Below are 72,089 nucleotides of genomic sequence, written 5' to 3'. Positions count from 1 at the left end.
TTATTCTATATCTGGGGCTGGCAGGGGGCATTAATTATATGACGGGAGGCATTATTCTATATCTGGGGCTGGCAGGGGGAATTAATTCTGAGTCTCGGGTGGGGGGGGCATTAATTATATGTCTGGGGCGGGCTGGGCACATTATTCTATGTCTGGGGCAGGCAGGGGGCATTTATTATATGTCTGGGGTAGGCTGTGGCCATTCATTCTATGTCTGGGGTAGGCTGGGGCCATTCATTCTATGTCTGGGGTAGGCTGGGGCCATTCATTCTATGTCTGGGGTAGGCTGGGGCCATTCATTCTATGTCTGCGATAGGCTGAGGGCATTCATTCTAAGTCTGGGGTATCCTGGGGCTATTCATTCTATGTCTGGGGTAGGCTGGGGCCATTCATTCTATGTCTGGGGTAGGCTGGGGCCATTCATTCTATGTCTGGGGTAGGCTGGGGCCATTCATTCTATGTCTGGGGTAGGCTGGGGGCATTCATTCTATGTCTGGGGTAGGCTGGGGCCATGCATTCTATGTCTGGGGTAGGCTGGGGCCATTCATTCATTCTATGTTTGGGGTAGGCTGGGGACATTCATTCTATGTCTGGGGTAGACTGGGGCCATTCATTTTATGTCTGGGGTAGGTTGGGGTAGGAGAGAAAGAAGAAACAAATTTCCCTTACCATTACAGTATGTTACATTATGGGGCACTCTTTGTGTGGTACTAATATTTCAGGGGGGGATTTGGGGCACACTATTGGTGGTAGCAGAAGAAGGGACAGTTAAGGGACAATGGGAAAGTGCAGCACATAAGACATCTGTGTGGTAAACTCTGCAGGAATGCTGTGTACCTGAAGGAAGACACAAGGTGATGGTGGAACCAATGGAGAAGATAATGAACGAGTACAATTCGAGGACACGTCACATGATGTCACTGGATGCAATAGGTGAGGATCTCATGTGTTTTCTGTAGCTGTATATGATAAATACTGATTTTTTTTCAAGTCGCTTCTGTGTATATATTTATTATTATAGTAGTTATTAGAGATGAGCGAGCACTAAAATGCTCGGGTACTCGTTATTCGAGACAAACTTTTCCAGATGCTCGAGTGCTCGTCTCAATAATGAGCCCCATTGAAGTCAATGGGAGACTCGAGCATTTTTCAAGGGGACCAAGGCTCTGCACAGGGAAGCTTGGCCAAACACCTGGGAACCTCAGAAAAGGATGGAAATGGACAGGAAACAGCAGGGGCAGCATGCATGGATGCCTCTGAGGCTGCTTAATCGCACCATTATGCCAAAATTATGGGCAACAGCATGGCCATGACAGAGTGACCGAATGAGGCTAGATAGCATCTAAAACATGCAATAATTGACCCTGACACTATAGGGGACGGCATGCAGAGGCAGCGGCAGTAGCGGCAGGCTAGAGAGTGTCATGGCGACATACACTAAATGGACTCAGGCTTCAAACCAATGGGTGGCAGAGAGGAACCAAAGGAGGTGAGCAAGAAGCGCTGAAATGATTTCCTATGTGAACAAAAGGTTGACGGTATATTTAGTCGATAACACAGCATGGTGACGACATAGTGAGCAAGTTCCATAACGTATCTGGTGAAACACCCGAAAAATGAGCCTGACACAGCTCTTTTGATAAGGGGACGACATGTGGAGGCAGCCATGGAGACGACTTCCATGATTAAGAGCGACAGTATGGGGCATTCATATTGCGCTGCTATGATTGCAACTTCAGGTCTCCAGCATGGCGGCGACAGATGGGCCGCGTTCCACTATGTATCTGGTGAAACACCTGAAAATTCTGCCTGACACAGCTCGTTTGATAAGGGGATGATGTGCTTCATATCCTCTTGTGCTCCAGCGTCTGGGGTATAGAGAGTTGAAAGTTGCGCATGGAGACATTGGTGAACGCTGTGGAGGATCGTGGAGGCAAAATGGACAGGAAACAGCAGGGGCAGCATGCATGGATGCCTCTGAGGCTGCCTAATCGTGGGATGGAGCTGGCGGTCCACTGCCAGGCGAGCTTTCGCCTGTCCAAGCCCCTGTCTCTTGGCTCCTCCCAACCCAAAATGGGCCTGGGGGCCAGAAGCGTTTACTTTGAAAAAATTATAATTTTCAAATCAGGCCGGGTCGTTTGAATATTTCACCTAGGAATAATGGAATAGCATAGTGGTTCTATTTTTAATTGTTTTTTCGGAAATGGTTCCATGATTAAAAACGACAGTATGGGGCATCCATATTGCGCTGCTATGATTGCAACTTCAGGTCTCCAGCATGGCGGTGACAGATGGGCCGAGTTCCACTATGTATCCGGTGAAACACCTGAAAATTCTGCCTGACACAGCTCGTTTGATAAGGGGGACGATGTATGGAGGCAGTGAACTAGTAGTAGATTAAAGGTGCTGCAGTTAAAACTATGTTAGTTGGATCTTGGGATGGAGCTGGCGCTCCGCTGCCAGGCGAGCTTTCGCCAATCCAAGCCCCTGTCTCTAGGCTACTCCCCAAACAGCACTTCTAAGAATCTTTTGTATAAGATCAAGTGTAGTAGTGTTCTTATAAGTTTGGGTTATGGCGGGTGAGGGGAATGTAAACAGATGCGCAAGAAGCGCTGAAATAATATCGGTAAATGATAAAAGTTTGCCAGTATATTTTGTGGATTACACAGCAGGGTGGCGACAAAGTTAACAAGTTTGATGTGGAAACCATGAAAACAACCCAAAATTCTGCTTGACACAGCTCGTGTGATAAGGGGACCATGTATGGAGGCAGTGAACTAGTAGTAGATTAAAGGTGCTGCAGTTAAAACTATGTTAGTTGGATCTTGGGATGGAGCTGGCGCTCCGCTGCCAGGCGAGCTTTCGCCAATCCAAGCCCCTGTCTCTAGGCTACTCCCCAAACAGCACTTCTAAGAATCTTTTGTATAAGATCAAGTGTAGTAGTGTTCTTATAAGTTTGGGTTATGGCAGGTGAGGGGAATGTAAACAGATGCGCAAGAAGCGCTGAAATAATATCGGTAAATGATAAAAGTTTGCCAGTATATTTTGTGGATTACACAGCAGGGTGGCGACAAAGTTAACAAGTTTGATGTGGAAGCCATGAAAACAACCCAAAATTCTGCCTGGCACAGTTCGTTTGATAAGGGGACCATGTATGGAGGCAGCTATATGGACGACTTTTGGAGGCAGCTATGGCGATGACGTGTGGAGGTAGCTAAAAAGACGACGTGTGGAGTCTGCTATGGAGACAATTTAATTTGGATAGTGCCTGTATGTGGCAGTCCAAAAAAGTTTTCAAACCAGAGGAGCAGGTAGGTGGTCCTCCAGAAAAATTAAATAGATTGAGTGCCTGTATGTGGCAGTCCGAAAAAGTTTTCAAACCAGAGGAGCAGGTAGGTGGTCCTCCAGAAAAATTAAATAGATTGAGTGCCTGTATGTGGCACTCCCAAAAATTGTTTAAAACAGAGGACCGGGTAGGTGGCCCTCCAGAAAAATTAAATACATAGAGTACTATAGCTAGAGCCAGTTGGCCCTGGCAAAAAATAGCCAGTTTCCTCTGCTTTAGTGTACAAAGAGGAGGAGAAGGAGGACAATGAGGAGGAGGAGTGCATACATTATTCAGGTTGAGCTTCTTTCACCTGGAGGCATAGTAGGCCTTTTAGACCTGGACCGAGGTAGGTCCCGCAATCCTCGGCGTCGGCAGTATATGACCAGCCCCAGGGTCAGACTCGGTCCCAGCCTCCACCAAGTTAACCCAATGTGCCGTCAGCGATATATAGTGGCCCTGCCCGGCAGCACTCGTCCACGTGTCCGTGGTCAGGTGGACCTTGTCAGAAGCGTTGGTCAGGGCACGGATGATGTTCTCTGACACGTGCTTGTGGAAGGCTGGGACAGTTCCTCAGAGTATGCCGGTTCAAATGCCAAATTTTGCTGGGAGGGGGCAGACTGGGGGGAAGGAGGCTGAGGTGGAGGAGCTGGAGGAGTGCTGATTTCGGTGACATGGGTGGACTATGTGGAAGACTAACTGGTGGACAAATGGCTAGAAGCATTGTCCGCAATCCACAACATCACCTCTTCACACTGTTCTGGCCTCAACAGTGCTCTACCACGAGTCCCAGTAACTTGAGACATGATGAACCTAGGGAGTGTAGCTCTGCGGCGTTCCCCTGCTCCTTCATCAGCAGGTGGTGTCTCACCCCGCCCAGGACCACGGCCTCTGACCCCTGCAGTAGTTGGACGCCCAAGCCCTCGTCCTCTACCCCTAGCCCTTGGGTTAAACATTTTCCAAATTAAAGTGTAAACTTTAATTTTTATTTTTTTTTAAACAAAACGATGCTATCCTATTGCTATGGCTAGTTTCTAACCTACACTGACAGCACACAACTGGATTTTGTGCTGTGCCTGATGACTTTGAGTTATAAAAAGAAATAAACGTAAAAAAAAAAAAAATCAGCAGACTCTGCCTAATTCAAATCAAACCCCTAATAAATTGTCCTACTTCGGTGTTTGAGGTGGATATGTGTGTCACTAAGAGCTAAACACAACGGTCGCAAGTCTCCCTGCAAATTCCTCACAATATGGTACTAGCTGCACTACTAATGGCAGCAAGCCCAGCTACAAGCAAACCAAAAAAAGTAAAATATAACGCTATTGTAGGCCTAAATAAGCTGTTGGGGTTCTCCTATGGCTATTTTCTAGCCTACACTGAAAGCACACTGCTTTGCCTGATGACTTTGAGTTATAAAAAGAAATAAACGTAAAAAAAAAATAAATCAGCAGACTCTGCCTAATTCAAATCAAACCCCTAATAAATTGTCCCACTTCGGTGTTTGAGGTGGATATGTGTGTCACTAAGAGCTAAACAAAACGGTCGCAAGCCTCCCTGCAAATTACTCACAATATGGTACTAGCTGCACTACTAGTGCCAGCAAGCCCAGCCACAGCAAACCAAAAAAAAGTAAAATAAAACGTTATTGTAGCCCTAAGAAGGGCTGTTGGGTTCTTGTAGAATCACTCCTGCCTAACACTATTCTAATAGAACACCCTAACGCTTTCCCTGACCAGCAGCAGCTCTCTCCCTAGCGGCATCCAGACAGAGAATGATCCGAGCAGCGCGGGCAGGGGCTAGTCTATTCCAGGGTCACCACTGCTATCGACGTGTAAGGGTACCACGTCATGCTGGGTGGGGTGCAGAGTCTCCTGGCTTGTGATTGGCTCTGTTTCTGGCCGCCAAAAATCTCAACGGCGGGAGATGCCATTTTCATCAAGCTCGGACGAGTATGTTCGCTCATCTCGAGTAGTTATATTCTTGTACATAGGGGGCAGTTTTATAGTAGTTATAGTCTTGTACATAGGGGGCAGTATTATAGTAGTTATATTCTTGTACATAGGGGCCAGTATTATAGTAGTTATATTCTTGTACATAGGGGGCAGTATTATAGTAGTTATATTCTTGTACATAGGGGATAGTATTATGGTAGTTATATTCTTGTACATAGGAGCAGTATTATAGTAGTTATATTCTTGTACATAAGAGGCAGTATTATAATAGTTGTATTCTTGTACATAGGGGCAGTATTATAGTAGTTATATTCTTGTACATAGGGGGCAGTATTATAGTAGTTATATTCCTGTACATAGGGGACAGTATTATAGTATTTGTATTCCTGTACATAGGGGCAGTATTATAGTAGTTATATTCTTGTACATAGGGGGCAGTATTATAGTAGTTATAGTCTTGTACATAGGGGGCAGTATTATAGTAATTGGCTTGTATATGGGAGAAGGTATTGTAGTAGTTTTATTTTGTATATAGAAGGCATTGAATGTGTTATTATTCCTGTACATAGGAGGCAGTATCAATATATTCTTTATCTGAATTGTACATGTATGGCACAGGGAAAGGTATTTAATGCTTACCAGGTCGTGTGTTTGCATCATTTACTGATCGACAGGTCACATTCCCTGCACATTACATTCACTTACTAGCAAAAGATGTTCTGGTTTTGCATTAATAAAGTAAGCAGAATACAGCGGCACTCACCAGTTTCGTGCAAAGGAATCTTTATTGAGATGTGTACATAGGCATTAAGGCCATCTACCAACAATTTGTCGGTTATAACCCCACCCACATTATCTAATCGCACCCACTTGTTTTGACTCCGCCCATAAAATGGGGCCACTTTTATAGTTTTTTCCAGGGCCATTTTAAATTTCCAGTCCGCCCCTGCACTTTTGAATGAAATTTTAAATATTTAACATTTAACCCCAACCCCCCTATATATCAACCCATTTTCAAATTTGCACCCCTCAAATCTGCACCTCCAGAAGCAGCTTTTTATGAAGATGCTTCATCTGATTGCTTGTTCGTGATAATACCCTGCAATACTAATATATCGCAGGGTATTAGCTGTACTCGCAGAGGTACCTCGTAGGATCTCATTGCCGTTGGGGCAGGAGAGTATTTGTTATTGGGAGAGTTTTTTCATTAGGTGGGGAGTATTGAAGGATGCATTTCATTAGGTGGGAAGCACCACTATGGGCATTTCATTAAGGCTGGAACACTTAGGGGCATTTCATGTTGAGCTTGTTGCACTTCTCATTGGCTCATGGCATTACACTCCTTGTAAGGTTGAAACGATGTGCCGCTATTCTTAGTATACTCTGGTTGCCACTGCTGAGTCTGTTTTATTGTGTGACCATTGTCACTAATATTGAATAGGTGGCTTCTATCTATGTGTGTAATAGAAGAGATTGGCAACTATCCCGAGTACTGAAGCAAGTTTTAGCGCTTCAATAAACGCATCAGGATGCCACCTTGATTTATTTTAGGGCGACTAGCCTCCCAATAGGGATAGAGCTGCTACTGTCCTTGTTAGGGCAGCTGTCTTTGGGGTTACAGGGTATAGTGTGTCAGTCTGGGGTGTAATAGGGAATCAAGGTTGGATGTGGCAGCACCTGGTAACACTCCATGTTTCCTCATGCAAGTGAAGACTTTGTTCCCTTCCTTCAACTTTGTATAACTTTCTTGGTTGATATGGGCCTGCAGTGGTCCCTATCCAGGACCGGATAATAAGTGAGGCTCCTGGGCCCCCCCCATCTTGCCCCCCCAGTTCCCCCCCGCGACACCTCCCCATGATCGCCCACCCCCCACCCCCGCAATTGCGCACCCCACGATCAAACCCCCCCCTGGAACTGTGGGAAACTGTGATGTCAAGAGAAGGGGCGGAGCCTCCCTTGAAGCCTCCTCTCAGTGCAGGAAGTAGAGGAGCTGTACTGTGACAACAAACTACACGTGGAGAAGGGTAAGTGGCTGCATATATGTATACATGTGGCCGCATGGGTTGTGTGGCTGAGGTGTATGTTACATGGAACCACATGGCTGGTGTGACTGAGGCGTATGTTACATGGGACTGCATAGCTGGTGTGGCTGAGGTGTATGTTACATGGGACTGCATGGCTGGTGTGGCTGAGGTGTATGTTACATGGGACTGCATGGCTGGTGTGGCTGAGGTGTATGTTACATGGGACTGCATGGCTGGTGTGGCTGAGTTGTATGTTACATGGGACTGCATGTAGCTGTGTTACAGGGGGGGGGGCGGCTGTATGTAACGGTGTTACTGGGGGCAAGGCGGCTGTATGTAGCGTTGTTACTGCTGGGATAGTGGAAAGTGAGCAGGAGGACGTGTATGCATGCTACACTCAGTGGGGGGCCTCCACCAGATTTTGTGCCCAGGGGCCCCCACCAATCTTAATCCGGCCCTGTCCCTATCTATCTGCTATTTTGAACATAGGAGCAGCTTTAATTTATTAGAAGTTATGTTTCTAATAGTTGCAAGTGTCTGATTGGTTACAAGATTGAAACAACAGGACGCATTCCACTTATTTTTGTGTGATTCACTAATTATACAATCCATTTAGGTCTCTTCTGAGTTACGGAATTGTTAGAACACAAGAAGGCTCTTAGTAAAGTGAACTTTTAATATAAAAAAGGACAGTGCGTACAAACAAAACGGGTTATCATTCAAAAGGGTGACCTAAAGTAAACAGACATATACATACAATGCAAAAATAGTTTCATAAAATAAAAGGGATAAAAACAGAACTTAATACATAATGTAATGTTATAATTCCCGGGGAAGCAGAAATACACAATCAATCCGCTAGGGATCCCCAAAAGAATGATAATTTCTAAATGTAAACTCCCATTTAAATAGAAGTGATTGCACCCCTGCCTGTGAAGACATGATGAAGGCTAGAAGTATGCTATGAATCAGTGTTTGACAACCCCTATGACTCAGAATCTTTATATGATATCTTGCCTTGCAGGCATTCTACAAACTTGGTCTTATTCATATTTTTGGAGTTATTTAATTGCTTCATGTTGCTGAGGGGCCATCCAGTGGCCTTTTATACAGTAACAGCAGAGACCTGGATAAAGTTATTAGGGAAAAATGTGGCCAAAATACAAATTATGCCACATATTTCTTTGATGAGTATAGCAAGATTGGGGTTTCTAAATGTGACCTCACCTAAATAGCTCATCACCTTTTATTGACCTCTGTAATAGGTTTAGAGAATCCCATCATCGGGCCATTATTTTTTTATGATTTGATTTGGTTCTTTGATATACTGGTTTTATTACCCAGGCATCATGACTTTGTTTAAAAGAAGAAGAGGAAAACAAATTTCAAAAAAAAAAAAAAAAAAGAAGAAGAGGAATTTGTCTGTATGTATCTTTATTATTAAATTACTATCTAGCATGTCTATCTATATTGATGTAAATACTAAGGAACATTTCTATTAGTCTCTCCCCTGAAAATTACAATTGCACATGTCATCACAACTGTGCTTCTAGTTGCCACCATTCAGAAGATTTAGCCATTTGAAGTGGGCTCCAGTCTTTCAGTTGAAGGCAGAATGGAGAAGGAGCTGCAGGGGGGCAGAGCCGTCAGATTTCGGAAGTACATGCTGACAGATTTCCGAAGTCTGCATCTATAGCTGTACCTGAGGAAGGGTGACGGGTTGATGCCATACACATTTTTGACATACTTTGATTTCATTTTCAATTATACTGCTTAGTAAAAAAGAAAACAAAAACTTTAATAAGATAAATGAAAAGAAAATGAAAAAGCTTATTTTTTTCACATTTGTAGTCATTTGTCTGCTTAAAAGGGAATGCTATTAAGGGAATGTTCAGCTGCTTTGACAACCAGTTAGAGGCAGTCCTCGGGTTACGTACAAGATAGGTTCTGCAGGTTTGTTCTTAAGTTGAATTTGTATGCAAGTCGGAGTTGTATATTTTAGAATTGTAACCCCAGCCAAAATTTTTTTGGTCTTTGTGACAACAGGATTTAAAAAATGTTGGATTGTCATAAGAACCAGGATTTACAATAAAGCTTCATTGGAGACACCTGTGATAACTGCTTCAGCTGTTTATTGTAGCCTAGGACTGTCGTCTGTAAGTCGGGTGTTCTTAATTATGGGACTGCCTGTACAACCAAATTCATTCTGACCAATGACAGCTTGAGTTTGAAGGCAACAGCTCAGTGTTATGTGCCAACTGGAGTTGTCAGGGATTTAGCTACATGTTAATGCTGAAGTCTGGCCTGGAAGTACAGACTAATCTTTGTGACATAAAAGAACCGGTTACTGCATTTTTTATATATTAATACAGATGAGGAAAAAAAAATCTGAAACTTATTTTCATTTTTAAATACAATTTTATTTCAAAATTACTGAACAATCTCAGTTTAACATTGTCATGGCCCGTAAGACTTGCTGCCAAAAGACATGCACTTTTTATCGAGGTGGGACATATGTGTAATACAGAATGTACTCAAACACATAACACGTTCACTTTAGCAAACAAACCATAAATTACTAGAATAAAAAAAGATCACACATATTATGGAGGATGGGCACAGTTATAAAAACATCTTACAGGGGCCATGGGAGGAAGCAATTCCAAATTAAAGGGACACCTGTCAGGTCATAGAAAAGATATGGGAAAAGCCCTTATAAGTTAAAAATAAAAAAAGTTTCTTTGATACCTGAGAACTAGTTAAATATTACAGATGTACTACAATGCATACAATACACAACTGCATGCTCCACTAACTACCGGTTCTCTCATATTTTAGACAAGGTCACAGTTAATGGTACTCCAAATAAGATAAGTGCAGGAGACCAGCAGGAGGCAGATGCTCAGAACTTAATGCTCTAGAAAAGAGCAGATTTTCATAACATTATGGGACAGAAGTTGACACCCACACATCAGCCTCTCATAACCTGTTATTTTCTACAACTCATAAACACTTCACACAGAAAATGCACAAAGAATAAAAATATCCAACCAATATTTCCTTTCCTCTGATCCTGTTTGGTCTTCTAGTACAATCTATTCTGAGAACTGTACAAAGACATTTTGTGTGTGTCTTGGAGGCAAGCCATGTCCTTCCTCATCCTCCTTACTTTTTTGGACTTGGCTGGAGTAGAAGCCCCCGAGTTGTGCCCTGTCTGCAGTAGAACAAAAAGATTTGCTGTCCTCTTCAATGGGTCCTAGATCAACTAGAAACATTTGGTATTTTTTATCCATTTGTTAATTTTCCTTTGAGGGGAGATTTTTTTCTTTATGGTAAGAGGATGCTGAAGGTGAATGCCTTTGAAAATATCCCATTGTAGCTATTCTGGAAGCTCTTTATGTCCCTCAAAGGGAGAAAAGGCAGTTGGCAACAAAATAAAACAGTGCCACACTAGTCCATAGGGCTGTAGTTGGTGACTTTTCACACTGCAGTGTAAAGACAGCGCGTTTGTAACAGAGGCAACACTTGTCACGATTATAGAAACAGAAGTAACATAAAAAGTACAAAACACACATAGCACTACATGTATAACACGTATTTGAGGATTCTTTTTTTCCATTGAAGTCAATGGATAAAAGCTGCAGGAACAGAACATTTACATTCCATGACACCCCATGTATAGGTGCTGATGTGTTCACCCTCAGTGAGCCCGCTATTCATTTCATTAAACAGGACTAAAGCAGTGACTTGACTGTATTAACCGGTTTGTGCTCTTTAAAGGGGTTGGCCACTTTACCTCATGTTTTTGGTAATGTGTGTGGAGGCCAAGCTATTAGGTAATTTACCGATAAACATCTATTAATAGTTCTGCTCTGCTTTATTGATATCCAATCTATTACCTCACCAGCCAGACATTCCTGTCCATAAAATGTTCGCAGATGGAGGTTCATGTGATCTCTATATGTCCATGAACAATCACCCTGCCAGGAACTTGATCTTTTATTCATAAATACTATCATAGTCAGGTCCTGGCAGGGGATTGTTCACATGACCCTCCATTTGCTGCCATTTTATGGACAGGAATGTCAGGTTGATGAGGTAGTATAGAGGATGCTTTACATATCAAGAGACCAGTGCGGAACTATTAATAGGTGTATATGATAAATTACTAAATATCCTGTCCCCTTTACTTGCACATTACAAAAAAACATAAGGAAAAGTGGCCAACCCCTTTAACTCTCCACCTATACCATTTTCACATTAAGGTGAAATGAGTGAATGTCATGGTTACAACCTGCCCGCAGTTTTCTATACACAATGTACATGACTGTGGCTTCTAGAATACTGTAGGATACAAATCAGGTCCCAAATCAGTTATACTGTTCAAATACAAAATCAAGTTACATCTGTGGCAACATGTACAGTATTTAAAAAAAACCATTTCAACAGCTTTACAATGATAGGGTTATCGTTCTGATCAAGTGCTATTATATGCCACGCACATAGGGAAACATTTCCTAAATGAGCTAACCCTATCATGACCAAACACCAATGCTGCAAATACTGCATGTAAAAGTTCCCTGTTAATACATGGAGGTTATCAGTTGTGCTTTTGTGCATAAGCTTGGCAGCACTTTTCTTTAATAAGGCAGACAAGCCGCAGGAGCTATGGTATGCACATTCAATGCTGAGACTGGGATTAGATGTTAAACTAATTCTCATTGACTTCCCTCCATAACCAAGATAAGGCCACAGAGCCTTTTATGTTACCCAAGTACAAAAGTTATGTAAACCTTATGCAACACAGATATACACATTTTTGACCATTTATGGTGTGGCTCTGCTGAATGAGTATTACATGGCCAAATTATGATTACCACAATTTTTTTTAAACTTATTTAAATAAATGCAAAAATGTATAAAGTCCATGTGCATGAAATAGATCTATTCTGGAAGGATACCCATTAATCATTCTATTTTTTATAAATATGCCACATTACATCTATTGGACTGTGCACTTTGGTTGGATATACATGACTCACATCTGTGTACATGGCAACAGAAACAAAACATATACAGCATTATATACATTTATTAAGAACGCCCACTTTATGTACAGGCAATATTAAATTTCAAGGTTTGTCATTTATCAGGCGTTCACAACCGGCCAAGATATTATAATTTAGGGGTCACATGTACAAAATTATATAAGAAATAATTAATTACTTTATTCGTTCCTCACACATTGGCAACGTGCAAGTACTTATATACAAAAACCATTTAACAAATTTACAGTTAATATATTTACCCTATGTTAGTGCAATTTTCAGTAGGCTTGCAACATTCAGTGTGTGCCAAGCACAGACAGCACCAGGGAGCAGGTACATGCCCCCACCAAGGATGACATCGTTTTTAACTCCACAGTGCAGAAAAGTCATTCACTGGCTGGTACCTACCCCCATAGGGGTAAACTGAATGTCTCTAAAGCTTCTGTGTGTAAACTTCAGAAAGGCATTCTGCCATTGTCATACATTGCTTGCAAGCTCTATGGAGTCAGAATCAGAGTCCCGGTCAGCATCTCTGTAGACCAAAAAAAAAAAAAAAAAAAAAGAGGTGTCAATGCTTAAAACAAGTACGTTCACATTTGATGTGATAGGACCTAACATACGGTAATGGACACATATTACAGAAAACATTTTATTACTTAATTGTTTGGTTCAAGTCATCCTTTTATAGCAAACAGTACAATTCTGTCTATGACCACATTCAGTAATTTCTGCCCCCCCTCCTCCTCCATCGTCCGTATCTGACAGCTACGCATGCCAGATTTCAGCGTATGTGTGATAGTGTCATCACAAACTTGTTGGATAACTTGCCAGCTTTTATTTCATCCTGCCATCTTGAACCCATGTCATGAAACACTTCAGAATCTCCATTACGTTATTATGGTAATTATTTGCCTTGGATCAGGAAGTATATTCCATTATACCAAAGGAAGACAGATGATTTTCAGTAAAACTGCAGGAATGGCACACCTATGAATGGGATCTGGACTATATAAAAGGAAATCTACCATCAGAATATGGATATGGATGGCTTCCATCCAAGTGTAGATGAAGCAAATCACCAGGGTGGCCTTGGGTCACATACACATAGGTTTGGTGTATACTGGTCCACTATAAACATACACACATAGATATATACAACTCTAGGAACACAGATACAGGATCTCACCTTATGAGCTGCAATGCTTTCTTGTTTTCTTTCCTCTTCTCTTCATCAATTGGATATAGTTTAAAGAGTAAGAGCCCAATAAGTATCATTAAAATGGGGGCAGCACAAACCAGCAACTTCAGAGTCACATTCACAGAGTCTGGCTGATCACAGCTACGGGACTGATAGCCTGCAAAACTGGAATGAAGAAATGTTTCCATTTAATCTTAGCATAACAAATACACTAAGAAATGTGATAGGTTATCCCATGCAATTGATTTTGTCACACAAGGGTCAAGGTTCATCTCCAGCAAAACAAGACTGGGTTCCCCAGGCTTTGAACCCTGAACCAGTTGATTGTTTCCCTTTAAATGACAGAACAGCAATGAACGCTGCAAATACTTCTATGAGGGCAGTTTATGTTAATCACTTGGAATGGAATTATGCTACAGTAAATGGACCCTACAAGCGCAGCACAGACGACTATCACAACTTTAAAAGCCAAACTGCACATGCTCAGCATGTAGTAGAAGCTTTTCCCATAAGTTATTTTAACAATCCATCATAGACTTCACATACTTACTCCAAGCTTAGCGTAGAAATCCCCAATGATACCCCGGAGGCAAATTTGGTAAAGAAAACATAAAAGGAGAAGAAAATTGCTTCATGTCCTGGAGAATCTGGATTCTTTAGAACAAAGTCATCAATTACATCAGGAAGCATGGACCTGAGAGACAATGAAATACACACATTAAATCACTAATTAAACATAAATGTTAACAATAAGAATTGGCCAATCACATTGTGAAATCTGCATCACTGCATAAGATCACTTAAGTGATCCTTTATATTGCATTGTAAATTGTTATTTTATGTGGCACATTTAGCTGTCAATCAACATCAAAATAAGAAATTATATGTGAACCCCTTCACGACTGTCATGTGGTTATTAAACGTCCTAATTACAGATACCTCATGCAAATTGTCACACTTCTGACTCATGGCACCTAGAAACACTGAGAATCTCCCTTTTGATAACATATCAGAATTGTGTTTCTAGATGCCACAGAACCAGAGATATCCACGGTTAAAGTTGCAGTAAAAATGTAGATTTTTCTAAACAGCTCCCCATTCCCAACTGTAACTTTAACAGTGGATATCTCTGGTTCTGTGGCACCTAGAAACACAATCATGATATCATATTATAGACACTTTGCAAAAGTACATGTACCATCTCCATCTGTTTCTGAATCAAGGAAATGGTGACTGATTGATGTGTAGATATTTTGGTAAAGGTTTATACAATTTTAAAGGTGTAATCCTACAAAGACAAGTTTCTTATATGTACTCAGGATAGAAAAATAACACATTCTCTAATTCACTGTTATCAACAAAAATACAGCATTTCACAGATATAAGTCCAACCCTTCTCTATCAGTCCTGGTGTTCACAATTTCAGTTGCCCCTAGACACGACCCTGTAACTTCTGACTTAGGGTCGGTTGGCCGCCATCTTGGATTCCTGTGTGACTTTGTGCTGCTGAGTTTTTGTGCCTGTAGCCCCGCCCCCTGCAGTACAGCACGGAGTTCACAGACAATCACTGATTCACTTACTGCCAGCACATCTTGAGCAGAAAGAAGCTACAAACTACAAACTCCAGGCAGATAGGTAATCCAGGGGAAGGGGGGAGGCTGGCACATATATGTGAGAACAGAGAGCTAGCAGGGCTGACAGTGTAAAAGTCTGTCAGCCTCCATCTGTCATGCCTCTGTGTAATAGGTATCTCATGATCTCTTATCTGTCTCATCTCTCCTTCTGTGTGTCAGTGGGGCTCATTTACTAAGGGTCCGAAATGCGCATTTTCGTCGGTTACCAGAATATTTCCAATTTGCGCCGAATTGCCCTGGGATTTTGGAGCACGGATTGTGGCGCATCCGCCCCGGCTTTCACACGACAAAAATGGAGGATGTGGCCGTCGGAAAACCCGACAGATTCGGTAAAACCGCGGAATTTAAAAAAAAATTGTGTTGTAAGAACAGCACTCACATGCACCGGGATGAAGAAGGTGAACTCCGGCGGACCTTGGCGCAGCAGCGACACCCGCTGGATATCTGGCGCACAGACCTTAGTGAATCCCGGCAGACCCGAATCAGACCGGGTAAGTAAATGTGCCCCAGTGTGTTAGTACAATGTCAGAAGTAAAATGAAAAAGTCTATATACACACACACACACACATGTACGCTGATAATGTAACCACATTGTCATCCCACAGAACTAGGTGGATCATAATGTAACTGCTTACAGAGTCCCCTCCCACACATTTTCCACTGACCAGCCTAGGGAGCTAAAACAGCAATAAAACTGAGTAAAATAGTAAAGTAAGGGGTTGAAATGATCTTTATTGTGTAAACATCACTAGGGCATTGACATTTGAGAATTTTCTTTAGTGGGAAACCCCCTTTAAGGCTTATTAAAAAAAAATATTTAAATGGGAATAAATGCTAAAAATATATTTTTTTTAGGTAATGGTTTGCTAATCCTATACATAATACATAATAAAACTACTGCTTTGAAATTAAAGTCTCAAGTTCGATAAAAAAACCTCAAGTCAAATTTTTTATGTAAAGCTGTTCCAAAGATATTGTCATTAAGAAGACTAAAACAGGACTGCAAAATATGACCTGCACATGCAGGTACCAATAACCCTTGGTCACAAAGGAGTTAAACAAAAAGTCTGTTGGGACAGCAAAGCAGTAATACATTTTAAAAGTGAGTTGCAAGCTTGTGTTTTTGAATCAAAATAAGTTAATACAGGGTGCAGCCAGCTGTGATGGCAGGGTGTCAATTCTTGTGGGATATACCGTACTTAGCTCCTTTATTAATAATAATTGTGGGGCAGATTGGCCATAATGGTGTTTCTTACCTTCATCTGTAAAGGTTAATATAATAATATATTTTAATTCAAGTGTGTGAACTCGCAACAGGGTCTTACAGATTCAGATAATGTAAATGTTAAAGGAAATAGTTCTTACCATGGCAGGAGGAATGCAGCAGCTACACTTAGTCCAGCAGCTACAGCAACAATGTAGGTTACTATAAGATTGATCTTCAGCACACCGGCAACAATAAGGAACGGGACAACAGACTGTGTGAAAAAAAAAAAAAGATAATATACTAAAGACAGATTCAAAACAAGCAGACTCATAAATACAGTGGGGCATATTTACTAAGGGCCGTTCGCCAGTTTTCGGTCAGACTTTGCATGGTTTTTCCAGTGTAAACTGCTTGAACACGTATCGCACGCCCCATGTTAAAGGTGCTCCAGAAAATAAGTTGGTGAACTTTGTTGGGGCTGTGCAGGAAGTTTCAGATTCATAAAGAACGTGCGCCAGAATACCCGAATGTGGCGCACTTAATACAGTTTGCCCTGTTCTTAGTAAATGTGTCCTAGTGTTTCTCCAAAAATAAGATAGGTTCTTATATTATTTTTTGCTAGGAAAAGTGGATTACGGATCATTTTCAGGGGATGCTCCCCCCCCCTGTACAAGAATTTACATTAATTCTTGAACAAAAAAAAAACAACATTTATACAAATACAATCATGTAATCATCTTCTGGAACATCATCACGTCTCCAAACTCTGCTTTCAAGTGTGATTTTCTTTTGACTATTGTGCAACATACACAGAGATATCCACAGATAATGTTGCAGTTTGTAGTGGGAGCTGTGTATTTTAACAGTGGATATCTCCAGTGGCACCTACAATGCACACAATTCTTGTGAAAAATTCAAGGGGAGATTTAAAATGACACTAAGTGTGTTTTTGGTGCCACATTTCCAAAGATGTATTAATTGTAACCAGGGCCGGCGCTATGGGTAGGCAAAGGTGGCAATTGCCCAGGGCCATTCTCTTCTTTCAAATGAATCTTGAATTGTGTTTCTAGGTGCTCTGGATCCAAAGATATTCAGGTTTAAAGTGAGAATATCAGGTGCCATTTTTATATATAAAAATCACTCCCAACGGCAGTTTAACAGTTAATATCTCCATTTTCCTAAAACTTAGAAACACAATTTTAAATTCATATAAAAGAGGAGACTCTCTTCTTTCATAGGAAAAAAGAAGTGAGGTTCTATGTGTCACAGAGCCAGAGATACAGCCCCCTGAAATTAACCCCCCCCCCAATCCAGATTCTTAGCCATCAGGCTGCAGGGAGCATTTGCTGGACACAGGAGCTGCTGCACCACACAGATAATGGAAATATTCACTTTATATGTTACTACATTTTGAGAAGGGATAATATCAACTAATATTCATGTTTTTAACCCTTCTCTATGCAGAACTATCTAAGAACACACTTTGGGCCACATGTATCAATCGTTTTCGTTTTTTTCTGGTGTTTTTGCGCCTTTTCATTCAGGCGCACCGTTTTTGCGCCATTTTTGCGACTAAACGGCAAACTAGCTGCGCAGCAAAAATAACCAGCTTTCCCTCATTTATCGTAGCAATCCAGCGCCTAATGATATTCATCACTTGCGACTTTTCATTTAGGCGCAAAAACGGCTGCAAAAACACTCCAACCCGAAGGTGGCGTTAACTGAGAAGTAAGCACTGAGCCCCTTTGCAGAACAGCTCATTTCTAGCAACAGAGCTCAGCCAGACACTGCAGACACTAGAACAGTGATGGCGAACCTCTTAGAGCCTCAGTGCCCAAACTTCAACCAAAAGCCACTTATTTATTGCAAAGTGCCAGCGCAGCAATTTAAGCAGTAATGTATTTCTCCTTGTTCATTGACAACTTTCAATCCTTCAGCCTCCCAATGACACCAACCCAGTTGAAAGGAGGAGGGCAAATTCACCTATCATTGTAGGAAGATTCGCCAGGCAGATTCTTTGAGTTCTGTCTGGTGAACTTCATTCTGGGGTGATGGCCCGGGTGCCCACACCGAGGGCTCCGAGTGCCGCCTCTGGCACCCGTGCCATAGGTTCGCCACCACTGCACTAGAACATATAATACAGACATGAGATACTCTGCAGACAGGAGCTGCCGACTCTATTTACAGTTCATCACCTTCTATTTACAAAACATTCTGCAGACTCCTGAGCTCAAAGCAAGACCTCAGAACTTTGCAGAATGTTGCAGATATCACAGACAAGTGCCCCCCGTGTAATTCTGCACAGTATCCCCCTCAGACACTGTGCAGAATTACAGGGGTGCAGCAGAAGATCAGCACTGGGGGATCCCCTCCAGGAGAAGCCACTGCTGAGGAGGTCACTGGGTGCTGCTGTGAGTGTTATCTTCATTCTGGGCTGTGGGAGAAGCAGAGAGGAGCTTGTAGCAGGATCACATGTAAGTGCCTGAATCTAACATTGTGCTGAAACTGCGCCAAAATTGCGCCTAAACTGTGTTAAAGTAAAGTGATTAATAAGAGGCAGGAAATTAACTTATCACAGATGGTTGTAGCTTGTGATAATTCTGGAAAACAGTGCGCCAGAATTTAGGCGCAACTACTACACTTAGGCGCACAAAAGTGATAAATGTGGCCCATTCTCTCTTATTCCCTTTTATTTTGTGATAGTCTTTTAGTGTTGGGAAAATTGACTGATACGATGAACATTCGATCCTCTTCGCCTAATGTGACTACACCGCGACCAGAACATGTCCATAAAGTTATATGTAACACCAAAAACACACACATGTTCTGGAATAAAGTTTTTATTTCCCATCATCCTCCATTATTTACACCTATGTTATGACGTTCTCACTCTCATTCTTATGAAGCGCGGAGGGTTCTGTTATTGTGCAGCTAATTCAATGGCGCACATCTAAATGTGACTTTTATTATCTCATTAGAGAGGTTTATGGATATATAGTTATTTATTTGGGTGACCATTGTGTAAGGAATAGACAATGATACATCTGTGTGAATTTTCTGCAGTTCCATTTGCTGCATATTTTGGCGAATACAGTATATTGGTGTGGGTTCTGTATGATCTCCTCACATCTTACTCTTTTAGGAAAGAATATTTTCTTTATATAAGTATCTGGATTTGTACATATTTTAGAGGAAATTTTAAATGTTAATTGCCAAATGCATCGCTTGGTTGTCTGCTTTCAAAATTCTATAGGTTTTATGCCTTTACTTTTTATTCTGTTTTATTGATATATTTTGCAGGTTGTGACTGTCTAAAAATGTCTAGCTGAAAAGCAGATATCTAGTTATTACAGTTTTAGTGATATTATGTGAACATATCAATAGGGCACATTTGTGAACTCTACAAATGTCCATCTATTACATTTAGGAGATGTGAAGGTAAACATTTTCTGTTTGGAGCACATTTTTTGCCATCAAAGTCAAATTTTAAGTATTTTTTATAAAATGTTTCAGTTTGAATCAAAATTGCATGCAGGCGCCTATGTCTATAAACTCTTTGATGCAATTTTGAAAATCGGGCAAGTGTCTGCTTTCAGAAAATATTGGTCCCTCTCCCCAATAGGCCTCACAGTCTAATCAACCTACCAGTAATTTTTTGGAGTGTGGGAGGAAACCGGAGGACCCGGAGGAAACCCACGCAGACACAGAGAGAACATACAAAATCTTTGCAGATGTTGACCAGCGCAGCAAGGCTGTAGTGCTAATCACGGAGCCACCATGCTGCGCATAAATCTCCCTATCATCTATCTATCTCCTATAAAATTCTCCCATATTACAGTTTGTTTTACCATACTAAAAGGAGCCACTTCCTGACTGTGACTGGTCATAAAATAGTTTTATTTTGGGGCCCCACTTTTAGTTTTCCCCAGGGCCCCACTTTGTCTAGAACCGGCCTTGATTGTAACTAGGGCTTATTTTCGGATAAGGACTTATATATTACTGTACTTTAATAAGGCTGAAAAATCATGCTAGGGTTATTTTAGGGGAGGTCTTTTTTTCAGAGAGACAGGGTAGCTGGTTTGCATTTTGTCACACTCTCCATATGGCCAGTAGATGGCAGCAAAACCTCAGCATTAAACATAACTTGACTTTCCATCATAGTGTACCAGTAACTGCCAAGTATGTTCTCCTGCTTAGATTAAATGACTCTACTTTTACTTACTGATATCCCAAAATAGACAGCAGTTTTCTTTCCAAACCGAGTCAAGAACCACTGCCAGAATGGAACTGTTAGGGTAGCAGAAATCTATCAGAAAAAGAAGGATAAATGAGTGAGGAAAGTATATAAAAGTGTAATGTTGAGGGGTAGAAAGTGCAGAAAGGTAAAAAAAAAACAAAACAAAAACAATGGGGGTAATTTACTAAGGGCCCAATTCGCGTTTTCCCGACGAGTTACCCAAATATTTCTGATTTATGCCGACTTTTCCTGAATTGATCCGGGATTTTGGTGCTCGTGATCGGATTGTGGCGCATCGGAAATGCACACGATGGAAATGGGGGGGGGGGCGTGGCCGTAAAAAACCCCGACGGATTCGGAAAAACGGCCGCATTAGAAAAAAAAAAAAAAAAAAAAGGGGGGGGGGGGGGGTCGCTCGACACGCGCTTACCTTCACCCAGCAATGAATCGTGAACTTCAGTGCATTCCGATGGTCTTCAGCGCAGCAGCGACACCCGGTGGACGTCGGAGGAACTGCCTTAGTGAATCCCGGCCGGACCCGAATCCACCGCAAAGAACGCGCCGCTGGATCGCGAATGGACCGGGTAAGTAAATCTGCCCCAGTGGCTCACATTTATTAAAGAGTTTGCACTAGTTTTCTGTCTGACTTTGCACTGAAAAGAATGTGCAAACTTCTTGCACATGTATTTATAAGGTTTCTGCGCGAGTTTTGAGTCGTGGACTGTGCCTAACAAGACAGAAAAAATGTGCACCAAAACGGGTGTGCTAGTGCTTAATCGGACTGTGCGCCACAATTCTGTAGCATGAACAGTGCACAATAAAGGTGCATTCACCAGGACCATGTGACACATTCCATGAATATGTCACTCCACAGGCACAGTCTGCACTATTTTTGATAAATGTGGGCCAATATGTGATGTAGTGGCAGCACACTCATTCACCACCCATCTGCCAGCAGGGGGTGAAGGAGGGGCACAGTCATAAATATTATGTTTGCCATCTTACAATAGCTTTCTGTTTTGGCCTCAGCAGTACAATAAAGGCTGTGTCCTTGGCTCTGAATCTCGCTTAGCATTTTAAGCAGCCATTGGCGCTTTTTTTACAACTATTGCAGAAATGTAACATGTAAATGTATTAGCATGCAGAGACATAACCTACATGGCAGGAAGTCTGGATTGTGGTCAGACAGGATCCTGCAATAGTTATATAATGCATCTTATATACTAACCATTATCACAAGCAGAACATTCTGAAAGTGCTCGCGGTGCTGCAGTGTGTATTTCAGAAACAGGGCAAAGTTTCCTTCCAGAAGCTAGAACAGAGAAAGACAATGGATGCATTAGCTCAGATGCACATGTCCCACACTGTTTACACGCATCATACATCCCAATGCTTCCCACATTTATTAAAAGTTTTATTTCCCACATTTATTTATTGTGGAATTAATTTCACAAATCATGCTTTGTGAAACCAGATGTACCAAAAGATCACATTTTTTTCTGTTTTTAATTTCAGATGATAGATTTTTGTTAATATTAACTCCTGCCATGACGATGGTTGCTGCCATTGTCCTTGAGTTTTAGTAATAGGATTTAGTAATATGACTTACAGCATGCCCGTTGACATCACCAGCAATAGTATGAAGCTGACTCAATAAGGCTTAGGCTACATGCACACAAACGCGTGACCGCCCGGCCGTAGCCGAACGGGCACACGTCTGACCCCATGCAGAGGAAGACGGGTGACCCCTCCTCCTCTATAGAGATACACGGCGCACAATGCCGTAACACGGGGAATTACATGTCCTATCTTTTCCCCATGTCCGCCGTATCACTCTGTGCGGCCATTACCGTCTATGGGGGATGTATGTACGTCTGCAAGCTTGCGGCCATACATACGTTTCCCCCAACTGTCGTGTGTATGGGTTCTAATAGAGCATGCTTGGTGCAGAGAGGATGTGAGATTATCTAATGTAAGTAATAGATGCAATTTTTTCTATAAAAGTGTCATCTTTTATTGTGATATTATCTGGAATGTAAATAAGGCGACTTCAGCATAGAAAACACCTACAGATTAAGGGTACATTCAGACGGGTGTTGTGGGGATGTATATGCGGCCGCATATACATCCCCATAGACGGCAATGGGGGTCCAGTGGCGGTATGGTGCCACACATGTGTTGCACCATTCTGCACCGTAGACAGGGAAAAGATAGAGCATGCTCCATCTTTTCCCTGTGTGTGCGGCCGTGCGCCGCTGTTCTCTATGGAGGGGTCACCTCCTCCTATCCAGCGCACAGCTGTATGCCCGCCAGGCTGCTGCCAGGAGTGCATATGGCTGTGTAAATGTACCCTAAGCATGTTTCAGGCTGTGATTAAGCCTAGTAGTTATAGTGAAAATACCAGGATATTGCATTAGTTTAATAAAAAATTAAAATGGAAAATGTTTAAGTATATTTTTTTTAGAAATGTTTGGTGTTTCTTTAATGAAAAAATAATGTTGTTAACAAAAATAGCTAATTTTATGGTTACATTTTCTTCTTTTTAAAGGGTATTTTTTTATATCATTGAATAGTTCACAGCTCCGAGGTCGTAGCTGCGCGCCGCACACAACAGGGTAGGAGGAGTAACGTGGCTACTGGGGCATGGAGTAGCCGCGCCCTGTAGCCTCGTGCCCGGCTACTCCATGCCCCAGTAGCCGCATAACAAAATTTACATATTAGTGGATTAAAGTTTACCAAAAGTTAGCGGGGACGTGAGGATTAGATCTAAAAAGAGCTATCCTCACGTCCCTTACATCCACCTACCACCCGTTCTACCTTTATAGGTAGAATCGTGGTGGTAGGTGCCCTTTAAAGCAAGTACACCGTTATATGTGGGCATACGTGTTATGCTCTGCCCTATCTGAAAGTGTTGCTAGGACATAACATAAAACCCCAGAGTGCTGACATGCCAGAATATAAACTGACTGCCCCTGTAAGGAGATAGTATGTGCATGGTTTGGATCCAAGATGCACAGCCATATACTATGACAGGCAGTATGTAAACCAACACTGGCCCACCTGTGGCCAAGGTTTAGGGACAAACTATGAACTAGATTTATATTCTGCAACATCAGCAATCCAGAATGAAAATGTATAATGTAAAAAGTAGATGCGAAACAATAACACAATTATATATAATGGGTAGAAAACATAAACACGCCATTGCCCATAAAACACACACTCAGACAAGCTAAGTATTTGATTGCAATTGAATGGGGACAAGGTACAAGCAATGCAGCATGTTAGATCCAGCACAGTGGTGAATAGTATGGATATGCCAGTACATGTCATACAGTTGTTGGCTTTCAAGACAATTATCTAATAATGTGGATAACCAGAACCAAAACCATTAAACATTGCCAGAAATACTTGTTAATTAGAAGGCAGCAGAGAATACTGAGAGGCTTCCTGGCTAAAAAGAACAATGAGGGTCAGGGTTCCATGGAATGTTGTAGTAACATGCGTTAAATCTATTCAAGCCTATAAATAAATTTGATGCACCAATTTTATGTGTCAAAATTAACACCACCAGCAATAAACAGTTTCTGATCATTCCTCTGCATCATTTCAGGAGAAAATTAAGCCGAGCATGGGGGGGGAAGTGACAGCTATTTATAAAAAATGTGGTCGTTTTGTTGTAACAAGGAGGGTCTTCCAGATCTCATTCTTTAGAGTAACATAAAACCCATGGACTTATTTTTTTACTTCGATTTAAAAAAATATATATATATTGATATTAGCTAAAAAATAAATACAAACATAAGTTAGGGCTCATTCACATGGCCGTCTGCAGGGAAGTACATGCGGCAGCAAATTTGCAGCCGCATGTACGTCCCCATAGACGGCAATAGCGGCACGGCGCAGATACATGCTCTATCTTTTGGCGTGTGTGCGGCCGTGCGCCGCTATTCTCTATGGAGGGAGGAGGGGCCACCTCCTCCTCCGCTCCAGCACACGGCGGGCATACCGCGTGTGAATGTACCTTTATGAGAGCAATAAGCGAACATCACATATAGATTTCTGATACATGTACAATGACAGGACCTACCATAAAAGCCAAGGAAGTGAAGAGAAAGCCGGTGATGAGTTTTATGTAGGGTCCATGACTCATTACCAGTTTCAGGCCCTGCCAGAAGGATATGGGCTGGTCAGACAACAGCTCGCATGAATCTGAAGAGGGAACAAAGAGACAGTAGAACTAGAAGTGGAATTAGATAGCCCTGCAAGTATATTTGATAACCTATAATCAAATAGGTGTGAAATCAGATCCTGACGCACCTCTCTTCTCCTGTACTCCAAGTGAAAGGATAATGGCACATAGTATATAAATGGCACAGATGACCCCTGCAGCAATCATGTAGGCTTGTCTCTGTGGATGGTAAAACACCAAAATGATTAAGACCGTTCAACAGAAAAAAACAAATAAAAATATTGTGATTGAGCCACATTGTAGGAGGCTTGACCAATATCCAACATGTTATTGATTCCTTCCTATTTGAACCTATCCCTACATCACCAATCTGCTCTGGTTACATGCAGCCCCCCCACTTCAAAATCACATTCACATGAGGCCTACAAGAATACACCAGGCTCTTGATACTGTGAACACTAGATATCTCATTGACTGTTCTGTCTTTGTGCACCTCATATATTGATATCCATGTGATATTGTATGCTGCATACATGCAAAGGTGAAAATAGCTGTGGCTAAGAGGAAGTGACACATTCATGAATAGCATGCACAAAATATTGTAAAAGTCTGGTAGCCTGGAAAAGGAGGAAGTAAAGGACACACCTAATGAGTTTTGTCAATTTCATCACCTTATGCAATTAAAAATTTTAAGCAAATATTGATAAACCTTCGGTTATATTTCCAATGATAAAATAGTTATTTAAAATGTAATTGATGCATAGAAGAATGCTATAGAAAGTGCTCTACAAAACTGGGACAACTTGAAAGGTGGGTGATGGGGTCAAGGATAACCCTTAAACACTAGCATATGTTTTTACTTTAACAAAAAAAGACAGACAATTAGAAAGAAAATATTAAATTGGGTATAAATCATATAACGTGTCAAGAAAATAAAATCTTAACACACAAAGAGGTATGATGAACAAGCAAGAAGCAGCTTAATATAGTGACTCACCATGTTCGTAAGAGCCTCTAGATCTTGAGAACCGTTAACACTTTCCATAGACTGGTTTTGGAAGGAGTTAGGCACACATGGTTCATAAACTTTACCCACAATCTGGCCTTGAATCGCTGTGCCAAGGACAGTACCCAATACTTCAACAGTCATGCCTACAGGAGAGAGAATAGAAATGATGAGAGAGCTGTCCAGCAGGACACAAATAAGAACATGTTCAGTGGCATCACAAACAGTTTACGTACGGTATCCGGTGGCAGAGTCTCGGTCACTCTGCTCTTTACTGATAAACATTGTAAGAGCTGAATAAGGCACATGGAAGCACTGAAAAACAAATGCAAGGTATGAGGAAAAAGAAACGATGTCACGTAAAAGTTAGATTAAAAAAATACATTTGGGTCATGTAGATTTTTTTTTTTATATAGAAGTACGGGAATATGAGAAAGGTTCTGCTACTTCCATATGATACCAATCCAGTCTCTTAGCAAGAAATATAAATGGCCATGTAGATGTGTGCATCTGCATCATTCGGTCATTATTTCTATTGGTAAATACTTACTGTAACAAGAGTCTGAAAGAGGCAGTAGAAGGCTAGGTACCACAAGACCTGACCACTAGTGAATCCAGGCACAAACCAGATGAGAAAGTAAGAGATCACGGCAAAAGGTGTGGACAGTATTATCCTGTTTGAGAAGAAAGGAGAGTAATATGAAATAAAGTCATGCAATACAATTGTAGTTGTGAATGGTAGACTATAATGCAACTAATGGCAGTTTATACAGGCTTTTGTTTGTATCTTCTCCAACATATTGAACATTTAGAAAAATTACTCTACCCATTTTAGAACACACACGTTGTGGGGGGAACTTTCTATATAGTTTGCCAAACTGACAAGAATCTCTATTGTAGGACACTTCCTAATATACAGTTATTATAGTTTGGTAACTGCCCGCTTGCTCAACAGACTGCATGATGTTCCAGTCCACAATACAGCTGCCGAATTACAAAATGTACTCACAACCACCATTGGAAAAACACTAGACATGGGCTATTTTATGGAGATAGATATGTTCTGTCACATATCTCTCCAGTAGCTGTGCTGAAGGCCAAAACACAGTGCAGTCTTTAAGAGATTATACTAAAGAAGCAGCACTTCTACAATGAAGACATTGGTGCTGAACCTGTAAGAACTGTAAATTATTAAGCAAGTGTCATTTAATGATATTTTCTAAACATTTGCTAAAAATATAAAGTGGCCAACCCATTAAACAGCCCAAAACCAGACAATCAGAAAACATGCCAAATCAAGCATTGTGTAACAGCTTTGGCAATTTTTCCTAGACATGTAATATATATTTCACTCTTACACCAGCTCTTGATTGGCTTAGTTTAGATCGTTTTGAGGCGTATTGCAGAAAAGACCATAGCCAACAAATAGGAGGTGTAAAGTTAGATTAGAACTTCGACAACCGAGGCGGTAAGTTACTTTGATGAAATTAAAGTACTAATACTGTCTAATTCAACCTTGCAGTGTCCATCTTTTAATAGTAATTGAAGCTCTGCAACAATGTATATAATGCACTGTTCCTTGCAAAGAGTGTTACAAAAAGGCTGTGGTCACATGTACCGCTCACGTTACATTTACAAATGCAACGCAAGCCTCGGCTCAATCACATATGCATTTTCCGGGAGCTAGCATTGCATTTGTAAACACAACGCTAGCCGTGAGTATGCCCACACCCTAAGGTTATATTCACACGAACGTGAGCACGCTGTACAGTAGCGCGGCAGGCACGCAGCGGCGCACGGGAGAAGAAGAGGGGGTGGGCACTGCTCACACCCTCCCCTCTCCATAGCGATGCATGTATGTGACACTGTACACGTGTGGCACTGTACCGCACCGTACGGCCCCATGCGCCCATTGCGAATGGGGGATGTATATAGGACGTATATACGTCCCAGTCGGCCATGTGAATGTGGCCTAAGGCCGGTGACACACTTGGCGTTTTGACCCTTTTTTGGCCGTTTTCAAGCAGTCCGTTAAAAAGCGCACACATTTTTGAAAAATGCATGTGGTTTTTGAAAACGCATCCGTTTTTGAATGGTTTTAATTAAGATAATTGGCAAAACTGGACAAAAACAGATGAGTTTTCAAAAACCGCATGCGTTTTTTCAAAAATGCATGCCGTTTAACGGACTGCTTAAAACCCGGCCTTAGGGTGATGTCACACATGGCGTTTTTGGGCCGTTTTTAGTTAGTACGTTTTCAGATTAGTCCGGTTTTCTGAATTTGCGCAATTAAAAACGGACAAAAACCCATGCGTTTTTTACAATCTGAAAATGCACTAACTAAAAACGGCATGTTTTTGCATGTTTACTATGCGTTTGGCTGGTTTGAATGCTTACATTTTCACAAATGAAGAAAACCAGATTCAAACCGGCCAAACACATGGTAAACATGCAGAAATGCTTGCGTTTTCAGTGCGTTTTAAAGCACATACATTCAGTGCTTTTAAAAAAGGACGGACCAAGAACGCACTGCGTGAAAGCACCCTTCAAGTCTAGAAAACTTCAGACCCAGCTATCAGTGACAATTGAACAAGTGCTGGGAAGTGCTCCTGGAAGCACTACTACAGCTTACAGTCTTTGGTGAGGACACAATGTTATATTGCAGACATGAACAGGAAATCCTGTCAGGTCACATAGTGAAGTCATACAGGATTTCCATCATGGGCAGCATCTCAATAGTGACTGATCCAGATATAGGACAAACACAACTGTTATCAGGTAGGGCATAAATGTTCAAATAAATAATGGCTTTTCAACCCATAAAAATACCCCCAAAAAATATACCACCACGTATACAGCTTTATGTAATCTTTATGAACTCATGCAGCTAACCTATTTTATTATACAGTAACAGAATAGTGGAGAAGCTTTTACCAGATGTATAATAAGGCAACTTTATTTTTAAAATGCAGTTTTTCAGCTTTAAACTGCACTTAAACCAATTTATACTTCAAATTGGTGTGCTTTTTCCACAATTCTCCGACAGATTGTAATAGTCACACCTGTACAAAATTTCTGCTATAGAATCCACCTGTAGGCAGGATCAAGCTTATTGGCTACTTATTGTTTACAAACTGATAAAACATTTAATTACAATATATATTTCATTAAATAAAAAGAAGTCTATAATAAACGTAGTCTAATGATCCTGCACTTGGTGTAAAGCACATGGCTCTCAGCTCCAGCAGTAAATGTAGTCAGTATACATCTGCTGCTACTATCCTGTGCCCTGTAGTAACCCCAGCACAGCTGTCAGTGAATGGCTGAACACTTCCCTTCCTCTCATTGGGTGGGCTGAGCCCCGGCTGCACACACCCAATCTTTTCATTGGTCAATACAGGTGGTGTGTTGTGCCTGTAATTACATTGCCGCCCCTTTCCATTTTTATGCGTTAACTCATTCTTGAACCATGCCTTTGTATGTGATCAGGAGAGGGACACGTCACAGGCATAGCTGCCGCGTGTTCTGTCTGAGGAGCAGCAGAGCACCACGTCTCTCTTATATATTAACCCCTTGTGCCCGGGAGGAAAGGAATCCATTTTATTCATCTTTACAGATGTTGTGTAGCCTGCAGATTGTGCACACCAGAACATCCTTGTGTCTGTATACTATGCCATCCCTCACAGCGGTAATCTATACATAAATGTAGTATTTGGAAAAAGAACAGGGAACCCCATGAATATGACTAGGGCTCCTATACAAGGTCTGATACATCATAAGAACCATACAGCCCAGCCCCTCCTATACTACAAGGTAAACAATTGGTTAATGAATAGTATTAGCAGTGTATTGCTATAGTGGATGTGTAAATATAATGAATGCCTCTGTCCTCAAGTGATCTCACTACATCCACTGCAGATAACAGGGCCAAAACACACAGTTAACCGATAACAAGCAGTCGGCTTCTGTGACTTTACTACTACACTACCTATTCTTGTCCCTCAGGAATTCCTTCCCCGGCCACTAGCTCCTGCGCTATTACACCACATCCAATTCTTCAAGGATAAATAAATGACAATGTTCATACCAACTGTTTGACCTCCCTGTACAAATATCTAATATCTCCAATACTATGTAGCTCTCTGTCAGTACCCTTCATCTTTGGAAAGTAGACATGTAACCTTTTATCCCATTGCTGCACATACCGAAGCCAGTGACAGTAATTTTCTGCAGATGTATGCATATTGGTCCTTTGGCCTAATGATTGGACCCAGATATCAACCACTTAGATACATTAAAATTCTGATTTGCCTCACTCAGGGCCGCTGAGGTAGCTATGAGGCATCTCCATGCCAAAAAAAACCCCACTCCATTAAATGGTGAAGCAGTGCATGCCTCCGCAATGATATCCTTACACTAATGCCATTTCTGGCATCCAGCGTCTGCACAGATTTTGATGCCTGTTGCTGAATGGCATCTGTTGATGATCATATCCTAACCACTTGGATTTCTGAACAATTGGCTCCCACACTGACTGAATGTCTCTGTATCTCAATTACCCTATTAAATATAATTTTACCCAATGTTTATAACGCCAGCCACACAGTAAAGATGGCCTAACATATTTAAGCAGAAACCACCATTCCATGAAGGAGGAGATGCCAGGCAATTGGTGAAATTTAATATTCTGTTGGCAGGGGATCTTCCCGAGGTACCCCAAGAGTGAATTCAGTAGAAATATTGCACAGCGATAATTCCTTGTGCATGCCTGTAGTCCCCTTAGGCCGGCGCCACACAGGGCGCTTTGTCTGCGCTTGCAAACGCAAACGCAGACAAAGTCACGCCCACCGGGGCGGGCCTCGGCCCGATCGCATCGGCGTTTCTATGGAAACGCCTGCGATCGGGAACGAGCCGCCGGTGTTTTGCGTTAATTTAGCGCCCTGTGTGGCGCCGGCCTCAGGGTGCGTTCACATGTTGCAGTTAAAACTGCATCGCATTCGCTTTGAGGTGGTTTTAGGTGCAGTTTTGTCAATTGAACAGGTGAAAGATATGAACTGAACGGGTGAATTTGATTTTGAAGGAGAAACCTGCTCCACAAATGTCATTCACCCGTTCAGTTGACAAAACTGCACCTAAAACCACCTCAAAGCTGATTGCGATGCAGTTTTAACTGCAACGTGTGACCGCACCCTCAAACTCCTTGTATTCACTTCCAAAGCTGCAGTATATTGGTATCAGTATAGATGCTGATTTCAATGGCAACTAGCAAAATTCTGAATGCGCTTTGATGTGACAAAATGTAACTTAAAAATTAGTACAAGTGTGTGTATACATATAGATGCTTATTTAACTTACCAGGGCATCAATCGGCCAAAGCCCGTCCAAGAGCTTTTACTGACAAAAAATCCGACCAGTGGGTCTGTAATAGCATCCCAAACCCTCCCAGTAAAAAGGATGATGGAGGCATTGAAAGCACTCATCTGGAATAAGAAAAAGTGGTGATCAATGACGGCAGAGGACATAAATTACTACACATATTACATGATAGCTAAGTGTTACCTGTACTACATCCAAGAGGTAGATTTGCAAGAAAAATCCCAGGGCACAACCGGTGATCTGATATGGCGCACCTCCTATGGCGTAACATATTTTACTGCATATGGACAGCTTGTGCTTTCCTTGTCGGCCCTGCAACACATAATATAAAGACATATATGTGCCATGTGTGTGTTATTTTTCTACACAAAAGTTTCTTCATAATGCAGAATCTGCAAATAAAAGAGGGCAGAATCAACTCTCATCCCACAAGAATGTTAATACCCTTCTCTCCAGCGGCACAAAGACAAGGAGCACATGCCAAGAACATATTATAAAAAGGAACAAATACCAGTGTGGTATAGAATACACTGTATATGGCTATAACTCATAACCACTGGACATAAAATTGGTATATGGGATACACTGAATGGGATGAAACGGATTGAGCATGTCTTTCTACTGTATTCTGTTAGATACAATAGACATAATACAGCAGGTATGCATGATAATCTCAGTGGAAGTTACATAGACTGTTGTGAAGACTTCCGTTACTGTGCAGGTAGTACAGCCACAAACAATAAAGGTATACTACTCATATTGACGTCACAGGAACTGCTGCACAAAAACCAATGGTTAGATCAATGCCAGTCCCTGCTGTGCAGACAACAATGATACAAGTATTATTCACATTATTGTTATTTTCACAAATCATATAAATGATCTGACCACCTACAGATATATCCTTAGACAAAGGAAGCCCACCTTTTAATATTTATGTTATGAATGCAACATACGGACCCCTGTGGTACCCTAGTAGGGGCGATACAAGTAATAAAGCTGCAAAACAGGCTGAAAGGTGAGCAGCTATGGAGTAAGTCTCACTCCTGAAGACCACAACTGATATGTTAATCCATCCACTTTTTGGTACACATCAATGTCAGAACAGGCGTCCAAGTATGCTGGACTCTTGCATAGTAATGCATAGTAATGCATAGACCTAAGCCGTACGTACACTCATCTGCTACTGTTCTGCAAGTGGGAATCCCAATGGATATGAATGTAAACACAACAAGTTTGCATGACACTTCAATATTATCATTGTACTGAATGGTAAATATTGTCTGGTATGTCCCAATTAGTTTCACTGAAGTGAAAAAGTCCTTGGAAAAGTCCTGACATTCCAGCAGCAGTGACATTCCCACAATATACAGGGACACTGTGGATGGATACAAACACTGTTACACCCTGACAGCTGTCATTTTTGACAGCAACTGAAATTTTTGGCGGTATGACGGTTAAGGAGGCAGTGGCAAGATGCTGCAGATAAGAGTCATCTGTACATCATACTATATAGCATACGGAAGAAGGAGCTTCTTTGCACTCTAGTAACCTCCAAGTGGTGAGCCCTAGCATTTCAAATGGTAAAATGCGGTGGCAGATGCCAAATCTATCAGTCCATAAGGGAATTGAACCCCATCCACGGCAGAATTACTGTGTACGGACTGTTTTAGGGATCCAATGCTGTCAGTATTTCTTCTATTGTACATTTGACAGGATGATGGTGTGAATGTGGTGAAACAGTGTGTAACAAGTGAAAGCAATATATACAACGCTGAGGATTCTTAGAGTAAAGTCTCAGTACAGTATGTGTCTAGCTACAGTGAGTCATCTAGGCTTTCCCAACGTGGCTCCAGGAAGTTTAAGTTATGATATATACAGATATGAGTGACATATAACAAGCAATCAGTCCAGCCAGTACGCCTACAGCAACCAACCCCTAAAGACCTGTGACTATAGGCGACTGTGCCAGACCTTAGCATTAAACCCAATACATGTACATTATTACAGTCACACAAATGATCCGCTCCGGGGTACAGTGCAGAATTCCTGCCCAGGGTTGCTATAGTGACCTTCCAGGAACAGGGCCAGGTAGAGATTTAAATCATTGGGAATAATACAGCATTATTGTGTCCTGCTGTAAGAATGGAGAGTTGAAGGGCGTGCAGGGGAAAATCTGCTCCTCACCCATGTCATTCCATGCACCCACTACCACGTCAGACACATTCTGCCAGCCATAGGAAACTAACGCATCACTGGAAATGTGACCCTGGCAGCCACAGGAAAGAACTTGACCTGCCTCAATGACAAGTGAGGACCAGGAGCGGTCACATGCAGCGCCGCACACCCGGACCAGGGCGTCCTATCACACTTCATACTCTGCGCCATAGACAGACAGATAGAAGGCACCTTGTCCAGGGATTTGGGCTGATCCTGCCCTAATAAGCCGGTACATGAGGCGTTTTCGGATTGCTTCTCCATCCCCTGAAGAGCTGCTAATGGGCCGGTGCTCAGGTCAGTCTGATGGAGGATGTAGTCTGTGCGCTCCGGTACACGCTGCCGCCCGCTGCCCTCCGATCACTGAATGAATGCAGCCGGCAGCTCGTGCTGTCACGCCCACCCGAGGAGCAGCCGAGCCTGTTACGTGTGACCGATCCCCCTCCTCGTCATACCACACCCCACCCCTTACTGTAATATCATGGGACCAGGGAGTCATTCATAGGAAACACAGGCCGGGGAATTGTCACATGAAGTAGATAGATGCAAATGAAGTAGACATCTGGAAAGCTATGATGTAGATAGATATGAGGTAGCTATATAGGTGTGATGTAGATAGATATGAGGTAGGTATATAGGTATGATGTAGATAGATATGCAGTAGGTATATAGCTATAATGTAGATAGATATGAGGTAGGTATATAGCTATGGGGTAGATATGCGGTAGGTATATAGGTATGATGTAGATAGATATGCGGTAGGTGTATAGCTATGATGTAGATAGATAAGAGATAGGTATATAGGTATGATGTGGATAGATATGCAGTAGGTATATAGCTATAATGTAAATAGATATGAGGTAGGTATATAGCTATGATGTAGATAGATATGCAGTAGGTATATAGCTATAATGTAGATAGATATGAGGTAGATATGCGGTAGGTATATAGCTATGATGTAGATAGATATGCGGTAGGTGTATAGCTATGATGTAGATAGATATGCGGTAGGTATATAGCTATGAGGTAGATAGATATGCGGTAGGTATATAGCTATGAGGTAGATAGATATGCGGTAGGTATATAGCTATGAGGTAGATAGCTACGCGGTAGGTATATAGCTATGAGGTAGAGAGATATGTGATTGGCTTATAGCTATGATGTAGATAGAGATGAGGTAGGTATATAGCTGTGAGGTAGCTAGATACGTGGTAGGTATATAGCTATGAGGTAGATAGCTACGCGGTAGGTATATAGCTATAATGTAAATAGATAAGAGGTAGGTATATAGGTATGATGTGGATAGATATGCAGTAGGTATATAGCTATAATGTAAATAGATAAGAGGTAGGTATATAGCTATGATGTAGAGAGATAAGCGGTAGGTATATAGCTATGATGTAGATAGATATGCGGTAGGTATATAGCTATGAGGTAGATAGATATGCGGTAGGTATATAGCTATGAGGTAGATAGATATGCGGTAGGTATATAGCTATGAGGTAGATAGCTACGCGGTAGGTATATAGCTATGAGGTAGATAGATATGTGATTGGCTTATAGCTATGATGTAGATAGAGATGAGGTAGGTATATAGCTATGAGGTAGCTAGATACGTGGTAGGTATATAGCTATGAGGTAGATAGCTACGCGGTAGGTATATAGCTATGAGGTAGATAGCTATGCGGTAGGTATATAGCTATGAGGTAGATAGATATGTGGTTGGCTTATAGCTATGATGTAGATAGAGATGAGGTAGGTATATAGCTATGAGGTAGATATATACGTGGTAGGTATATAGCTCTGATGTAGATAGATATGCAGTAAGCATATAGCTATGAGATAGATAGATACGCAGTAGGTATATAGCTATGAGGAAGATAGATACGCGGTAGGTATATAACTATGAGGTAGATAGCTACGCAGTAGGTATATAGCTATGATGTAGATAGCTATGCGGTAGGTATATAGCTATGAGGTAGATAGATATGTGGTTGGCTTATAGCTATGATGTAGATAGAGATGAGGTAGGTATATAGCTATGAGGTAGATAGATACGTGATAGGTATATAGTTCTGATGTAGATAGATATATATATTTAGAAAGTCATCAGGTATATAAATAGATATTATGGGAAAGATTTATCAAAAGTGTCTAAGAGCAGAACTGTTCTAGTTGCCCATCAGAGCTCAGCTTTCATTTTCCCAGAGCTGTTAATAAAATGAAAGCTGAGCTCTGACTGGTTTCCATGGGAAACGAGAACAGTTTTACCTCAAACACTTCTGATAAATCTTCCCCATGCTTGTGTTAGGTATTTATATAGATATGGTGTAGATACACAGTACATGCTGTACGTTATAGGTATATAGATATATATATATATAGATAGGTATATAGCGGTACAGGGGTGAACCAAAAACCCTCTGCTGCCTGAGGCAGGCTGTAGGACACCATGTCAGGTTCTTTTTTAGTATGTAGGTCTTCATGCATGGTGAGTTTGAAGAGGCAATTGGGCAGATTTATGAAAAGTTTTGTAAGGTAAGACAGAGCAGAGTGAGACTAAACAGTGTTCTGTTGCACAAGATTCATATAAATGTCTGGTCCTAAGGGTCTAAAGCCACATTCAGACGGCCATTATGGGGGCCATGATGTGGTTGCATGATTTGTGACCAGATTACAGCCCCCATAGACCTTTAGGCTCCGGTCACAGCATGGTGGGCATACATTGCATAGCTGCACCATGACCAAGTCAGGCCTGACGTGGTCTAAATTTCAACATGTTTGCAATAAGGACGCTCGTCTTCCTATGGCGGGAGGAGGGGTGAAGAGCGCTCGCCCCTACCGACCTCCTCCTCTCAGCCATGTGCTAGCCTGAGATCCGCCAGAAAACCAGGACAAATTCTGTCGGAACTGCTCTGGCTTTATAGGCCACACCCCTTTTTAGCTAGTCATGGAAGAGCTAGAAAACTGTCTAAAACCCTTTATAAATGTGGTGCTGACAGTTTTTTGGTGAAAGTGTTGGCTACGTTGTAAGGCATGCTAACTACCCGAAGGTACATAATCTACGTGCCTATAATATATGATGTATGTGTTTGTATATGTGATATGTTTATGCCGTATGTGTATATACAGTACGTTTCTGTAAATATGCTGTGTGTCTGTATATGATACTGCGTGTGTGTATCTGTATACGTGATGTGTATATGCTGTGTGTGGTGAATATATACTGTGTATAGTGTGTATATACTGTATGTATGTGTATATGCTGTGTCTGTATATGGTACTGTATGAATGTGTGTATTCGCTGTATGTGTGTATATGTGATGTGTAAATGCATTATGGTATGTTGCTTTTGTCCAATCTAGCAGTACAATTCTTTGTTAACTTTACATTTGCTCCACTTTCTTCAAAAAGAAGAGCACATAGTAAAAAATGGTGGTCACCATAAAAATATGTTACAGCATGTTTTGTTTGCCAGGATCATGCTGTGCAATTTCTGATGGTTGGCAAGTGTGGCTGAGCTCGGCTATTTATGAGGGCCCCTCTATTGTCAAGTTGGACCTGCCTACAACATAGGGCCACATATTGGAATATTTTCTAGGGCCACTTTAATTTCTCAACCCGCCCCAGGTTTTGCCTCATACATCTGAACTCAGCCTTATTATTTTACACACAATATTTTTAGTTCACAGTTTAATAACAAAGTACATATAGTCACTGGTTAATGCCAAAACTTAATTTTCTCTACAAACTGTACCAGTTTTGATACTAAAACATGCAGAACAATGAGAATCATTCTTAGGAGGAAACAAAAGCTAATAGTACAATATTTATTTGAATGTAATATAAATTATTATTATTATATTAAATATGTTTCAAGACAGATATCTGAGTTCCTTTCATATTGCTATTCTTCTTAAAGCAGCCAAGACCACTCTCTGGGGCTTATTTACTAAGGGTCCCGTGGGCGCATTTTCATCGGGTTTCACGACTTTTCGGGGATCGCGGTGGGATTGTGTCGCACGCAATCGTTTTGTGTCGCAATCATGGCAATCGCGTCGGACAACGCACCCTGGGGATCGCGCAGGGACTGGGTAAGTTAATGGGGCACATTTACTTACCCAGTTTAAGGGCACTTTTCTGATAACTTTTATTCTTGTAATATGCTAATTTTGTATAGAGGCTACTAGGGCGTGGAGTATCCGGTGCTGAAGTTACACGGCGTGGCCACTCCACACCCTCTTTGTAGCCTCTTTGTTCCTCCTATCCAAAATCTTCGGCCCCTTCCGCCGAACCTGCTGGCCCGCGTCTGTGCAGCCCCGGCTTTGGAGCACCGATCTGCATGCGCAGACGGCAGGTCCGTCGGACGAGGGTGCGCAGCTGCGAGGAGCTGCGCGACGAAGATTTCAGGTAGGAGGAACAAGGAGGCCCTTAAAAAGGCTATCCTCACGTCCTATTGATCCACCTACCACCCGATCTACCTTTATAGGTAGATTTGTGTTGGTAGGTTCCCTTTAAGCCCACCAACCCCTTCCCGGTGACCTTATTTAAATCAGACCCTCCTTGGTATTGCATGGCATCCGCTGTTTCTGTGGTGCGGTGCTGCTGGGAACCCTGGGCCCAGAGCCATGGGGGCTTAGACTGCCAGTATGGGTATATGGCAGCTGCTGGGTCTCGGTCCCTGCTGGCACTGTGTTGTGGTGACAGTGGGTACCATGCGATGCTGCACCCAATAATGTAGGGACCGACACACTATTGTGAAGTGGTTAGTGGGCTTATGCAATTTGATCAAAATGTAACTAAGAACCTCAAGTTTGTTTTGTAAATGTAGCCTAGTGGCAATAGCTTATTGTGTGATTTGTGGATGTGTGGTCTAGATCTTTCTCTCTCCAAATATTGTTACAGTACAGTCAGTGGCATAACTACAGCCGTAGCAGTTGCTGCGGGGCCTGACTGTGCCACAACTTCACTTCGGGATCCACCACAGAGAGGAGAAGGGAGTGCAGTTTGGGTCTCCGCGCCACCTCTAGCCCAGGCAGAGGCGGACGATGTCCCTTCCAGGCCACATACATTGTACTGCAGAGGAGGTACAGGTCCGGTGGTCCGTATGCTGGAAGTCCCTGTGAGTTCCTGCAGCCGGCTCTCCTCCTCCCTAGAGTACCCACTGTGTTCCCGGCCAGTGCTCATACAGCAGCAGCGAGGCCCGGGCTGCTCCCTGCTGTACTCTATGGATTACAGTGCTGCTGAGCCTCAGGGGCTATATGTGTGTCTGTATATGTGTGTGTAAATGATGTATGATGTGTATATACTATATGTGTGTCTGTCTATGTGTGTGTAAATGATGTATGATGTGTATATACTATATGTGTGTCTGTATATGTGTGTGTAAATGATGTATGATGTGTATATACTATATGTGTGTCTGTATATGTGTGTGTAAATTATGTATGATGTGTATATACTATATGTGTGTCTGTATATGTGTGTGTAAATGATGTATGATGTGTATATACTATATGTGTCTATGTATATGTGTGTGTAAATGATGTATGATGTGTATATACTATATGTGTGTATGTATATGTGTGTGTAAATGATGTATGATGTGTATATACTGTATGTATGATTTCTATGCTACATGTATGTTTATGCAGTATGTGAGTATATGTTATGTTTATACTGTATGTATGTGTGTATATATAGGGTTTGTATATATTGTATGTCTACAAATATAGTATATTATGTACATATATATACGATATTAGGGAGATTTACCACAGCTTCTATGCCAGTTTTCTGGCGTAGAAGCAGTGACATAATTGTGAAGTCTTGCATGTGCCATGAATATGCCAACTGGCACCGACGCCCTGGCACAGGGCTTAGTTTTGCCTGCCGCCCCACCCTCAAGAGGCCTAAGACTTTTGATTTATCCAGCGCGACAAGCAAGAGGTGGCGTGGCCGTTACATATGCCGGCTTATGATAAATCGCCTTGTGTGTTTATAATGTGCTATATATGCTATGTGCTATACAGAATGTGTATATACTGTACAATGTATATAAATGTAAATATGTGTACATACTGTTTATGTATATACTATATGTGTTTGTATATAATGTATGTATGAGTATATAAAAATGTATACTTGTGTATATGCTTAAAGAGGACTTGTCATCTATAAATAAGGCACTAGGAGCTGTTACTAAAGTTAGCAGCTCCTAGTGCTAGCATCATCAAAAACCTCCAATATTGCCAGCAGACACTGCCGCGCTGTACAATAAGAACGCCGGACCACTCTCAAAGCCGTCCAGCATATTCATAAGGGGGAAGGTCTAGGAGGCTGTGATTGCTGCATGAAGCTCGGCAGTCACCACCTGCTTATGGAGTGGGAGGGGAGGTCCAGCCAGCGCATTCCTCTTGTACTTCGCGGCAGTGTCTGCTAGCTTTATCACTACTAAAAATGGGGTAGTGCTAGGAGCTGCTTACTGTAGTGCCTTTTTTTTTATATTGGTGACAGGTTCTCTGAAAGAGTTTATTAATGTGTGTATGAGAGTAGAACTTTATGCGTGTGTATAAGTATATAAATGTGCGTGATTTTACAAATATGTATATATATTTTTTAAGGGGAAGGGGGGCCCCATGCAGAAATCTGCTGTGGGGCCCAGCCTCTCCTAGTTACGCCACTGAGTACAGTTCAATATATTATTTACATAATGTAATAATGCACAATCTCACAGAGCTATTTCCACCTCTTCATTAATCTGGCCTAAACATAGAACTACTACTAGTGCAACACCGTGCAACAGTGTGCAAAGCCAGACTTTTAAAGTCTCATAAAAAGTCTCATAGTTACTCTAGTCCCCTGCTGATCTATGTGCTATCACTATTTATGCATTTTTAGACTTTTATGGGACTCACAGGCCAAAGCAACAATAAAGAATTTGATGGTCAGGAAAGCTCCAAAATGATAATGATAAATAACCCTCTCTTTGGGCACCCAGGTCATCACCCAGCACAAAGGTCGACATTCAGGACTCAAGACCTGAATCAAGGAGGTGTGGACAGAGTTTGATTATCATCCTGTTAAGAGGGCTTTAGAGGGAAACTACAATAACAATTCAAATTTCTCCTTTCTTTTGTATTGGTGTAATCAGGGCACCAATATGTTTGAAACCTGTGAGTTACTTTAAATTGGCAATTTGGCACTTTGTGAAAATATCTGTTTTTTGCTTGTAGTTTTGGCTCTCAGTACCTAAAAGGTTCGCCATCACTGCTATATAACATGTAACATGTCTAGCAGCAGCCTCCCCTCACTAACATGTCCCAGCAGCGGCCTCCCCTAACTAGTGTCCAGCAGTGGCCTTCCCTCACTAATAACATATCTAGCATATACTATATACAGCCCCTCTAGCAATCACTGTATACAGCTTCACCAGATACATATAAACACATATACACAGAAGATGCATATATACACATATACATGGCATATACACAGTATATACATATATAAACAGTATATGCATATATACACAGTATGTACACAGTATGTACACATATACACAGTATATACATATATACACAATATATACACATGTACACAGTATATGCATATATACACAATATATACACAGTATATACATATATACACAGTATATGCATATATACACATATACACAGTATATACAGGCAGTCCCCGGGTTACGTACAAGATAGGTTCTGTAGGTTTGTTCTTCAGTTGAATTTGTATGTAAGTCGGAACTGTATATTTTATAATTGTAGCTCCAGACAAAATTATTTTTGGTCTCTGTGACAATTGGATTTTAAAAATGTTGGATTTTCATCAGAACCAGAATTAACAATAAAGCTTCATTACAGACACCTCTGATAACTGTTACAGCTGTTTATTGTAGCCCAAGGCACAGTAACTTACCAACATCCAGAGGTCCGTTTGTAACTAGGGGTCATCTGTAAGTCGGATGTTCTTAAGTAGGGGACCGCCTGTACATATATACACAGTATATACATATATACACAGTAGATGCATATATTATCGAAATTTGCTCACTGAATGGGGTTAAGTCCCACATCCTCCTATTGGACAGAAGATAACAATTAATTAATTAAATAGGGAAGAAGCCATACTAGGCGAAACTCGGAGTCGGGCAGTGAAACCGAGCGTGTTCTTTTTATTATAAGGTGTTAGGATCGGTGGATCCTCTGGATCACCGTGGGAGATGTAACTAGCCAACACCCGGAACCGGAGCCTAGCGGCACCTGGTATTCACCAGAGCCCGCCGCAAAGCGGGTTGGACTTTCTGCGGCAGGATACCACTAGGTTGTTCCCAGGTGTGACTAGCCCATGGTGGCAGCCGAGGTCGAGGTACCTTAGTGGATGACAATCTCGTAGACAGGTCCAGGCACAGGGTCAGGGCAGGCGGCAGAGATGCAACGCCAGGTCCAAGTCCGGGGTCAGCAACAGGAGGTCCAGGCAGGTGGGAACGGGAACATAGGCACATGGAACACAGCAACACGGAGGAACTCAGGTAACACGGCAACACAGGACTCAGGAGCGGGAACACACAGGAATACGCAGGAATACAGGAATACACAGGAACGCAGGAATACTCGCTTGGAAGCTTTCTCTAAGGCTATGAGGCACAAAGATCCGGCAGGGGACACAGGAAGAGGCAGGATTCTTAAAGGTGAGGTGTTCAGCCAGTGCACCAATTAGCGGTGCGCTGGCCCTTTAAATTTTCGGCAGGAGCCGCGCGCGCGCCCTAGGAGGCGGGGACGCGCGTGCACGGCAGTCTGGGGAAGAGCAGGAGCCGGGAGAGGTGAGTGAGGAGACCGGGCTGCAGCGGGGGCACACGGGGAGCACGGATGCGCCCGCGATCCGAGACAGGGATCGCAGGAGCACCCGTGACATAAGGCCTATTTTATTCTCTACTCTTGTAAGTATTACTAATAAATTATTTTTAAGGAATCGAAAAGTACTGCACCATCGTTCTTGTTCTTTCTCTTCCTAATTGGATTAGCAAGCAAGGGAAGAAAGTAAGAAAGTGGAACGGAAAGTGGAGGAACAAGTTCCCAGGTGGGAGGAATTAGCAGCAGCACAGAGGCTGCGAGTTGCTTTGGGAATCTCCAAGAGGGATGCTGTGCTGAGACATCGCACCCCATAAGAGGATCTATATGCCCTATGCAAAAATGCTGAGGACATTGGGTATGGACTGAGGACTGTCCCCATGAGTACTAAACCATTTGATTGGAAAGGAACAGTTTTTTTCAGAAAGGAACTGTGTTTTTTTCCCCCTCTTTTTAAACCTTAGAGTGGGTGAACGTAGAGGCGGAGGGTCAATCAATCTGTATTTCTAAACATTTTGGATCTTATAACCTGTATCCTCCTTGCGCCGTTCTCTCCATTCATTTGTGAGTAAGGGTAATTTGATTGTTGTTTTTTATTTCAATAACAATTAATTAGCAATAGAGATTGGCAGGCTGACTCCCTATAAAATACCCCTGTTTTCTTATGCAGCAATAAGTACTTTTTAATTGGGGGGGGGGGGGGGATCTTTGTGCTGCCTACGGACCACAGGAAACCAAAATTTCGGTGAGCAAATTTCGATATTCCTGGTCGTCCTACGGCAGCACTGAATGGGACTTGAAAAGCAGTAGAAATAAGGGGATGGGTTACTTCGAGGCAGCCGAACAAATTACACTCTTGCCGAAGGCCGAGCCTACCCCGGGGCCCACAATGAGCCTATAGTGCCTGATGAAGGTTGAAGGACCCGACCATACTGCCGCCTTGCATATCTGATCCAAGGATATATGGGCTTTTTCCGCCCAGGATGCAGCCGTTAACCTTGTTGAATGCGCTTTCAGATTAAGAGGAGATGGAAGGCCTTCTAGATCATAACACCTGGAAATTGTATCTTTAATCCATCTGGCTAGGGTAGACTTACTAGCCCGTTTTCCCTTATTAGGACCTCTGAACTGTAAGAACAGGGCAGTAAGAACTTCTGCCCCCTGGAGATAAGCGAGAACTGATCTTTTCACATCCAGGGCTTGAAGCTTCTCTTGGGGCATCTGTACCTAGGACAGGAAGGAAGATCTCTTGATTTAAAGATGATTGAGAAGGTATTTTCGGCAGAAAACCCGGCATTGTACGAAGAATTATGCAGTCTTCCATGACTCTCAGATACGGTTCCTTACAGGAGAAGGCTTGGATTTCACTAATCCTCCTTTCAGAACAAATGGCCACCAGGAAAACAGTCTTCCAAGAGAGAAGATGCAGAGGGATATCTGAGATTGGTTCGAATGGTTCTTGACATAAATGCTTTAAAACAATAGAAAGATCCCAAGACGGTAGAGGTGACATAACGGTAGGCTTTAACTTCTTCAGACCCCTGAAGAATCTCCTGACCAACAGGTTCTCAGAGAAGATTCCGCCTAAGGAAGAATTAATGGCGGTAAAATGGACTTTCAGTGTATTAAACTTCAGGCCCTTCTTTAAGCCATCCTGCAGAAATTGAAGGAACATGAGTAGAAAAAGCTCTTCTTGATAAGCACCATTGCTTATAGATTCCCCAGACACGTTGGTAGACTTTTAACGTCTTCGGTTTCCTAGAGGCTGACAATGTGTCAATAACCTCATCCGAAAACCCCGACCTTCTTAGATCCCCCCTTTCAGCTTCCAGGCCACCAGATGGAGAGGTTGGGGTGAAGGAACCCGTTCTGGAGTAGCAAGTCCTTCCGGGGAGGGAGAAACCAGAATTCCCCTTTTGACAATGACAGGAGAAGAGGGAACCAGGCCCTTCTCGGCCAAAACGGAATCACGGCTATAACTGTCGTTTTCTCTCTCCTGATCTTCTGTAACACTCTCGGAATGAGAGGGAACGGTGGGAATATGTAAAGAAATTGGTCTGTCCAGTCGAATGAGAGTGCGTCAACCACTACTGGGTTCTCCTGCTTGTACAGGGAGCAAAACTGGGGAAGCTGAGAGTCTGACCTCGACGCCATCAGGTCTATCTGAGGAAGACCCATTTTCCGGACAATTTGTTGAAACACTTGTTTGTTCAGAGACCACTCCGAAGGTCTGACTGGATTGCGGCTCAGCCAATCCGCCTCCACATTCAATACTCCCCTGATATGAATCGCTGAGATGTTGTGAACCGTCTGCTCGGACCGGCTCTTCGTGCCCCCCTGCTTGTTGATATAGAAGACAACTGCCAGGTTGTCTGAACGGACCAAAACTTCTTGCCTGTGTAGGAGACTGGAGAAGTGAAGAAGTGCCAGACGTACAGCCCTCATTTCTTTGAGGTTCGAAGGCAATTTGGACTCGAACCGTGTCCACCTCTTTTGAACCCACTGGCCTTCCAAAAGGGTGCCCCAGCCCCAATTGGATGCATCTGACGTAAGGACCACTGGCTGAAGGAATTGGATGGATCTGCCTAAAGTCCTTGATAGCTTGGACTGAGATCGTCATTGGTTTGTCCAAGGACCGCAGACTCCTTGACCACTGGGAGAGAATAGACGCCTGGAGACCCCTCATATGGGTTTTTACCCACGGGACTGCTTCTATAGCCGAGGTTATTCGTCCTAGGACTGCCATGGCTTTCCTGATTGTTGTCCTGGGGTGCAGAATCAGATGCTTGATCGCTTTCTTCAGAGCGGTAATTCTGGCTGATGACAAAGAGAGCGTCATGTTGGAAGAGTTTACTATAAAACCTAGAAATTTCTGAGAGGTTGCAGGAACCAGAGACGACTTCTTTTTGTTGACCACAAACCCATGAACCTCCAGAGTCTTCAAGACTACTGCTAGATCGTGGTACATCAAGTGCTCCGTTTGAGCTATCAGAAGCCAGTCGTCTAGATAGGGTATCACCTGGATGCCTTGTAACCTGAGGGTTGCCGATAACACCACTGCGACCTTCGTAAATACTCTGGGCGCTGAACTCAGACCGAAGGGTAGACACTTGAACTGGTAATGCAGTACTGTTTTGTCCTGTAGTATAGTGACCCGGAGAAACTTCCTGTGACTCTGAAGTACTGGAATATGCAGATACGCATCTTTCAGATCCACTGTCGTCATGAAGCAGTTCCTGGAGATTAAGGGTATGGTTGTTCTGATTGATTCCATCCTGAATCTCTTCTTCAGAATAAACTGGTTGAGGTAAGTAAGATCTATCACCAGCCTCCAAGATCCTCCTTGCTTTGGGACAGGAAATACTCTGGAATAAACGCCTGAACCTCTCTGGGGATAGGGGACAGGCTCCAAGGCACCCTTTTGTATGAATTCCTGAAGAAGACGAGGAACAATCAGATCGCCAGGTTGGTTGATGAAGAACCTGTCTGGTTAGCTCCAGAGAATAACCTCTTCTCACGAGAGAATTGACCCATGCGTCTGAAGAAGTTTTGACCCATATGTGGGAAAACTGGGAAAGCCTTGCTCCGACTTTTACAGGCCTGGCGTCATAATTCAGACTTCTTGGAGGGCTCCGAATGAGGCTTTTTATTCTGGACGAACCGATTCCTGAAACCCCTTTTGTCATCTCTTCTAAACTGTCTTCTGACTTGTGGAGATCTTTGCCTAGAACGAAAGGACTTAAAAGCTGTTCTTTTCTTAGGCTTGGGGAAAGAAGTGCCCTTGTCATCATTAATGACCTTCAGGATCTCTTCCAGCTCCCGGCCAGAGCTTTATCCAGAGCGCACGCCTTATAGAATTTATGGCGGCCAGGCTAGCTGATGTCAGCTTGATTGTATCTACATGAGAGTCGCAAAGAAACTCTGCCGCTGATTTGAGAAGAGAAATATCCTTTACAATATCCTTCCTTGATACGCCATCCCTGACATCATGGGTAAGCTGGCTTAGCCAGATCCTCAATGCTCTCGCCACCGGAACAGAAGCAAGAGAGGTTTTACATATATTTGCAGAATGGGTATAAGCCCGCCTTATGAACGAGTCCATCTTCTTATCAATAGGATCTTTCAGGAGGGTCGCCTCCTCAGCTGGAAAGATGGAGTTATGCGCTAACTTAGCCAGAGACATATTCACTTTAGGGAGAGACTCCCATTCAGCGGACAAAGCAGGATCCAATCTGTACACAGACTTAAATCTAACCCCAGGGTTGGGGTTTCTATCAGGTTTTTTTCCACGCAGCCTCCATCAGATTTTTCAAATCTGGATGGCTGGGCAAATATTTGGCTTTCTTCTTAGGGAAATAATAAAGAGCTTCTCTCTTAGAGAGATCTTCAGTGTCTTTATCTGACTCCACTGCTTCTTTTACGGCTTTTATAAGCCTGGAAACTCCTTCTTTATTAAACAGATAGAATTCATCTGGAGAGGCTTCTGCCTCGTCCTCTGAACTGACCTCCCCCTCAGACCTATACTCCTCATGACTAGAGGGCCCTGGGGAGTCTGATGGTACAGGATATGATCTTTTCCTATTTGTACATTGGGAGAGAGAGGTTTCAGCTACTGCCTGAGCAATAGTAGTTTTAAGCCAAGAAAAAAACCTGGTGGAATCTGCCTGTAAGCTCATTTCCTCCTGGTGTGGAGTGCATCCTTCACACAAGTCTGGTTCCCAATCCTCTGGTAAGGGCTGGTGACAGGTCGTACAACATCTATGCCTGTTCTTTCTGGCACTTTTTCTTCCTGAGGGCATCTGGAAGACACACAACATTAGGAACACTATCACACTGTCATAAAGCAGAACCAGCAGGGCACCGGAGGTGAGCACTTACGATTCCCGTGGGTAGGCTCTGCTGCCTGGCGAGCGATACCCATGTACCGCGCCATATCTGCGAGACCGGATCTACGACTCGCGCATGTGCAATGGCCGCGGCGCCCGTGCGACAGATTGCGCATGCGCCAGAAAGGGGCGCAACAGAATTTCTGTTGCACCCCCGTGCACGCGCAGACCGCCCTGCGTGACGCTGAGGCAACGCAACAAGCGCCATGACACCCGACAATGCCCAACTCCACCCCTAGCAGGCGTGGTAAGGCGGGGAAACAGAATACAGCGGGGAACACAGGGATACTTGCCTGAGATGATAACAGCTGATATCAGCATACAGCAAGCCAGACGTCCTGTGCTGTGCAGTGACCCTGTAACACACTCGGGTTATGCAGCAAGCTGCCATCGGGCAGCGGTCCAAAGTGAATGGAGCACCCAAACCGTGGGACAGGGAGCCAACACTCAACCAAACTTCTTGTTATCCACTTCCACAGAAGAAAAAAACACGTGTGTTCATTGGCTCAGGGGTATTTTATAGGGAGTCAGCCTGCCAATCCCTATTGCTAATTAATTGTTATCTTCTGTCCAATAGGAGGATGTGAGACTTAACCCCATTCAGTGCTGCCGTAGGACGACCAGGAAACACAGTATATACATATATACACATATACACAGTATATACATATATACACAGTGGGGCAGATTTACTTACCCGGTCCGTTCGCGATCCAGCGGCGCGTTCTCTGCTGTATATTCGGGTCCGGCCGGAATTCACTACGGCAGTTCCTCCGCTGTCCACCAGGTGGCGCTGCTGCGCTGAAGTTCCCCGGAGGCGCACTGGAATGCCCTGAAATTTACCGGCCTATACCTGGTGAAGGTAAGTGTAATTTTCGCTACACATTTTTTTTCTTAAATGCGGCGGTTTTTCTGAATCCGTCGGGTTTTCGTTCGGCCACGCCCCCCGATTTCCGTCACGTGCATGCCAGCGCCGATGCGCCACAATCCAATCGCGTGCGCCAAAATCCCGGGGCAATACAGGGAAAATCAGCGCAAATCGGAAATATTCGGGTAACACGTTGGGAAAACGCGAATCGGGCCCTTAGTAAATGACCCCCAGTATATGCATATTTACACATATACACAGTTTATACACAGTAGATGCATATATACACAATGGGGCACATTTACTAAGGGTCCAAACACCACATTTTCGTTGGGTTTCCCAACTTTTTACTGTTTTGCCCTGAATTGCCCTGGGTTTTTAGCGCACGCGATCGGATTGTGACACAAATCGGGGGCTGATCGTTGACTGATTCGGACAAACCGCGGAATTTAAAAACCAAATTGTGTCGCAAGATTAGCACTCACATGCACCGGGAAGAAGAAGGTGAACTCCGGCGGACCTCAGCGAGAGAAGCGACACATGAGGGAAATTGGACGCACGATCTTAGTGAATTGGTGGCGTCAACGGGACGGGTAAGTAAATATTCCCCAGTATATATACGTATACACTATATACGCTTTTCCGTTGGACTGTTCATGCTTTTTGGGGTTTGCACCACTGTGACAGGGATTTAGAAGGGGATTGTATCACATGCGATGGGATTTTGGCGCAGCGGCGCTAGCTTTCATATGACAGAAATCGGTGGGACGTGCCGTTGGACGATCCGGTTGATTCGGACTGAGTGCTGGATTTAAAGGGGTATTCTCGTCTGGGCATTCACATTCTGTTCCATTAATCTGCCATATATAAACATTTCTTCAATTAGATGTTATTAAAAAAAATGTTCCTGTGTGAAGATAATTTCTCATAAATGTAGTCATTTTGTCCCTTAGAAACGAGATAGCTTCCTCGGATACGGCCACCTCTGCTGGAGGGATTGCACAAAGAAACAAATTGTTTTTGTATATGAAATGTCCGGGATTTACTACATGTCGCACAGACGTCCTGTGGTAATGATTGCTGAATCCAGGTAGTCAGACAGGACTCAATAGCTCAGGTCTGGCCACCGCTGCCAGAGTGTGACGTGGCCGTAACCGAGGAAGCCATCTCGTTTCTAAGGGACAGAATGACTACATTTATGAGAAATTATCTTCACACAGGAACATTTTTTTAAATAACATCCAATTGAAGAAATGTTTATAAATGGAAGATTAATGAAACTGAATGTGAGTGCCCAGGCGAGAATACCCCTTTAACATTAAAATTGTGTCGCATCCAATGCACTTACATACACCAGGAAGAAGTAGGTGAACTCCAGCGGACCTGAGTGGGGAAGCTACACATGCAGGATATCGGGCGCACAATCTAAGTGCATTGGAGTCGGACAATGCACTTTCGGGGATTTCCAGCGGCCGAGTAAGTAAATGTCCTCCAGTATATATTTATATACACAGTATACACTCACCGGCCACTTTATTAGGTACACCTGTCCAACTGCTCGTTAACACTTAATTTCTAATCAGCCAATTACATGGCGGCAACTCAGTGCATTTAGGCATGTAGACATGGTCAAGACAATCTCCTGCAGTTCAAACCGAGCATCAGTATGGGGAAGAAAGGTGATTTTAGTGCCTTTGAACGTGGCATGGTTGTTGGTGCCAGAAGGGCTGGTCTGAGGAATTCAGAAACTGCTGATCTACTGGGATTTTCACGCACAACCATCTCTAGGGTTTACAGAGAATGGTCCGAAAAAGAAAAAACATCCAGTAAGCGGCAGTTCTGTGGGCGGAAATGCCTTGTTGATGCCAGAGGTCAGAGGAGAATGGGCAGACTGGTTCGAGCTGATAGAAAGGCAACAGTGACTCAAATCGCCACCCGTTACAACCAAGGTAGGCAGAAAAGCATCTCTGAACGCACAGTATGTTGAACTTTGAGGCTGATGGGCTACAGCAGCAGAAGACCACACCGGGTGCCACTCCTTTCAGCTAAGAACAGGAAACTGAGGCTACAATTTGCACAAGCTCATCGAAATTGGACAGTAGAAGATTGGAAAAATATTGCCTGGTCTGATGAGTCTCGATTTCTGCTGCGACATTCGGATGGTAGGGTCAGAATTTGGCGTCAACAACATGAAAGCATGGATCCATCCTGCCTTGTATCAACGGTTCAGGCTGGTGGTGGTGGTGTCATGGTGTGGGGAATATTTTCTTGGCACTCTTTGGGCCCCTTGGTACCAATTGAGCATCGTTGCAACGCCACAGCCTACCTGAGTATTGTTGCTGACCATCTCCATCCCTTTATGACCACAATGTACCCAACATCTGATGGCTACTTTCAGCAGGATAATGCGCCATGTCATAAAGCTGGAATCATCTCAGACTGGTTTCCTGAACATGACATTGAGTTCACTGTACTCAAATGGCCAGTCACCAGACAATAGACTCTATTGAATAGAGCATCTTTGGGATGTGGTGGAATGGGAGATTCGCATCATGGATGTGCAGCCGACAAATCTGCGGCAACTGTGTGATGCCATCATGTCAATATGGACCGAAATCTCTGAGGAATGCTTCCAGCACCTTGTTGAATCAATGCCATGAAGAATTGAGGCAGTTCTGAAGGCAAAAGGGGGTCCAACCCGTTACTAGCATGGTGTACCTAATAAAGTGGCCGGTGAGTGTATACACATATACACAGTATATACATATATACACAGTATATGCATATATATACATATACACAGTATATACATATATACACAGTATATGAGAGGTGGGTGGGCCAGGTTTAGGAGTGGACACAGAGGGAGGGGCAGGATCAGGCAGCCACCCGCACTGCAGGGACTGCATGTGCCCTCCTGTACCTGTGGTGCCCGGCTGCAGCGGCTCTCACCTCTCCACGATCCAGCCATGCCTCCCAGTGCGCATGCGTTGGCTCTGTGAGATTTAAAGGGCCAGTGCACTGCTAATTGATGCTGCAGTCGTCTGACCTGATAAGCCCCTTCCTTTGACCCCTGTCGGATTTTTGTGCTCTAGTCTTCTGCTACGTCCCTAACTCTGATTCCGTGCTGCCTGTCCTAACCTCCTGCCTGTCTATGACCACGTTTCTGCTCTACGATTCTGTGCTTCGCCACCACCTTGAGCAAAGTTACGCCTGTGGAGCAAACTGGTGGTATCCTGCCACAGCATGTCCAACCCGTTTTGCGGCGGGCTCTGGTGAAAACCGGGTGCCACTTAGACTCCGGTCCCAGGTGTTGGCCTACATCATCGCTCACGGTGGTAGAGTGGATCCACTACCCCTGGTTTCTGACATCCAGTACATGGCATGGGATAATAAGCACTTCGCCCTAACTTTTTCATGTTTCTGTGTAAAGAGCCATGTGCGGGTTTATTTTCTGCGTAACAAACTTTACTTGTCAATTACCGTATATACTCGAGTATAAGCCGAGACCCCTAATTTTACCACCAAAACTGGGAAAACCTATTGACTTGAGTATAAGCCGAGGGTGAGAAATGCATTGGTCACAGCCCCCCCCCCCAGTATATAGCCAGCAAGCCCTCAGTAGTATATAGCCAGCCTGCCCCCATGTAGTATTCAGCCACCCAGCCCCCATGTAGTATGCAGCCAGCCTGCCCCCATGTAGTAATCAGCCAGCCTGCCCCCATGTAGTATACAGCCTGCCTGCCCCCATGTAGTATACAACCAGCCTGCCCCCTGTAGTATACAGCCTGCCGCCTGTAGTATACAGCCAGTCGAGCCTGCCCCCTGTAGTATACAGCCAGCCCAGCCTGCCCCCTGTATTATACAGCCAGCCCAGCCTGCCCCCTGCTCACCCTCCGGAGGCCCCGATGCTCAGCACAGCTCCCGATGTCCTCGATGCGCTCCTCTTCTGTCTTCCCCGCGGCTCCTCTTCTTTCTTTGGTCTTCTGTACAGCAGGCAGGGACGCGGCCATGTTATCTTCCGGGCAGTGCATACTATGACATCATCACGGGTGCAGAGGAGAGCAACCAGGATTATTAGAGGAATGGGGGGACTAGAATACAATGACAGATTACAAAATTTGGGATTATTCAGTTTAGAAAAAAGACGACTGAGGGGAGACCTCATTACAATGTACAAATACCTGAACGGACAGTGCAAGGATCTCTCCAAAGATCGCTTTATACCTAGGCCTGTGACCAGGACAAGGGGGCATCCTCTACGCCTAGAGGAGAGGCGATTCTACCATCACCATAGACAAAGGTTCTTTACTGTAAGAGCAGTGAGACTATGGAACTCTCTGCCGCAGGAGGTTGTTATGGCCGACTCTATGTACATGTTTAAGAGAGGCCTGGATGACTTTCTGGAGAGAAAAAATATCATGGGTTATGGGGATAAAACATTTATTTAATTCTTGAAGGTTGGACTTGATGGACTTGAGTCTCCTTCCAGCCTTATATACTATGATACTATGATACTATGATCAGCGGCCGCATCATAGTATACGCCGACCAGGAAGATGACATGGCCGCGTCCCTGCCTGCTGTACAGAACACCGAAGAAAGAAGAGGAGCCGCAGGGAAGACAAAAGAGGAGCGCATCGGGGACATTAGGAGCTGTGCTGAGCATCAGCTTCTTTTTTTTATTGACTTGTGTATAAGTCAAAGTGAGGTTTTCAGCACCTCTTTTGTGCTGAAAAACTCGGCTTATACATGAGTATATACGGAATGTTATTTTATTATTCCATGCCGTGTACTGGGGAGCTGGAAAAATGTTTCAAATGTGGTGAAATTGGCAAAAAAACACACTTTCTTGTGTGCACTCCAAGTGATACATCTTCTTTATTATTTGATTCAGTACGATCACAGTGATAACAAATTTATATAGGTTTTATTGTGTTTTAATACATTTTCAAAATTAAAACAATGGGACACATTTACTCCCATCGACGCCGCCGATCCGGAATGTCCGACGAGGATTCGTAGCTGCCGCCATTCACTAGGATTGTGCGTCCAATTTCCTGCATGTGTCGATGTGTCCCGGTGCATGTAAGTGCGACACAATTTTGAAAGTTAAATTCCGCGGTTTGTCCGAATCAGTAGGGTTGTCGCACGCCCCCTGATTTTTGTCGCATGTAAGCCGGGGCCAATGCGCCACAATCCGACCGTGTGCGCCAAAGACCCGGGGCAATTCAACGCAAAATGGAAAAATATGAGAAACCCGACGGAAATGCGGCTCCCTTAGTAAATGTGCCCCAATGTGTACGAAAAAAAAAATTGTAAGACGTCATATTTTGCAAAGATAGAACGTTTTCATTGCTGCCATTTTGTGGACTGTGCCACCTTCTGATCACTTTTTATAAAAAAAAATTATGTGACATATGACATTTGGTTGCTATTTTCCGTTATGGGGTTCACCACCGGAAGTAACCATTTTTAACCATCGAACCATTTTTAACCATTGAGCATTTTGGGCAACAACAATACCTAACATGTTTGTGATTTTTACTGTTTATTTAGATTTATATCAGTTCTCGGGAAAGGGGTGTAATTTGAATTTTTAGTTTTTCTTAAAAAATATTGTTAAATTTTGAAAAACTTTTTTACAAAGACCCAAGGCTGTCATTGCAACCAATGATGTTTAGCCAGTGATGATCGTAAACAAGATGGTGATGCTTACAAAGGGCGTTCCAGCCATTCCTCCTAATGGTAACTTCATTCTCCAGCTACCTGGAAATTTCGCTCCTGTGCTCCTGTGATCTAAGAGCCGCCACAGTAGATGCAGTGTCGGTTTTGAGATCACAGATACACTGCAAATGCGCAAGATCTCCTGAAAACCACAATGACTGACACTGCCAGTTACTGGCCTCATCATTTACATGGAAACAGATGAATGCTGAGGCTGCTGATTGGCAGCAGTGATCACATGCCATCTTTTAAAGGAGTGATTGCTGCAGGTGGCATTTCAAAGAGGGTAGCGAAGGAGGCGCCTCCATCTTTGTTAAGATCGTCATTCCCTGTGACATCATTGGGGAGCAGCGATTGATTGCCATGACCATCTCGGGTCTCTGTAAGACCTGAGGCTTTATGGCTTCTGCAGATTTGTTTAAATGTGCCAGTGGCAAGTTGCATAGAATCTTGTGTTAAAAAAAACACCATATACTGCAATATACCGACTATTTCCGTTTTGCGCCGCATTTAACGGGTTTTTGGTGCACATGATCGGATTTTGGCGTAATTGCACCGAATTTCATGCAATACAAATCGGGGGGCGTGGCCGTCGGACAACCCGACTGATTTGGACTAAGCGCGGGATTTAAAATTTAAATTGTGTCGCAAGACATGCGCTTACATTCACCGGGAAGAAGAAGGTGAACTCCGGCGGTCCTGAGTGGGGAAGCGACACATGCAGGATTTCGGACGCACAATATTGTTGAATCACGGCAGGCTTCATCCTCGTCGGACAACGCACCTCAGCGATCGCGCAGGGACCGGGCAAGTAAATATGCCCCATTGTTTTAATTTTTGAAAATGTATTAAATTACAATTACACCTATAACATTTTTGGTATCACCGTGATCATACCAACCAAAGAATGAAGTAGATGTATCATATGGAGCGCACAGTGAAAGTCGTAAAAACTGAGCCCGCAAGAAAGTGACACAAATTAGTTTATTTTGCCAATTTAATCACAATTGCAATTTTTCCAGCTTCCCAGTGCATGGAATAATAAATAACGTCACTGATAAGTAAAAGCACTGAGACTTATTTATAATCAGCAGCCCGTAGCTTTAGACATCTTGCTTCGGGCTGCTAATTAGAAGATCCTGGCGTGTTAACATTAAAAAAGACCAGCTCCGAGATCAGAATGAAGAGGAGCACAGGTGAGTATGTTTTTTTTTTTTTGGTATACTTTTTGGTTTTTTTTTTCCTATAAAGAAAATCTACCATTTGCCTTGCCTAGTTTTAATGCACATGACAGTAAGAGACTGAAACAGGTTCATATCTTCACTAGCCCTCAAAATCATTAAATCTGGAGAAAATAGCTTTATAAAAATATTTAAATAAGCTCGGGTGCTCTTGTGAAGTAGTCAAAACCATTTGCGTTCCCATGTCTTATAATTATTCTTGACTCTTGCTGGTGCTTATTCCCTCCTCTGTTAGATACGACGAGGGAGCATGAGTAGCTTGGAGCCTCATTTAAATATTTTTAAAATGCAATTTTCTACAGATTTAATTATTTTGCATGCTAATGAAGATAAGATCCTGTTTAGGATCACACTGCCAGCATGTAGCTAGCTGTGTTTGCATTAAAACTACCGTAAGTGAGGAAAGTGGTAGATTTCCATGAAATACTACTTTGTTTTATCCTGGCTCATCCAGTGCTGTAGCTCCAGCAGGGCATCTAGTGTATGACATGTGGAAGGTGGCACATGACCAGAAGCCAATCAATGGCTGATCAGCAACGTGCCATAGTTTTGATTAGGCTGTGACTGCCCCTGATTGGTCAGAGGTCAGATGCCATCCATACTACAACACAGAACATCAGCTCTCCTGGAGCGCCAGTGCTGGATCCATACCCACATTATTGTATTATGACTTTCCAGGGAAATAATTTACAGTGTTCATGTTATTATATTGCTTTTATTGCTTTTGACTGATTACAAGTGTGTATAGTACATCAGACACTGATAAAGTGTCTACGCTGATATGAAAAAGATTAGACTACAGTCGCATTTACTTTGGCCAGTTATATAGCGACACTGCTTGCCATACACAGCTTATGCTGCCCTAGTCACTTAGTCTTAAAATGTCCCTCACCTTCCTGCACTGCACACACTAGACTCGCTACATATTGCACAAATTTTTAGGTGTCGCTAATTTTCACCATAGATATCTACTGTTTTGACAGTGATTGTTTAGCTATTGCATGGTGCATACGTTTGAGGCTAGAGCAGGTTGTGGGCTGGGGGAACTATTTTGTTCCAGCCCAAGGGTTGTGAGTACAATTTGGTATTGTACCATTTTAAGTGTTTTTATTCTTTGTGTGTTGTGTAGTTTTGCTTGAATGTGTGCCTAATAAATATTGATTGTTTTTGGATATTCTATCTGGCCTTTTTATGTGAACGGAGTTGGGATCTAAACAAGGTGGTTAAACCCAATCAAGGGCTACACACATGCGCAAATGAACTATACAATTGAAGACAAGAAAGCATGTGTAAGGTAGCAAAACATCAAAAAATTACTTTATTGAAAAGAATGGACATACAACAAACAACAACAGGACACAAAGTGATAAAATCATTTAAAAAGGATGCACCCCAGTGCACCCATGCATACACAATCACCTGGAGCCCAACACCCCCCCACAAACCAATCTAACAACACTAACTCCAAAAATGTATATGAAGGTATAAAGGCTGGGCCTGTGTTTGTAGGCTATAGTAGTGTGGTCACTGTCAGCGCATCCGGCCTGAGGATATATAGCAATGTATGCACAAATGTGCATGATATTCCTCTGTGCCGTGATGGCTGGTGTGCGTATTGTAGCCCCACAAACACTGGTCCAAGCTAAATTTACCGGGAGGTGTGAGGTGGAGGGCTCAGGACAGGATGCCCCACGCGTTCCGCCTCAGATCGCAGCTTCCTCAGGGGAATGTGTCTGGTCGGATGACGGGGCCCCCTGACACTGTGGTCCCCATAGCGGCTGCTATGGCTGCTACCGCCGTAGTTACGCCCCTGGAATTAACACCTATATATATAAAAAAATATGGGGAGACATAAACCCCTATATGTGCTACAAAAACTCAGAATACCCACAAAAGAATACAGGCGGTCCCCGTCTTAAGAACACAGATGACACCTAGTTACAAACGGACCTTTACTGTACTCAACTTAAATCTTTATTGAATCAAGTATAACAAATGACTCTCAAAAGAACATACACACAGGGCTTATGGCATACCCTAAGTTCAATATATTAATAATGAAAATGTACCAAAGTGGTCAGCAAAAGACCTACTTGAATATACATGTCATATACAGGACAAGTCAACCACATAGTCAATAAATATATGGACAAGGTCAATTATGACTATGCAGACCACGAGAGCCTATGTGTTTCACATACAGTAGGCGCAGTGGCTTAGTGGTTAGCATTACAGCCTTGCAGTGCTGGGAACCTGGGTTAAAGTCCCAGGGTCAACATCTGCAAAAAGTTTGTATGTTCTCTCCAAGTTTGCGTGGGTTTCCTCTGGGTCCTCTGGTTTCCTCCCACACTCCAAAAACATACTGGTAGGTTGATTATATTGTGAGCCCCATTGGGTATGGGGACCAATTTGGCAAGTTCTGTGCAGCGCTGCGTAATCTGTGTACACTATATAAATAAATAATTATTACTATACAGTATCAGTGGTAACACATCGTTGGTTTTGGAATAAACTCTACTTCACTTTTAATTTTATTGGACTTGAAGTGCTGCTTTATTTTTGGATTTTATGTCTACATGAGTTCTTACCCTGGGCTCCCCCCCTTCTTTGGAGGGGCCACCTTGGACACTGTGCTGCTGTGGATTTTCTTTTCTCTATCCATTTAGCTATCATCATAAATCATTTGGAGGAAAAATGACGGATAAACACACTACAGCTTTTAGAGGGTTATTGGGTTATTTGATGCCTGGCTAATTCACTCTTGTTTCCTAATTTCAAGCATCTTGGAATGTGCAAACAGTCCAAGGGCTCTTCTGTCTATGAGCATTGCTTCATTCTCTGTGTTGCCAAAGCCTGGCAAAAGTTTATCTGCCGATGGGGTGAGCTGACAAGAGAGCCCAGCCTATTAAAAGGACAACACCACATTGTACAGCAGACAGCGAGGATGCAGTTATTACTTAGAGCAATAGTAGTTTTACGATGCTATATCTAAAAGAGTCAAATGGTTGTTCCTATTGGATGGGAAAAGGGATCTGATCTTATAATAATCATTCCTTTATTTATAATGGGTCCCTGTCCCCAATGGGGCTCACAATCTAATTGTTTTGGGGTGTGGGAGGAAACCGGAGTACCCGGAGTAAATCCACGCAAACACGGAGAGAACATACAAACTCTTTGCAGATGTTGACACTGGGATTTTAACCCAGGTCCCCAGCGCTGCAAGGCTGTAATGCTAACCACTAAGACACCCTGTTGAAACACTTCATCACCATAATTTCTACAGTTACATTATGCAAGATATTTATAGACTGTAACTGTTCAGTGTACATGATACCTACATTGTTTTTGTTAGGGCAGACTGAGGCCAAAATGATAATGTTTCTCCAGCCTGAGGATTATTTAAAGGACATCTGTTAGTTTAGTGATGGAAGATGTGTCCTAGTTCCTCATGACTTCTTTTGTTATAACTCTGTATCCCGCTGAAATATAGAGTCATAAACGTTATGCAAATTAGCCTTTGGCGCTAAGACTATGTCACACAAACACTTTAGGGAGCCTAGTATTTTAATGTATGCATTCCCTTGTACGGAAGCGGCACTGCCTGGGTCCTCCAGCCCTTCCCCCCGAGCACATAGATAAGTGACATGCTGGACCGCTAGTACTACTAGTGGAGTGCATACATTAAAATACTAGGCTCCCTGAGGCGTTCGGGTGGTCGTAGCCTGAGCGCCTCAGGGTGATTTGCATAACTTTTATATAGAGTTATAATAAAAGAAGTCCTGAGAAACATTGTTTGTCCTGAGAAAATAGGACACATCTATCATCACTAAACTGAAAATTAAACTAGAAAATGTAGGATCTATACTATGGTCATTACACCTGCAAATAACCCCCCCCCATGACTTTTATAGAAACCAACAGACCAGTTGCTGAGTTGAAGCTGTAATCGGGCTCTTAAAGTATTATGGTTCTCTAAAATGGAGCGTCATGTACTGTACATTGAATATCAAATTGAAATATCAGGAGTACCTGGACCAAAACGCTTTTTATTACTGATTTATATTTGTGAAACACCTATATGAGGCAATTACATATCAAACTAATTCCAGCTATAGATTTCTCATTAGGGCTCTGCAGTTATATTTTCTTCATCGCAAAGTTTTCATTAGAACCTAATTTTTACAAACAAAAGAAGCAATAGATTTTTCTACAGAGAGTCTTTAGATCAAAATCATTTGATAGCTCCAATAAATGCATAAACTTTATTATTAAAATTAGAGAAAACATGTAAATGTTCTCTTTATTAATACATAAGGTACGATTTTATTATATTCTGGGTTTATGCTATCAGTTCAGTTTATTTATGTTTATATACTGACACGTGTAAGTTCTATTGCCCTTTTAGACACATCATCAGATTACTCCAAAGGTTGTGTTTGCTATATCAGGACTCCTGCAACTAAACACATACCTAATGCGGGGTGAAACAGATGATCAAGTTCACTGTAAAAGTCACATTGAACCTTTTCGGCTGATTGCTATATCACTAAAATGCTGTGTTATTGCATAGTAGATAAAAAGCAAATTAAATGTCTCCAACTGTAAATCCTTATAAATAATGTAAAATGCTAAATGCATTCATAAGACATATTCCTTAAAGAGAACTTGTCATGTGGATTTAAGACCACAAATTGCTTGTTTACAATAATGTTCTTCTATATTTATATAAATTCAGCATTACACAGTCACCCCTTTTAAAAGCCATATCTTTAATATTTTGGCATTTACAGAGCCACACAGGTATGTTTTCTAGGGGACACATTGTACTTCCTGGTGAGACCATTTAATGTTCTTTTCAGTGTACAGTGAAGCTGGAAAAAAATTCCAATTTATGGTGTAATTTATGAAAAAACACAGTTGCACCATTTTCTAGTGGCTTTGTTTTTGTGGGTTTCAAAAGTCACTCGTAGTGAGCTTTTATGCCAGAAAACAGGCATAAGAGATTATATATCTGTCAGGGCTCCTTTCGCCAGCCCCTGCCACATCTCCATTGTCAGGAAGTGGCAAAAGTGGACAAAAAACAACATTTAGGGAGTTAAAGCTTTTTTAGGTTGAATTCAGAGGCGGACAGCCTGTGACACCAAGCTCAAACATCCTCCAATCGCGAGTGTTAACTTCTTACACACCACTGTCAAGCATGACTGCGGCATGTAAGGGTGTTCCCCCGAAAGATAGGACCCCCGGTGCCGCTAACCAGGGATCCGAGGTCTGCCTTTTGTCTAAGGGGCTTCCCAATGTGTCCATCAGTCAGATCACTTCTGACTGTAACTGTCTGTGCATGAATGAGCATGGCATACAGTTTACACTGCACTACAATACATTGGTATTGTAGAGCAGTGTATTGGACTTGAACCAGAGATCAGAACATCACTGATTCAAGTTCAAGTTTGTATAGAGCAAAAAAAGTTTAAAAAAATAAGTTTAAAACATTAAAATAAAATAAAATATAAGCCCCTAAAATGTCACTTTCCCATACAAATACTTAATAAAGTATAAAGAACACACGTTAAAAAATTAAACCCCCCAAATTTTATTTTTTATGAATTCCCTTAAAAAAATGCTGTAAAAAGGGATAGAAAATGTTACCGTTTCAAAGAACTCTTCTCACAAAAAACGCCCTTAACCAGATTTGTCAGCAGAAAAATAAAAACCTTATGCCTCTGAAAAGATGATAAAATGCACAAGATTTTGTCCGCATTAGTTTTTATTCACTAAAATTGGGAAAAATAAAAAAGCCATATAAATGAGATATCTCCATAGTCGTGGCATCCCATAGAATAAAAATGATGTATAATTTTTATGGTATGTTGAATGACCCAAAAAAAAGCAAAAACATCTTACCAAAAATGTATGATTTTTATTTCCTATACCAACAAAGAGTTAATAAATCTCATCAATTACAGATGCCCCAAAATTACGGTATGTACCAGAAAGTGCATATAAATATTGTAGGGGTTTTATTTTTTTACCTTGAACTTTACAAAAATACAAATGACATTTTTATTGTGAAAAAGTGTCGATTTAGCATACATCTGGCTGCTATTGTGTGTTCCCAATGGAAGAATGAATTGGACATTTTTAAATTCTGGGAAAACATATAAATAGCCTATCTATAGGAAAATTAACATGGGCATTTACAAGGCTAAAATATACATATGCTAGACATCCTATAGAAATATAAAGATGTTATTCTTAATATTAAATTGGGAGGGGTTCCACTCCCAGCACCTAACTGCTCAGCATTTCTCAGCAAGTGATAAGCAGAGAATGGAACGGGATGTAGACAGCTCTGTTCTCTATATAGTGATCAGACCAGTTTGACATCCAGCAACTCACAAGGAGGAAACATAACTGCAATGTTTAAGAGGCTTTCCCCCCTCATTTCTATGTCAGTCTCGGCAGATGTTCATAGACCCCAGGGTTGCTTCAGTAGTAGTTAGATTTTTGGAATAATTTTCCTAACTCACCAGCAGTGGGGCCATGCCTGCAGGTGCACCTCTTTCCTTATTTTCTATGCCAGTCATAAACAACTTTTTTCACAATAACTGACATTCATTTAAGAAAGAATCTTTATTCAGAAGAAATCAGATGCAGCAACAGAGTTGGCTTTGTTTCTAAGCTAATTTGTAGAACTATAAAACATATAAAAAAGACAAGGTATGCCTGGATAACATGTAAAGTACCCTACTCAATGTAAAATGACGTTTTATTTTTGAAACATTTAATTTTTAATTTTGTAGGCTGTTAAATTCTATGGAATAAAGTTCCCCAGCCTATCAGACTCCAGATTTGATATAGGGGAGGCCCGTAGCCCCTCCCACTCTATGACGGAGTAGTGTCTCCAGCCTATCAGATTCCAGACTGAACATAGGGGCGGTCAGTATCAATTTTAAAAGTGGCGAGTGCACAAGACTATAGTGCCCACGCCAAGTACATCTAGTCCCCATGCTAGAATAATATGTATTACATAAGTCACTGCTCGTTTGGGTTTTCATTTTAACCCTGTGATGTGGAGCTTGAATAGCCATATTCTATATCAAGACTGCAGAATCCACTATATTACTTTATTCCCCTGATGATTGTGTCACACGACGTATGAAACGCCTAGGAATTAGATATTAGGGACTAACAGAATTTGTCAAGGACAATACTGGTACTGTCCTTGTTAGGATGGGAGCTTTTTTGCAGGGGTCAGGACACTAGCTGGACACACTCAATCAGAAGACTACACATTGAAGACTGGTCCACCCGGTTACTTTATCTTTGTCCTGTTTACTAAGTCTGTGGCTTTAAAATTATGCATCATTTAATATTTTTTACAATAATGAACTAGGACACGATGAGGCTTTAGGTATTCCTCTTTATTAGATGGTTGACACTAATTTAATGTGGTTCTTATTGAAGACATTTTATGAGTAACAATTAAAAGTTATGCGTTATTTATAAGATTGGAACATTCTGCTTTTGGATTTTTGGATGTATTATTCTTGACTTGCGAAAAAGGTTGGCCAACAAGGCAACTTTTTCTGGCTTGTCCTGATTTGTGAATTCTGTGGAATACCCGTAGGGTTCAAATACTCTGTATAACCATTGTTACATTCATTGAAGGGTTTCTTTCCAAACTGTTCTTGTATCCCAGTAGGTATGCACACGTAACACAGTACCTGCAAAATCTGCCCTCCAAGGCTGCGTTCACACATTCCAATTCAATTGCATTTTGTCGTTGACAACATTCTCCAGCATGACCGGTTTTTCAGTGGGTCAGTAATGGTGTGGGGAAGCATTTCTTTGGAGCGTCGCACAGCCCTCCATATACTAGCCAGAGGTAGCCTGACTGCCATTAGGTACCAGGATGAGATCCTCAGACCCATTGTAAGACCATATGTAGGTGCAGTTGGCCTGGGGTTCTTTCTAATGCATGACAATGTAAAGCCTCGTGTGGCTGTAATGTGTCATCAGTTTCTGCAAGAGGAAGGCATTGATGCTATGGATTGCCCTGCCATTCCACTTTGATTGTCAGTAGCATTCCATTCCAGACTCACATGGTATATTCATTTTGGTTTTTAGTGGATATTTTCATGTTTTATTGTTCTCAGCACATTCCTTTTTTAATGAATAAAACATTGCAACTTAAATATTTTGATGTGGTATTTAGTGTTTATATGAGGGGTAATGTATTAAAGCTTTTGCAACAGTTTTTTGCTGGGCGATCCCTTTGGTTTTGGGATTTGCGCAGCTTTGACCGGTATAAAAAAAGAGGTATGCGCTGGGATTGTGTCACACATGATCGGATTTTCATCCTGGCTGGCTTTCAAGCGACAGAAATCAGGGGGAGGGCCGTCGGACAATAAGACTGATTCAAGACTGACCGCGGGATTTAAGATTCAAATTGTGTTGCAAGACATTGTTGCACTTACATAGACCGGGAAGAAGAAGGTGAACTCCGGCAGGCCTGAGCGGAGAAGCAACACATGCAGGATATCGGGGCATGATCTTATTGAATTGCGCAGAGTGCATTATCGACAGACAATGCTCTTTAAGTGAGCTCCAAGGAACGGGTAAGTAAATCTCCCCCATAGTGTCGGTACCACAAAAAGCTCTGTTTTCCAACCCTCACGTTTCTTTTTTTTTTTGTCTCGTTATTTGGGAGAAGCATTTGTTTCCCGGCGCATTTCATGCATTTATTATTTTCCTAGACCTTTTTGTGGTGCAATTTTCATGTTTGTATGTTTAGACCTTCCAAAAGCAAGTATATATCTATACTCCTTACTGAATTTGGAGTGTAATTTCTTACACTCATTTTTAAATTAATAAATAAAATTATGGCCATGCACCACAATATCAAATCACAGGTCAGGTGACAGAAAAAAGAACATGAACCACATATTAACAAATGCCCCCCATGTATCTAGGTCTTCAGAACTAACTACATCTGGATTAATTTCCAAAACATAACTATGTTTACTATGGTATCTATGTTGACAGGTCTACAGGACTGTATCCTGTATAATGTTATTGGCACAAAGGTAATGCTAGGTTCACATAGTTTTTGCCTCTTTCTCCACAGTATGAGGCTTATTTACTAAGGGTCCACGCATGCACTTTCGTCTGAATTTCTGATGTGTTGGGGTTTTGCACGGCTGTGACAGGTATTTAACAGGGGTCTGCACTGGGATTGTGTCGCATGCGATCAGATTTTGGCTCAGCTGCGCTGGCTTTCATGCAACAGAAATCAGGGGGCAGGCGATCCCTCTCATTCGGACTGAGCGCGGGATTTCAATTTGTGTCGCAAGACAATGCACCACGAAGAAGAAGGTGAACTCCGGGGGCCTGAGCGGGGAAGCGATACATGCACAATATCGGGCACACGATCTTAGTGAATTGCGCCAGAATGCATGATCGTCAGACAATGCACTTTTGGGGAACTTTGTTGGACAGGTGAGTAAATGTGCCCCTTTATGTCGTGTTCCCTCCAGCTGTGTGACATGTATGCTCAGCAGTGGACCCTTGATTCCAATGTGTCATTCCAATGTATTTAGCCTGTTGGTAATTTCAATAACTGAATTGCCATTTCCATGACATTGTCTTACAGTTGATAAGATTTATACATAAAAAGAATTTGTAAGTAGTATGACAACAAACACCCTGCAATATTATATAAGGTAATTTACCCTTGTCAACTGTTTATATTGTGGATATATACATTCTTATCTGTTGGAACATAGTTCAACAGTATTAATGGTAAGTAACCTTGACTGTTTTACAACACTAGATAACATAATTCATTTTATAAACATGCTGCTGTAAGTAAATATAGGCTTCACCTACTTGTTACTGGATGAATACCCACAACTATTATCACCATTCTTTCATCACCATTCATTATGTCATTGAAAAAATGGAGGAGACATTAGACTCTTTTAGATGAAGTGTCTCATACGGAATGTATCATGCTGTACTGTACATACAGATCCTGCCACTTGAACAGTCGGATAAGTGATACAAGGATGGCTGTGATCCAGCCTTTCAGCTCTCTGTTTTGTATTCTTTATAAACATGGCATACTGGTGAATTGGAATTGTTCTGTGATGAATACCCGAAAAAAGTGTACTAAAAATAATGATGTAAACCAACCATCCAGTAACTCATAAGCTATATGACTATGTCCTACATTTTGAAAGTTTTTTTGTGGGTCACAACACTTGCTTATTGAAACACAGTGGGGAGGGTCTGGAAGGGCAGTTGTCTGTCTTCAGAATTCCAATTAAAGTGTTTGTAGAAAACTATAATTTTACCAAACTATGTTAGAAATATCTATAGCTTTATCCCAGGTTCAGCTACAGATGCAGAGGGTGCATGTACTTCTGCAATATTGAAAAGTGAAAGTGTTTCCTGCAGCTCCTTCTACATTTTGCCTTCAGCTGACCGGCTGGAGGGGAGCACACTTCAAACTTCAAATTAAACAGGAGAATCTCCCCTTTAACATGATATATGGATTGTGTATGGATGCTTCACACAGCCAGAGATATCCACCCTTAAATTTGTACTAAAAAGTTTATTTTTATGTACAGCTTTCTATTGTCGATTGTAACTTTAAGGTTACATTCACACTACCGTATATGGAGGATGTATATACGGCCGACGTATATACGGCCGATATACGTCCTCCATAGACAGCAACGGGCGCACGGTACGCCTCCGTACCCGGGAAAAAATAGGACATGTTCTATCTTTTCCCGTAATACGGCGCCGTGCGCCATGTATCTCTATGGAGAGGGGCGGGGGTGAGCTGGCTCACCTCCTCCTCCTCTCCCCGTGCACTGCCATTGCCCGCTACGGTACAGTACGGGCGGACAATGGCAGTGTGAATGTAGCCTAAGAGTGGATATCTACAGTTCTGTTAAGGATGCATACACAATCCATATATTCTATTCAAGGGGAGACTCTCTTCAATATGGCATCAGAATTTTGTTTTTAGGTGCAAGGGTTCAGGAGATATAGACATATATCTGTCAGCTGAAGGTAGAATATAGAAGAAGCTACAGGAGAGACTTTCACTTTTCATTACTGCAGAAGTACATGCACCCTCTGCATCTGTAGCTGAACTTGGGAAAGGGTAATGGAATAATGCTGTACATATTTATGACATAGTTTGGTAAAACACTTATTAAAAAACACTTTAATTGGAAAAATGACAAAAACGCTTATTTTTTCACATTTCTAGTCAATTATTGACAAAGTCTCACATGTCTTGAAAAAAACTAAGTAAAATTTGTTATGTAATGCTTTTACAGAGATATCGTCATTTAAAGAAGTGCATAGCAAAACGTCAAAAATTGACCTGGTTTTTCCGGCACCAATGACCATCGGTACTGAAAGGGTTAACAGGGTTTTCCCACAAAGACATATTAGGGCCTAACTTGATGATCAGTGGGGGTCTCAGTGCTGAGATCCCTGCAGATCGGAAAAAACGAAAAAACGAGACGTCCGCACATGACCCGTTCTGCTCCATTAATTTCTATGGGGCAAACGGAAATTGCCGGGCGCCACGCTAGGCGATCTCCGTCAGCTCCATAGAGATAAAAGGAGCAGCACGGTCATGTGTTCCAGTCTGCTTCATTACTCTTATGGAGCAACGAGGTCGGACCCCTCTTTTTCGCAATCTGTAGGGGTCTCAGTACTGAGGCCCCCACTAATCAGCAAGTTAGGCCCTAACATGTTTTTGTGGGAAAACCCCTTTAACCCTTTCAGTACCGATGTCACATACCGTAAATGGCATTTTGCTCTAAACTTCTGTAGAGGTAAACATGTTTTTAAGAAATCTTAAGTCCGTTTTAAGTCAGTCTAAGCAATAGGATTTTCATTTGAAAATCCTTGTAAGTTATTATGTTACAAATCAGAACCTAGCAGACTCATAGAAGGCTTTTATTTGTTGGCGCTATCACATTTTAATTTGGCCTTAGTTACAGTTTGTTATGAAAGATTACAGACACCTGTAGATACAAGAAGGTTATTTCTGGCACTATTCTGTCTTATGTGATTGTGGACTATGTTTTCCCTAATGTAACTTGAAGCATACTGACAAATTCCAGTCTTCTTATTTTTGTTATTAAATAGTGTTACTGTTCTGCAAAAATGCAAACACAAAGAGCCCAAGAAGGTCACTTCTGCACTAAAATGCTGGGAGAATTTCTCTTCCCAGCACTGTGTCTCAATTGACTAACTTTGTAATAATATTAAAGGTATAAAACATATTAGGGCTCATTTACCAAGGGTCCGAATCACGCATTTTTGTCTGGTTTCCAGAATATTTCTGATTTGCGTCGAATTGCCCCGGGATTTTGGCACACACGATCTGATTGTGGCACATCGGTGACAGAAACGGGGGGCGGAATTTAAAAAAAAAAAATTGTGTCGCAAGAATAGCACTCACATACACCAGGACGAAGGTGAATTCCGGCGGACTTCAGCGCAGCAGCGACACCTAGTGGATATCGGGCAGACCCGAATCCTCGTCGGACAATGCGCCGCTGGATCGCGACAGGACCGGGTAAGTAAATGAGCCCCATTGTTTTCTACTGTCCAGTAACAGACATCACTAATCTAACATGATGTTCGTCAACAATTTTATCAGAAAAGCAGCATCAGATAAGCAAATAGGTGACATCAGTAGAATAGGACTGACCTCCATTACCAGCTGCCAGAAGTTTGGCTCAATTCTTGGTGACCTGAACATGACTGACCCATGAGTATTGACATTTTAACTTGTTATATTTACTTTGAGCTTTTTCGGGGTAATTTTTAACTGTTATTACTGTACTAGTCTTATATCATGAAGCTTGGATCGATGAATAGATAACAGCATAACAGACTACGGTACATTTTATATCATGAACATAGGCCAAATTGGTAGGCAGAAAATAAATACCCGTATTTTAAAGTACATTTCAAAAATGAATAGTGTAGGTTATAACAGAAAACTTTATAATCTACTTTATTCAGGAAAGCAGCTTCTCTGTGCTTCTTCTCCTGCAATTAGCAGTGTATCTGAAAGCCTTCAAAGCTCCATCCACCTCAGACATATATGAAGCTAATTCGTAACTATTTCTATACCTACAGAATATGTCCCTTAAACAAACACAGGGAGTTTAGATGTAAGCTCATAGTCAGCTCCATAGACACATATTATATACGCTGCACTATGGAACTCTACAAGAGGGAACATTGCCGGCTGTCTCTTTTTTAATAAAATATATTACAAAAATGTTTACAACAATCCCCCACACAAACACAATACTGGTTATATTTGGTTAGAGGGGAATCTAGACCAAGACACTGTGTGGCAGATTTACTAAACAAAGTGGTGGAGATCTATCAAACAGTTGCTAACAGAATAAGGACTTTAAACCCTTTCTAGACACTTTTCTGACTAGTATGAAAAATGGGGTGTGACCCTTGAAAAAATGGAGGTGCTTTGGCCCAATAATTATGCAAATGCACCAAAATCTTGGCTTAGTTTTCTGGCGTACGCTATGCCAAGTAATGTATGATGAAATGAATGATTTATCATTTAGCATGATACACTGATTGATCTGGTGCAACACAAGACTGTCTGCAGCATTTTTAATAAATCTATCCTAATGTGTCAAAATTGTGTGTACCACATTTATTAACTATTTTGGATACTGTTTTGTTGCCTTTAGCAACTGAGAGCACAATGCTAGTAGACAAATTTGTAGTTTTACATTGTATTTCTTTAGTTCCGTATTTCAGTTGTCATCAGTTTGAAGGCACTGGCCAGGAATTTATATTGATGGCCTATCCTCAGGTCAAAAGCAGTGAACAAGGGACCCTATACCTAACATGTTCCCATAAGACTTCATCTTAGACCTGCATCAGACAGTAGGTGTTCTCCTTAAGGAGACAATGCCAATTAAGGCCACCTTAAAGGCATGTGGAGACTTAAAGCCATTAATGCTCCACCAGGGAATTCTGGGAAAAATGCAAATAAGTTTTCCAAGGTGTTAAATGGAAAACAATACCTCCTTTTGCTACCTTGAAAGGCAGCCCCCTTAACATCAAGTATGACCTACAAGAAGTCTAAAAATATGATGTGGGATTAAGCCAAACCAGTATATCTATTCCATAAGGAACAGACTCCCAACTGTATAGATATACTGGTTTGGCTTAATCCCACATCATGTTTTTAGACTTCTTGTAGGTCATACTTGATGTTAAGGGGGCTGCCTTTCAAGGTAGCAAAAGGAGGTATTGTTTTCCATTTAACACCTTGGAAAACTTATTTGCATTTTTCTTAGACCTGCAGGAGCAACCTCTGATTGTAATAGTATTGTCAAGATATGATTCAATCTGAGTCATGCATTTACTTGCATAGATTCTTTATGAAAATAATGATATCTTACAATCAAACTTTAAAGCCAGGCATGGTTCTTGGGACATTTAGTGCTATAAAGTAAGCGTCTCATAAATGTTCATTATAGAAAATTATATAGAAAATTATATAGAATTTTATATATTTACTGCGAATAGCTTAGTAGTTCTAACATGTTCTGAAATATGTCTGCATACCTCTGAATGTCTCATCATTCTTAACTACATGTGCAAGTATCTTGGTAAACCAAAACACTCTCTGTTACTGGTTCTGCTTGTTTTAGGTAAACTGTCAATCCCCCCTTATTGCATCCAGTTTCAGCCAGAAATACTAGTGTCCTTGTGCTATTTCAAAAACCTTACTTTACTTTAGTGACACACTTGTTCTAGATCTGTTGAGTATGATCTGTTGTCAGCAGATATTACAGTCAACTGATTTGATTTATTGGACAAAACTGTCCAAATATCAACCTTCTGGTACACATTTAGTCACAGTAAGTCCCTAGTCCCAACTGTAGTACGAATTTGCAAACAATTGTCAATAGCAGATAAATACAGCCTCATAAACAGAATAAAAGAGTTCTGGACTGCTGAAAGCCATAGGTAAAACTAGGAGTGCGTGTGCCTGTATCTGAGAAAGTACAGGAAGTCCCCGGATTATGTACCAGATAGTCTGTAGGTTTGTTCTTAAGTTGAATTTGTATGTAACTGTATATTTTATAATTGTAACTAGTGATGAGCGAGTATACTCGTCCGAGCTTGATGCTCATTCGAGTATTGGAGTACTCAGAACGGCTCGTTGCTCGGACGAGTATTTTCCCAGCTCGAGATCGAGCATTTAATTAAGAAAAGACGGTGAAGAACAGTGAAGAATACAATTAAAACAGTGAACCCAGTGAACACAGGATCATTTAAGGGAAGAACACAGTGAAGAACACAGTGAAGAACAGATTGCAGATGTTCGGAACATCTGCTCACTTAGCCGAAGACACAAGCTGGATCAGGCATGCAGGAGCGGAGGCTGAAGTGGAGCGGAGCGGGGGCTGCAGCTGGCATGGAGGACGGAGCGGCCATCACGGAGCGGGGCTGGAGCAGGCATGGAGGATCGGAGCGGGGCTGGAGCGGGGCTGGAGCGGGCATGGAGGAGCAGAGCAGGGCTGGAGCAGCATGGAGGATCGGAGCGGGTATGGAGGAGCAGAGCGGGGCTGGAGTGGGCATGGAGAATCGGAGCAGGCATGGAGGAGCAGAGCGGGGCTGGAGCGGGCATGGAGGAACGAAGCAGGGCTGAAGTGGAAGCTGGAGCGGGCTGGAGCAGAACCAACAGCACAGAAAGAACACTGTGAAGAACAGATTTCAGATGTTCCGAACATCTGCTAACTTATCCGAAGACACGCGTGCCAACGGTGTTCTTCACAATAGTATATGAAGAACATTATGTGTGAAGAACACATTGCAGATGTATGTAAACATCTCCAATGTGTTCTTCACACATATTGTTCTTCATATACTATTGTGAAGAACATGTCTTCCGATCAGTGAAAACATCTGCAAACATTTGCAATGTGTTCTTCCTCAGTGTTCTTTCAATCTGTTCTTTCAGTGAAAAATGCTCGAGTCTCCCATTGACTTCAATGGGGTTCGTTATTGGAGACGAGCACTCGAGCATCGGGAAAAGTTCGTCTTGAATAACGAGCACTCGAGCATTTTAGTGCTCGCTCATCTCTAATTGTAACCCCAATCAAATTTTTTTCGGTCTCTGTGACAATTGGATTTAAAAAATGTTGGGTTGTCATAAGTATAAGGATTAACAATAAATCTTAACTACAGACATATTTAATAACAGTTATAGCTGTTTATTGTAGCCTGGGACTAAAGTACAGTAAATTGCCAACTTCCAGAGGTCTGTTTGTAAATAGGGGTCGTCTGTAAGACATGTGTTCAGTAGGGGACTGCCTGTATCTGTTTTTCTATTTTTATACCAAAGGTTTGACAAATTTTTAAAAGTATTTTTTTACTGTCAAATTGCAGCTTGGAGAAAGCCATGCAACATGAAGTCACAGCCAGTCACACATCTAATTTAGTCTTATAGCTCGTCTGCAACTTTCTATTCTGTGTAACCATAACCACTTAAATTAACATAAATAGTGAAATATTAAATTTAATTCCATTTGTTTTTGTACACAATGTGGCTGTAACTCATAAATAATGATAAAGAATACTGTAAATGTATAGCTCACTATTCCAGTAACGAACCATTGGAAACCATGGGGGAGATTTATCATATGCTGACACTACGTGTATATGATGAGGCCCCGCCCCCTGCCCCAACGTATACATCATGAGGCTTAGACCTCATGATCTATCTGGCAGCCGTGCTGCGCTTGTGGACAAAACTACCCCAGGTCCGACCTGGGTAGTTTTGCGTAAAAACCTGTGAACATTCAGCAGTGAATGTTTGCAGGTTTTTGGAGAAAGTATGCAGAAAGTGGTCATTGAAAAACTGACGTATTTCATCAGAGTTCAATCAGTTTTCAGTCAGAGTTTGTGTTCAGTGTCTCAGTTTTTCACATGCTTTTTTTTGCGTTTTCAATGTATTTTTAATACATTTTTCATGCGCAGATAACACACGTGA

The 72,089-nt window shown here is 42.2% G+C and overlaps 1 protein-coding gene across 1 annotated transcript; it reads right to left on the bottom strand.

The window, feature by feature from the left end:
* Positions 1–11,716: 11,716 nt before the first annotated feature.
* On the bottom strand, positions 11,717–33,862 carry MFSD2A (MFSD2 lysolipid transporter A, lysophospholipid). Its single transcript, XM_072136498.1, has 14 exons — positions 33,613–33,862; positions 31,387–31,515; positions 31,183–31,307; positions 26,378–26,501; positions 26,064–26,142; positions 25,819–25,973; positions 24,950–25,040; positions 24,720–24,841; positions 21,858–21,941; positions 20,615–20,698; positions 16,551–16,663; positions 14,101–14,244; positions 13,539–13,715; positions 11,717–12,884 (listed from the first exon to the last, which is right to left on the bottom strand). The coding sequence occupies exons 1-14, from the start codon at positions 33,682–33,684 to the stop codon at positions 12,830–12,832; spliced, it is 1,554 nt and encodes a 517-aa protein (XP_071992599.1). The 5' UTR covers positions 33,685–33,862; the 3' UTR covers positions 11,717–12,829.
* Positions 33,863–72,089: the final 38,227 nt, after the last annotated feature.

Source organism: Engystomops pustulosus, chromosome 2, assembly GCF_040894005.1.
Source record: "Engystomops pustulosus chromosome 2, aEngPut4.maternal, whole genome shotgun sequence".
Classification (NCBI taxonomy): domain Eukaryota; kingdom Metazoa; phylum Chordata; class Amphibia; order Anura; family Leptodactylidae; genus Engystomops; species Engystomops pustulosus.
This window is presented reverse-complemented; position numbering and strand designations above follow the sequence as displayed.

Bases quoted from the DNA above. Each gene is read 5' to 3' on its own strand.
- MFSD2A (XM_072136498.1), bottom strand. From the start codon at position 33,684: ATGGAGAAGCAATCCGAAAACGCCTCATGTACCGGCTTATTAGGGCAG. The intron at 31,516-33,612 runs GTGCCTTCTATC...TATGTGTTGCAG, and splicing joins AGCCCAAATCCCTGGACAAG to GGCCGACAAGGAAAGCACAA. The intron at 25,974-26,063 runs GTACGTAAACTG...TCTCTCCTGTAG, and splicing joins AGACTCTGCCACCGGATACC to GCATGACTGTTGAAGTATTG.